The sequence below is a fragment of the Lynx rufus genome, unplaced genomic scaffold (genome assembly GCF_022079265.1).
Source record: "Lynx rufus isolate CCGP_SWC_20201006 ecotype Redwood Valley unplaced genomic scaffold, mLynRuf1.p SCAF_1, whole genome shotgun sequence".
Classification (NCBI taxonomy): domain Eukaryota; kingdom Metazoa; phylum Chordata; class Mammalia; order Carnivora; family Felidae; genus Lynx; species Lynx rufus.
In genome coordinates this window covers 80,773,314-80,834,261 of record NW_025814823.1, presented here as the reverse complement: position 1 = coordinate 80,834,261, position 60,948 = coordinate 80,773,314, and the positions used below count along the sequence as shown (strand labels likewise).

The following is a 60,948-nucleotide window of genomic DNA, read 5'->3' as shown; positions in this document are numbered from 1 at the left end:
AGGGGGACGGGAGAGGGGAGGAGAGAGGGTCAGTTCCTTCTGAGGCGGCAGGAGAATTTGTTCCAGGCCTTTCTCCCAGACCCCCGGGGGTGGCTGGCAACCCTTGACACGCCTTCCTCGGCTCACAGGTGCATTGCTTCAATGTCTGTGTCTGCCTTCACACGGCCTTGTCTTCCTTTCTGCCAGTACCCAAATTTCCCTGTTCATAAGGACACCAGACCCTGGATCAGGGCCCATCCTACTCCAGAATGACCTCATCTTAACTTGATTACATCCACAAAGACCCCATTTCCAAATAAGTTCACATCCACGAGTCCTGGGAGTGAGGACTTGAGCATATCTTTCTGGGGGACACAACTCAACCCACAACAAGGACTTCTGAGAAACCACCAGGACCCTCCCTGCCTCAGAAATATCCCACAGAGGAAGGGGCACCAGCGGCCCACCACATGGCGTGAGAACAGGTGTGAAGTCTCCGTGTCTCTCTCTTCGTGGGCTCAGACCCGTCAGTGGCTCTGGTGGTGCCGTCCTGGCCCATCGTCATCTGTGGGTTTCAGCAGCCATCAGCCTTGATGTCCCACTTGGAATTGCTGGAGCCTGACAGTCCCTACGGTGCCTGTCAGCTGGAGTTCTGCAGAGAGTTCTTATCGACACATGGGTGCCCGGACACAGAGCTCCCCCAGGACGGGGAGAGAGACGTACACGCATCTTCCGTGTTTACCGGCATCTGGCAGCACGAGTCGGTGCTCCTGCATCCTCCAAAGGAGACCGGGCAGTTTTCTAAGTGCCATTATGAATTCGTGGGTTTGGAAATAGTCTCTCACGTTTCTGAATATCTGAGCAGAGGTAAGATGACAGAGTGTTTGGAGCCAACAGTCGTCAAAGGTAGGGCTATCATCCCCTCCTGGGCAGAGGACAAATTTGCTCCCTGACCTACAGATTAAAAATAATGTCTCCTGTGGGACAAAGTTGGGGTCGGTTGGTTTGCAGTCCCTTTAAAGATTGGGGTTTGCTAATCTCGGGGCTCCTCATGTGTGACACAGACCCACCGTGCGTGCAGCACCCCCGAGCCCCCACCCAGGGTCCACCCCTGTGTGGCCTTGGATTTGGGAACAAGGAGCACTGGTGGGAAACAAGCTTATGCTGCCTGCTCGGCCGTGAGTCACACGGTCCCTGGTGTCCACGCTGGCCTGTGTCCTCTGCCAGCTCCCACGACCTCTGGCTGACGCCCTTAGCTTCCCAGTAGGTGAGCCTCCATGAGGCCCACACTGGCTTCCCCAGAAGAGCGATCAATTACTTTCTTCTTCCTGAACACAGTTTTCACTGTGTCCCGGGAGTTTTATTAGGAAGTGCTTCTTTTTCATCGCCTCCAAGGAGATTTGCAATCTCCCTTTTGATTTCCTCTTCCATCAAATATTTATCAAGGAATATGTTTCCTAATTACCAAGAAACTGAGACTTTGTTGGCCATTGAATGTGATTAGGCAACTGAGCCCAGAAACCTCAGCGTTTTGAAATTTGCTAAGACATTGAATGTTCCACGATCATACATACGAAAAGAATGCACGTATCCTGCTCAAGAGGTTATATACTTATATTTATTATGTGCAGGTTTTGTGCTTTCTTTTAAAAAAAGAACGCTTTATTCCAAAATAATTTTAGAACCACAATGGGTTTCAAAAATAGTACAGAGAGCTCCCATGTAGACTTTGTGCAGCCTCCTTCGGTGACGATGGCCCACATAAGCAGAGCGCATCTCAAAGCAAGGGCACTGACACGGGTGTGGTGTTGTTCACTGACCCGCAGATGCTGTTCAGGTTCACCAGAGACATACGTCTGTACAGTTCACCACACGTGTGCACTGTGTCACCAGCACAGTTGGGCCACACACGGCTCCTTCCCGGTGTCACTGCTCTGCAGTCACAGCCTCCCCCCCCCCCCCCCCCCGGAGCTTCTGAATCCTGTCCCACCTCTGTGTCACTTAGATGCATCTGCTTCTCAGAGACATAAATGGTAAATGAAGCTTCCCTAGAATTTGAATCACGTCCACATGTTATATGTGATGTTGAATGAATGCACAGGTTAGTGAAGACTTTTATCTTTTTCACAAATTATGCCGTAAGTTAATTCGTAATGTTCATCTTTCTCCTGATTTCTCCGGATTACTTCTTTTATCCTGAATTTCAGCTTGTCTGGATGGAAACGAGTATTTTCCATTCCTGTTTTCTGTTTAAGAAACCCTTTCACTTAAAAAGTACTCCTTTTGGGGCGCCTGGGTGGCGTAGTCGGTTAAGCGTCCGACTTCAGCCAGGTCACGATCTCGCGGTCCGTGGGTTCGAGCCCCGCGTCGGGCTCTGGGCTGATGGCTCAGAGCCTGGAGCCTGTTTCCGATTCTGTGTCTCCCTCTCTCTCTGCCCCTCCCCCGTTCATGCTCTGTCTCTCTCTGTCCCAAAAATAAATAAACATTGAAAAAAAATTTTTTTTAAAAAGTACTCCTTTTACTTTAAATAAATTTTTATTTGTTTTACATTGATGTTTTCTATTTTCCTTTTCTGGTTTTCAAATTGATTTGTCTTGAAAAAAAAATGTTCAAATCACTCTGCGTTCCATTTTTGGTCCCTTTTTAACATTTAAAAACTGAATCGTAGTCTTCCATTTAATAAATGGTCGTCTTTCCTTCCTTAGCTTATAGCCGGACACAAATCCTACGCTGAAAGGTGAGATATGCCATGACAACTCCCCACCAGCGTGTACCACCACCTGCTGCTGGCTGGGGCTGAGTGAAGCTTCCGGAAGGTGCTGGCCTCTCCTCACCGGCCCACAGGCCCACATCTCCAGATCCTCATCAGTGGGCCTCGCTCCCACCCCTTTCTTACCCCAAACTCCTACACTTTGCAATTAGTTAGGTATTTTAGTTTTCAACCATTATTAGTATCTTATTTGCAGAATGTACCTTCTTCCCCGGGAGTTTTTATGTGGCACTTCTACTGCGTGTACATGTGTGTGTGGTTGTCTATACACCTTGCTCCCCACCATTTCCCCGGGAAAGAAGATATTTACCTGTGATGCAGCGCGTAGTGGTGGGGGGAGAGGTAAACTATTTTCTTTCTCCCATGCTTGTAAAAACACTGTCATCACCCCCACCAGTGAACAGTGTGCTGGCGGGGCAGAGAATTAGCAGGCTGCAACCCCCCTTCCCACCAGGTGGGAGTGTCCCCCATTGTCCCCCAGCTGCAGGTATACAGATGGGGAGTCCCAGGATAACGTGGTGCTTTTATTCTTTGCAGATAACTTGGTTTTTTTTTAAATTTATTTATTGTTTAATTTACATCCAGGTTAGTTAGCATATAGCGCAACAATGATTTCAGGAGTAGATTCCTTAGCACCCCTCCCCTATTTAGCTCATTCCCCTTCCCACAACCCCTCCTATAACCCTGTTTGCTCTCCTTATTTAAGAGTCTCTTGGGGCGCCTGGGTGGCGCAGTCGGTTGGGCGTCCGACTTCAGCCAGGTCACGATCTCGCGGTCCGTGAGTTCGAGCCCCGCGTCAGGCTCTGGGCTGATGGCTCAGAGCCTGGAGCCTGTTTCCGATTCTGTGTCTCCCTCTCTCTCTGCCCCTCCCCCGTTCATGCTCTGTCTCTCTCTGTCCCAAAAATAAATAAACATTGAAAAAAAAAAATTAAAAAAAAAAAAAAAAAAGAGTCTCTTATGTTTTGTCCCCCTCCCTGTTTTTTAACCCTTTTTGCTTCCCTTCCTTTATGTTCATCTGTTTTATATCTTAAATTCCTCATAAGTGAAGTCATATATTTGTCTTTCTTTGACTAATTTCACTTAGCTTAATACCCTCTAGTTCCATCCATGTAGTTGCAAATGGCAAGATTTCATTCTTTTTGATTGCCGAGTAATACTCCGTTGTATATATAGACCACATCTTCTTTATCCATTCATCCATCGATGGACATTTGGGCTCTTTCCATACTTTGGCTATTGTTGATAGTGCTGCCATAAACATGGGGCTGCATGTGTCCCTTCAAATCAGCATTTTTGTATCATTTGGATAAATACCTACTGGCACAATTGCTGGGTCATAGGGTAGATCTATTTTTAATTTTTTTAGGAAACTCCACACAGTTTCCCAGAGTGGCTGCACCAGTTAGCATTCCCACCAACAGTGCAAGAGGGTTCCCGTTTCTCCGCACCCTCGCCGGCATCTGTTGTTGCCTGAGTTGTTAATGTGAGCCACTCTGACAGGTGTGAGGTGGTATCTCATTGTGGTTTTGATGTGCTTTCCCTGATGATGAGTGATGTTAGCATTTTTTCATGTGTCTATTTGCCATGTGGATGTGCAGATAACTTGTTCTTTTGGTCGAGAAACTTGTAGAATTTTTTCCTTATTGTTAGAGATCAGTACTTTCATCAGGGTATGATCATGATGTGTTTGTGTGTCCACGTATATGTGACTGTGTGACTGTGTGTGTACACATGCATGTGCTCATATGTGCATTGTGCACATGTGTGTGAGCATGTGCCCTTGTGTGTGCATTGCATGCACACGTGTCAGTGTGTGGCTTATGTGTGCTCGTGTGTGTGCACGAATGTGTGCAAGTCTGCCTGTATGCATGTGTGCACGTGTGTGTGTGATCTGTATGTGTGTGCACACATGTGCACATCTGTGAGTGTGTATGCATGCACACGTGTGACTTGTCCATGTGTGCACATGTGTGACTGTGTGCACACATGTGCATATGACCCTTATGTGCGTGCATGTGCATGTGCACCTGTGACTGTGTGTGCGTGCACGTGTGTGTAACACACATGTACGCATGTGTGACTGTGTGCCTATGTGCTTGTGCATGCATGTGTGTGACGGTGTATGCACACATATGCGTGTGTGTGCATGTGCTCAGCTTTGTCATCATCCTTGCCTGGGACTTGATGAACCTCTCCAAACTCCTGGCTCCTGTCTCTCTTCAGTTGAGGGAAGTCTTCGACGTCTTGGATTTAATACTTCTCCGTCTCTTCTTTTCTTAACATCCTGGAACCTGTGTTATTTTCCTGTGAATTCTTCTTTATGTTGCTTTATTCTCCTCGTGATATCTCTATGTTTTTACTCTGTGCTTTGAGGTAGGGCTTCCAGGGTGTATTCTAGTCCAGATCAGCAAGTACAGTTTTCTTTTAGCTGCAGAAAGCCTTCTCTTGTGTTGCACCTAAATCCTAAGTGTGTTTATAATTGTAGGGAAGAAAGTGTATTTTGAGAGGAAAACTGCTCCCCTTCACAGTGAGGGGTTTGGTGGAGGTTAAAACGGCTGTCCCACTGTTTTACGCCCTGACAGGGAGGTGCATGGGCACCCGTGAAAACCCGGACCTGGCAGTCTTCCTGCTCACGTCACAGCCATTCAGACCTTCATTCTGCAGTCGTTGCTTTCCAGAACATGCGTGCTCTGCCTGATTCCTGTTCGGTCAGTTTATTGCAGCAGAACTCCTGCCCTATCTTCCAATGGCTTTCTGCTGCCCACTCTGTCCTCTCCTCTGCCCCCACTCTGCTCACAAATTCCCAGTTCCCCCGCCTCCCCTGCTCACCATAGCCCCAGCTCCCACAGCCCTGTTTTCTCCTGCAGTCCCTGTCCCACCAGCTCCTCACCCAGTCACTCCTGCACCAAGTAAAACTCTGCCGCTGGCCTATGGAAACACACCTCTGAGCTGGGAGCAAAGCAGACTTACGTGCAGCTAGGTTATGGTGACTGGCCCCACCTGGCCCCATCTGGCCTTACCTGACCCCACCTGGCCCCATCTGGCCTTACCTGACCCCACCTGGCCCCATCTGGCCCCATCTGGCCTTACCTGACCCCATCTGGCCCCATCTGGCCTTACATGGCCCCACCTGGCCCCATCTGGCCTTACCTGACCCCATCTGGCCCCATCTGGCCTTACATGGCCCCACCTGGCCCCATCTGGCCTTACCTGACCCCACCTGGCCCCACCTGGCCCCATCTGGCCCCATCTGGCCTTATCTGACCCCATCTGGCCCCATCTGGCCTTACCTGGCCCCACCTGGCCCCATCTGGCCTTACCTGACCCCACCTGACCCCATCTGGCCCCATCTGGCCTTACCTGACCCCATCTGGCCCCATCTGGCCTTACATGGCCCCACCTGGCCCCATCTGGCCTTACCTGGCCCCATCTGGCCTTACATGGCCCCACCTGGCCCCATCTGGCCTTACCTGACCCCACCTGGCCCCATCTGGCCTTACCTGGCCCCACCTGGCCCCATCTGGCCTTACCTGACCCCACCTGGCCCCATCTGGCCTTACCTGGCCCCATCTGGCCTTACCTGGCCCCACCTGGCCCCATCTGGCCTTACCTGGCCTCACCTGGCCCCATCTGGCCTTACCTGACCCCACCTGGCCCCACCTGGCCCCATCTGGCCTTACCTGACCCCATCTGGCCCCATCTGGCCTTACATGGCCCCACCTGGCCCCATCTGGCCTTACCTGGCCTCACCTGGCCCCATCTGGCCTTATCTGGCCCCACCTGGCCCCATCTGGCCTTACCTGGCCTCACCTGGCCCCATCTGGCCTTACCTGACCCCACCTGGCCCCACCTGGCCCCATCTGGCCTTACCTGACCCCATCTGGCCCCATCTGGCCTTACCTGGCCCCACCTGGCCCCATCTGGCCTTACCTGACCCCACCTGGCCCCATCTGGCCTTACCTGACCCCACCTGGCCCCATCTGGCCCCACCTGGCTGCTTCCACAACCACAGCAGGGCTGCCTGGGAAAGACTCCCACGCCTTTTTTTATTTCCGGCAAGGGCATGAATAGGAAGTTCTGAGGCAGGCTTTTCACACTGTTCTTTCCAGTGTTGGGCTAAGAAACCCTTTGAGAATCTGCTGGAAGTTAAGAAAATCCTCCTCAGAGGCACTGATTTCTAGAGGCTCCTAGACTCCCCAGAGTGTATCCATAGGCAGGCGTTGGAGTTAGACCCTGCCAGCTCAGGAGCAAGCGTGAGCAGGAGATATACAAACCTAACATGTTCTAGGGTCACATAAAGCTGCTTCTAAAAAGCAATAGGCATTGGAAGAGTAAACTCTTTCAGTGAGTTTGGTTTGTGTAAGTCATAACAAGGCATGAGACAAGGCTTCCAGGAACAAAATTTCTTACAAATGTGTGTTCTCCCGCATGTGTGTTTACCTTGGGGGATACCGCCGAGCGTTATTCTCAGTGCCCTTGCCTGCACGTTATATAAAATAACAGATAGCAATAGAACTCTGTTGATCTGCAGTAAAGCCTGAAATAAACGTTGGCTTTAAAAGTGGGAGGCACTTTTCTTCTTCTTTAAAAATACCCATGGGGCGCCTGGGTGGCGCAGTCGGTTAAGCGTCCAACTTCAGCCAGGTCACGATCTCGCGGTCCGTGAGTTCAAGCCCCGCGTCGGGCTCTGGGCTGATGGCTCAGAGCCTGGAGCCTGTTTCCGATTCTGTGTCTCCCTCTCTCTCTGCCCCTCCCCCGTTCATGCTCTGTCTCTCTCTGTCCCAAAAATAAATAAACGTTGAAAAAAAAAAATACCCACTGTATTTTTTTTTACCTATATTCCCTTCAAAACTTAAAAAAAAAATTCTGTTGGGGAAGTACCTTTTTAAAAACAACAGAGGCAGATATCAACAAATAAATATTTGTTGATGTAATTATACCCTGCCATATCTCATATGGGGGCAGTAGAATCAATCGTCCATGATATTTTTTGTTTTATAAACAGCTTTATCCATTTGGATATAAAGTCTACTTCCAAAGGGAAACATTTTTAACGGCCTCGTTTTCTGTTCTTTTGATTTACTCCGGAAACCAGCACATCAAATGAATTATGGAACCTAATCTTTGGAAGCCACAAATTACTGGAAATGGAGATGTCCCTTGGGAACAAGGCCTTGTGATCTTGTCCAAGGACTACATTTCATTATTATTCTGCCTGGACTGTGAGCCCATTTGTCAGGCGTGAAAAGCCTCTCTCCCCACAGAACAGTTACTAGCGGAGGGGAAACCGAGCAGAGATGAAGGTGACCAAGTAAAATGTGGGTTCCAAGAAAAGTTAAAGAAACGAGGGCTGGAATAACGAACCCAGTAGAAAGCAGTCGGTCATAAGGGTTAACAAGGAAGGCGGAAAGCCTAGGAAGGCAGAGAGCAGGCTGGGCGGGGATGGCCTGTGAAACGTGCATGTGGGAGACAAAGCGTGTGCAATGTAGGGCTGAAGGTGATCTAGAAGCAAAGTGTGCGGATAAAGAAGTACATCAGGGGCTCCCGGGTGGCTCAGGTGGTTAAGCAGCTGACTTCAGCTCAGGTCACGATCTCGCAGTTTGTGAGTTCGAGCCCCTCGTCGGGCTCTGTGCTGACATCTCAGAACCTGCTTGGGATTCTTTTTCTCCCTCTCTCTCTGCCCCTCCGCCCCCTCCCTGAAAAATAAGTAAACATTAAAAAAAGAGTAGTACATCAAATGAAGAAAAATAATATGCATGGGTGTTTCCATAGCAACGTTATTTATTATTATGGGAAACGGGGACATTTTCATATCTTTGGGAAAGAGCTTGGTAAGTTAGAGCAGCAACATCGTGAACTCCGTGAGCTGGCACACGTGAAGAGTGTGAAGCTAGTAGAGGTAAAATAGAGCCAGAATTTGCATACAACCATCCCCGGACACCAGCAGAAGGGCAGAAGGGGCCGTGAGGGCAGGGCCGAATGGAGAGGGACTTTGTTCCCTAAGCTATAGCTTTCCAAGGTGAGACGATAATGCAGGTGTTTCCCGCAGAGGGATGCTGACCACCCTGACCTGCAGGCCTGAGCTGCACAAATTCTACCACCGTGATCCCCCCTGCTCGGTGCGCTGGGACCCAAGCCCCACACATCTCAGCTCTCACCTGCGGCACCTGGCTGCCTGCACACACGGGGGGCCCAGAGGCAGGAGGGGAGGCTCGCCGTCCCCGTCACCCCTCCACCTGGCTGCTCACTCCGTCCTCAGCCTGTCCCCACACCGCTGAAGCAAGCCCTTTGTGGCCGCCAGCAGGCTCCAGCACACCCTGGGCAGACCCCTCCAGAGGGCCGAGCCCCAGGTTCGGAGCAGCGTCCTTGGAGCCCCTGAGCTGCCAGCAGCCTGGTGTCCCCTTCCTGTGGCAGTCTGGGCCCCATTCATCGAGGCCGTCCCCCACTTTCCATCCTGAGAGCCCAGCCTCTCCCTTGCTTTTCCCAGGCCTGGCAGCAGACCTTTGTACAGGACAGACCCAAAACCTCAGCACCCCTTTGCCTTGGTGGCCCCCCAGTACCTCAGATTCAACAATGGCCCATCTGTTCCAACAACCAGTGCGGCTGACACAGGACCCCGTAGAGCCGCACGGCTGGTCGTTGTCGGGTGGAGCCGGGTGAGAGAAGGCACAGGTGCCCAGAGTGGAGGAAAATCCAGTTCACATTAGGGGGTGAGAATGGGGGGCGGGATAATCAGCCGGCTGCAAAAGTCATTAAACAAAAGGCAGAAACAATAGAGCAGAAAGGGGGTTAAACAGAGAAGCTATCCACGCACTTGTTAAAGACAGAAGGAAGGTAGTGTTTGGGGGAGGTTACCAGAGGGGCTGCAGAGCGGGACAGAGGTCAGGCCCAACTCCAAACGCGGCAAGGACGGATGGAGATCCCTACCAAGGAGCAGGTGTGGCCAGTGGGTGCACAGTCCCTGGGAGGACACATCGGGGGCACAGGGGCCGGAGCAGCCAACAGGGCATGGTGGCCAGGGAGGAGGGATTCCATCCGACATCAAGGTAGGGACTCTCCCTAAACTGACCTCACAGGATTCTTGTTAAAACTGGACTAAACAGGCCAAGGGCAGAGCCCAAAGTCAGGGAAGGCAGAAAGAGGCCTCGGTGCTGGTCAAAGGAGAGGGCCCTCATCGAGGACAGCAGGTGCACAGCCAGGAGATGCCACAAAGGATAACAAGTACTGGCCCGTCAGCGACACCGAGGAAGCAGAGAGTGACCGACTCAAACCGTTCTCAAGAATGTGGTATAAAGTCTAAAATGCCCTGCACGCACAGCATCTGCCCGTCCTGTGCCCGACGCGTTAGTCCTGCCACAGGTTAGCGGCACCACCGGGCCAGGTGTTTCCATCTGACGAGAGGACTGACAGAGCAGCGATTGGCTGTTATCCCCAAGGAGGGTCTGGGGGAGGAGAAGGTATCAGACAGCCCCTACTCTTCTTACCTGGGAGGGCACGACACTCAGGCTTTTCTTTGGGGTCCCGGTGGGCAGTCTGGCCTCTGGGGGCCATGCAGAGAGGCAGAGGAGGCCGTCCCCCGGCCCCGAGTTAAGGAAAACTACCTTTGCAGCACCCCTTTCTGGAAGTGGACGTAAGTGGGAATGTTTTGGGTGTGCTTGCGTCTCGGGCTGCCGGTGCCCCTAAACACCCGGGGTTGAGGTGCTGATAGAAGACACAGGTGGAGGATGGAGTCTGACACAGCGTTTGTGTGAACCAAGTCAAATCCCAACACCTCCAAGCAATTGTGTTGATGCCACCGGCTGGGGGCACGCGGCCCTGCCCTCAGGGAACAGTCACAAAAGTGGAACCCCATGTACCCCCACAGGGCGGCTACAGACACTCTGCCTGCCTCCAGGTATGCTAATGAAGAGAGAGGTGAGGGAGCCCACACTGTAAAAGAGGGTGCTGGGATGCCCCCAAGCTAAGGTTCTGCCAGCTCGTCCCCATCACCCAGCTCCAGGCCAAACGAGAGAAGGTACGGAATCTGCTGGGGGTAGAGGGGGGGCTCGTTTGGAAGGGGTCCCACCACAGAGCAGGGGGCGTGTGCTTCACCCCACCCAAGTAAGAGGGGAGCTCGGGGGACCCCCTCAGAGCATCATGTGGCTCCCCGGGCTGGTGGGGCACAGAGACAGGTTCCTGGCAGCCTGCAGCGGCCTCGGGGATGGCTGGCACCCTGAGTGTGGAGGACAGGGAGCGTTCACAGTTCCCCACAGCTGGACAAGGACCCTGAATCCAGACACCCCCGCAAGGGCGCCTCAGGAGCAGGCTCCTGGAGAGGGGGTGTGACACCTAAAGCAGGGTGGGTGGAGGTCCCCTGATGCTCAGGGCCCGTCATGGCTGCAGGAGGCTCTGTGCACACCAGCGAGCCGCAGCTGGGAGGCCCCGTGGGGCTGATTCACAAGCACAGGGGCTGATTCACACAAGCACAGGCCGTGACCCTGACCCTGCCGTCCCCGCCGGTCACCTCCCCACTCTCCATGCTGGAGGAGCTGGGCCAGCACATGACCTCAGGGCCAGGAGAGGGTCCAGGTGGGAGCCAGCAGGATGCCCACCAGCCTCGTCACGTCCTAGGTCACGGTTGGGACTGGGCTAGGCACCAGAGGAGTGTAAAACCGACCGAGAAATGAAGGTTTCAAGCGAGAATGCACTAGGACCTTTTTATGCCCCAAAACGCGCTTCTCTGTTAAAACCTGAAAACGACCAGAAAAGCCTCCCCTTCTGCCCTAGATCTCCTCCACCACTCTTCTGGGACGCCCGCAAAGAGAGTGTGGACAGGGGTGTTCAAAGCGGCCTGTGGACAGAGGGAATAAAGATGCTTTCTGTGTTCAGCCTGCCGAGGCCGGCTTATTAATAAACTGGAGGCACCTTTCTGTGACAAGAACGTTCTGGCACGTGGGGCAGTCAGCGTGAAGCCAGAACACGGGGCCCAGGGGCGGGAAGCAGCCTGGGCCCCGGAGATGGGGAGGGGAGAGAAGCCAGGTGAACAGACTCAGCCCTCAGCAGGCTTGGTGGTAGGGGCTCCGGGCTGTCAGAGCAGGTGGGCCACGCCGAGGTCGAGGCCGGGCTTCCCTTGCGGAACCCCTGGGGGGCACGGGTGCTGGCTGGGAGACTCGGACACCCAGTCCCCTCACCTGCTGCCTTTCTCTGCCGTCGTTGATGGGCTGGTGCCTGAGTCCAGACCGACGGCAGGCTTGTTTCACTTCAGCCCTCCTCGGCCTCCCCACGGCCTGCTGTCCCGCAAAGTCTGGGTCCAGACGGCAGACAGCATTTCTACAGGAAAGTCACTACCTTCCGGTGGTGAAAGCTCCCCGCTCCGCCGGGGTCTGCGAAGGGCCTCCCTCCTCCTGTGTCTCCTCCCCATCAGTTCATTGTCGACACGGGTTTTGTGGGTCGACCACAGGCCAGACCACACGCGCACCTGTGGCTGGGACAGTGAAGAGAGCCAAGTTCCCGTCACCTGCCACCTCGGGGCTGGCGCTTTGGGAGGGCAGGTGGCGAATGGAGATGAGGTCTCAGAGGGAGGCAGGCGTGGAACTCGCGGGTCGCAATGCAGCAGAACTGAGTTTCAGTCCCTCCGGCTTCCTAGTTTATTGTGCGCGTCATTACTACCGCAGCTCTGAACGGACCGATCAGATGTGTAAAGGCGTGACCTGCTCCTCAGCTCGAGGGTTTTTTGGTAGAAGAAACTCAAGCTCTGTGGACCCTTTCCGCAATGAGGACTTAGCCGAGTTAAGGCATTTCACACCCATTTTTACGTAAGGTCTTTATCAGCAACCCAGCTTTCCAAAACCCAGAAGAAGACTTTAAATTCATTCTTATTGGTGCATTAAAATTATTATTCACAGGACCGTGTATCGTACATCTTAATAATATTTAACATTCTGTCTTCCGGCCAACAGTCACCATGACCAAAGCAAACTATTAATATTACCAATACAAAACTATTATGATAGAAGCATTCAGCCAGGTGTCTGAAGTATTTGATGCCTGCCCTGCTTCACCCCCAAAATGAACCACCCTGCCGGTTACACACTTGCGGTTACGGCAGTGACTTTCAAGTATTTTTAGTCATGAAAAGCTATTCTAGCCTTGCATATTTTTAATTTGACATCTACAAGTTTTATTTGTAAGTTAAAATGGTTGCAAAGGATGTAATTTTCAGGGTACTAAAAACACTGACCTAGAAACAAACCCGCATCACCCCTTAACGGTCTCCGGTGGGATCCATACCCCGTAACAATTTCACCCCACTGTTATCCCTTCAAAAATGCACTGACAAGCTCTTCTTTAAAAGCCTGTCATTTTAGGGGCACCTGGGGGGCTCAGTCGGTTAAGCGTCTGGCTTCGGCTCAGGTCACGATTTCACGGTTCGTGGGCTTGAGCCCCGCATCAGCTCTGTGCTGACGGCTCGGAGCCTGGAGCCTGCTTCAGGTTCTGTGTCTCCCCCTCTCTGCCCCTCCCCTGCTCACACTCTGTCTCTCAAAAATGAATAAACGTTTTTTTAAAAAGCCTGTCATTTTACATTTTACTTTTTCCCCTTCAAATTGTATTTTTCATATAGTATCTCCAAGAATTTATCTAAACGTAGTGTTACTTTTATATTAGACGGACTTATTAATCATTTGAGGACACTTCTCTGCAGACAAAACACATATATAAATAGAAACGTGGACCTGTTTTTTCAGTGTGGTCATGAAGCTCTCAGCGTCCAGAACATTCAGTGTGTGTGCTGCAAACACCCGGGACTATGAGCTACTGATGTGCCCACCATCTCGGGCAGGAGGTCTTGTCCTCACCAGCAAGGTGTGCAGAAGAAAGCCAGAACAGCCTGGAAACTACTGCCAGCAGGTGTCACAAGAAATAGCAGTGCCTATTTGAAATTTTTTTTTAACATTTATTTATTCTTGAGAGAGAGAGAGACAGAGCATGAGTGGGGGAGAGGCAGAGAGAGAGGGAGACACAATGTGAAGCAGGCTCCAGGCTCTGAGCCATCAGCACAGAGCCCGACGCGGGGCTCGAACTCGTGAACCCTGAGATCATGAGCTGAGCCGAAGTCGGATACTTAGCCGACTGAGCCACCCAGATGCCCCAGCAGCATTTATTTAGAACCTGGGTCTCCCATCAGGGGCTGCCCCACATCCCTACCTGTGTGAGTCTGGTTTCTTCATACTTGACCTGTCCCTGGGGATGCCAGGCCACGGTCCCCAAACCTCTGCATGGACTGGCTTCCCACAAACAAAGTGCCAGCCTCTGCCCCATGGCAGGTCGTGTCCCCTGCCTGTGTCGTGGGTGCGGCCCAGGCACTCACACGAGTGGAAGAATGTCATTGAGCCCAAGGTGACCCCCTGTGACCACTGCAAGCACAGAGTTCATCCCTTTTAAAGTTTTATCTATGTACATGCTGTGAGACCTTGTTCACAGCCAGAGCCAGCAATGGAGGAGGTACGTGCCAGAAAGAACTTATATTACAGACAAAGTACTTGAAAGACTGAAACTAACAAAGCCCATTCGAGAAGAGATCATCCAAATAGGCTTATATCTATTAAATTGCATTTATAGTTAAAAACCTTCCGACGAAGAAAAAGTTAGAATTCTCAGCACAGGAAGGGAAAACAGTGCAGCTGTCCATGCGAGGCAGCATGGAGGTGCCCTGAAGAATGAAACACAGAATGACGGCCTGACCCAGCAAGTCTGTGACTGAACTTGTACCCCAGAGAACTTAGAGCAGGAACTCAAACAGACACTGGTACACACGTGTTCATAGCAACATTATTCATAACGGCTGAATGAAAGTGTCCATCAACCGATGATGGATAAACAAATATTACATACAACAGAATATTATTCAGCCTTAAAAAGGAAGGAACCTGGGGCACCTGGGTGGCCCAGTCAGTTAAGGGTCCGACTCTTAATTTTGGCTCAGGTCATGACCTCACAGTTCATGGGTTTGAGCCTCATGTTGGGCTCTGTGCTGACGGCACAGAGCCTGCTTGGGATTCTTTGTCTCTCTGTCTCTCTCTGAAGATAAATAAACATTAAAAAGAAAAAAAAAAAAAAACAGGGACACCTGGGTGTCTCCGTCGGTTAAGCATCCAACTCTTGGTTACAGCTCAGCTCACAGTTTGTGAGTTTGAGCCCCACATTGGGCTCTGCGCTGACAGCTCGGAGCCTGCTGGAATTCTCTCTCTCCCTCTCTCTGCCCCTGCCCCCCCCTCAAAATAAATAAACTTTAAGAAGAAAAAAAAGGAAGGAGATTCTAACACATGCTCAACATGAATGCACCAAGACATTATGTTGGTTGAAATAAGCCAGACACAAAAGGACTAATACCGTGTGATTCCAGTCATATGAGCTCATGGGAGTCACCAAATCCATAGAAATAGGAAGCAAAATGGAGGCCACCAGGTCTGGGGGAGGGGTGGGGAGCTGGTGACTAGGCGGACTAGAGCTCCCACTGGGAAGATGAGAATGTTCTGGAGATGGACGGTGGGGGTGTCTGCACAGCGCTAGGAACGTGCTGGATGCCACTGGCTGCACACTCATGAGTAGCTACAGTGCTAAGTTTTATGTTTTATGTTTTCCTACGATAGATAAACACTTCTTCATTACAACTAACATTTTGAAAATAGGAAAAACTTGTGTTTTGGTTCCAAAAAGCAAGCTCTGTGTCCAGTCAGCTCATTAGGTGGGACCTGCTCCTAATAGACGGGGTCTCTGTGGAGCCAGCAGCTCTGTCCCATGGCCACAGTCCGCCCCTCACCTCTGCGCTGGGAACCCTGTGAACTTGGCTGTGGCCTCGAGGTGCATCTGAGAAGCACAACTTACCCCAGGAAAGCGGCCTCAGGCCCCTGGGGAGTCACGGGTGCTGTCGGGCTTATCCGCCGGCTTCCAAGCTCCAGAAAGGTAGGGGCAAGCAGCCCTTGTGTCCCTCAGAGGCCTGGGCAGGTGTGCTTCCTGCGCCAGAGAGCACCCAGAATCCCCCAGGAAGATGGTTTGTGGAAGAAGCGTTTGTCTCCTGAAGTCCAGAAAAGAAGAGCGAGTGCCACGATTCTGTTCACTCTGGAAGCATCTGCGACTCGTCGACGCTCATGCAGTAAACGGCCTCCCGTGTTCACACCCTCAGTGCAAAGGTCTGAAGAAAAGGCAGAGCCAGTTCTACCTACATGCTGTTAACCTCCATGCTCTCCCCTTCCCGTTTTCATTACCCTCTTATTTCATATATATTTTTAAGTTTATTTATTTTGAGAGAGAGAGAGAGAGAGAGAGAGAGAGAGAGAATCCCAAGCAGGTAGAGAGCTCAACGCGGGGCCTGAACTCACGAACCATGAGGTCATGACCTGAGCCGAAAGCGACAGTCGGATGCTTACCTGACTGAGCCCCCCAGGTGCCACTGATTTCATCTTCAAACAGCATTGAAAAGATGTTGCAGTTGGTACCACGCTGGTCGCCCCTGGGCCGGTGAGGCGGGACGGAAACGTTGCAGAGCTTTGAGAAAGCACCTCTCGGGTCCCAGGAAGAGTGACCTCCACCGTGGGGGGTTAGGCTATCTCTGTGGTCCCAATGCTGACGTGCGGTTAGGGCCTGGAGATCGCTCGGTGCAGCGGTCTAAATGTACCGCGGCTTTGAGATGTGCGAGACCAAAGAACTTCATCCACGACACCGTTCATCCATCAAGAAGAGACTCCCAAACTCGAGAAGCATCTGTTTCCATCAGAACAATCTGCGCGCTAAGAATGCACACAGGCTTCATACCTTTACTCCTCTTCCCCCAGCATCTAGCTAACGTGATGCTGTTTGGCACTACCCTTGAGAACCTGAACACCAAGCACCATAATGCCTCAGACAACGAGAAACAAGTTAATGCTATCCAATCACATGATGTGAGGTTGTGAAGCGACAGAAACTCTCCCATTCGGCCAGGGGAATGTAAGTTGCTACAACTGTCCAGAAACCTGTTTGGCGGTATTTCCTGGAGCTCACCCCGTGTACGCCCCATGACCCAGCAATCCCACTTCTGAATCCGCACCTATCAGAAGTGCCCACACGTGTGCACCGCACACGCGGACGAGGATGTTCAAAACCGCATCGGTCGTCATAGACGTGCGCGGGGAGCCACTCCGAGGCCCGCTGGCAAGAGTCAGAGACGTTTACCGAGGGGCCCCGTGTGGCAGTGACGCACTGCCCGTGTACTGTGCTTCCTGCCAAACACGAACAATCTCGTGAACTAATATCGAGCCCGGGAATCGAGACGCGTGGGTATAACTGGATACTGTAAACGTTAAAAACAGCAAGACAAACTCATGACGGAACAAGCCAGGGGGAGCACTTCCTCTGAGGGGTCAGGGACTGGAAAGAGGAGGAGGGAATCTCCTGGGAATATTCTAGATTGTGCCCCAGGGCGTGGTCCCACACACATGTTGCCGTGGTAAGAATTCTTCTAGCTGCACATTTATGATTTGTGAATTAGGCTAGGCTTCAGCTTAGAAGCGGACTTAAAAATATACAGAGAGAGGTGCCTGGGGGCGCAGTTAAGCATCTGACTCTTGATTTCGACTCAGGTCATGACCTCACGGCCGTGAGTTTGAGCCCCAGGACAGGCTGTGTGCTGAGCGTGGAGCCTGCTTAAGATTCTCTCCCTCCGTCTCTCTACCCCTCCCCCTCTTGTTCTCCATCTCTCTCAAAATAAATAAATACATATGTTTTTAAATATGTAAGTTGAAATTTGAGACCTTAGGACTTGTGGAGGCATCAATGAGAACAGTAATAAAGCTGTTGGTTAGCACCCCCTACTGGCCACCAGCAGTAACTGCAGGGCAGAATCAATGACCTCAGGCCAGGGGTTGCGGGCTCCGTCGCTCCTGTTGGCTCACCGGCCTGACGAAGGGCGTTCGGTCCAGTAGAAGAGTGGGAAAGAGGCTGGAGCTGTAATCACTGCGTCCCGTAGCGGGCACAGCGATGGTGACTGCGGCTTTGTTTCCGAGCATCTCTGTACCCCGTCTGTCCGTCGGTTAGCCCTCCGGGTGCTCAGGGACCGGACCCCTCCGTCTCAGTGCACAGCTCCTGAGAGGGGTGCAGTGTGAGGCAGAGCCTCAGGCCGCACCCCACTCTATCCCGGATCCGCTTCTGCATTCGTAATGCTAGGTACAAAACAGGCGCTCCCAGGAAGGGGCGGCCATTCCCAAAACAGGCCAGCGGGGGGTGTCTCTGGAAGGATACACGTGGCTCCTCCTGCACACATCTTCTCAGAAGGCCCTGGAGTGCCAGATGTCCTTCCAACATCTGGATTCTGGCTTCTCCTTCGTCCTGTCATTGTGGGCACAACCCAGGGGCCTGTGGGTCATGGGCATGTGTGTGTGGGTGTGCATGCATGAGTATGTGTGTGCATGTGTGTGTGCGTGTGGATGAGGGTGCCTGTATGACAGTGTACCTCCAGTTGTATGTGTTTGTGTGCATGTGGCGGGGGGGGGAATGCATGTGTGAGAATGTATACCTGTGTGAGTGGGTGCGTGTGTGAAAAGGTGCATGTATGTGTGCATGTGCGGGAGTGGATGTGTATATGAGTGTGTGCTTGTGTGTGCATGTGTGGGAGTGGGTGTATGTTTGAGTGTGTGTGTGCCTGGGTGCACAGGAACCCCCAGGAGCGTGAGGAAGGAGCTGGACCACTGTGAGCCTGTGCCACAGAAACTGAGGTGCCACAGGGAGAGACTCCTGTTTCCCTCTCCTCTGACGCTGGCAGCCAGTTCCGGTGGCCTCGTTCATGGCCAGTTCCGGTGGCCTTGTTCACGGCCGGAGTGGATGGGACCAGGGGCGGGTCTTTCAGGGCATCCCTGCAGGGGGGGACAGAGCCCTGGCAGCTGGTGACCAGGCTCTCCAGAGGGTGGTGACCATCCATGGCTCTCTGTAGGAGAGAGTAGGAGTAGGAGCCCTCCTCCTCACAGGAGTAGGAGCCCTGAGAGGAGAGTCAGACGTTCCTAGAGCTGAGCAACAGGGGCTCAGGCCACCCTTACTTAGGAGGAAGAGGACGGTGGCCTGGTACGTAACCCACCTGGCTAGCAGGGCCAGCAGGTGAATGGCCCATGGCAGAAACCGAGCCCCTAGCCCCCCCGCGTGTCTCCCACCTGCACTGAGCAGGTTCTGGACAGAGGACGCTCCTGGCCTCACTGCCAGCCCACAGCAGGCATGTTGGCCCCTCCCGGCGGCGGGCACTTCTCTTAAGTGGGTGAACTTGGAGTCTGGAAGAAAGGGAAACACCAGAGGGCGCCCGGGCGTAATTGCATTCTCCCCCAGTTCTGCAAACAGGTGCCAGAGCCCGCCTGGGGCAGGACGTCAACTGTGTGTGCACTTAGAACTCCAGAGCAGTGACTCCCCGGCCCCGCCACCTCCCCGCCCCAGCTCTGGGCCCTTCCCCTCAATGCCCTCCAGTTTCTCCTGTGAGCTCAGCCTCTCCGCACACATGTACACACACGTGTGTGCACACACCCAGCACCCCTACTCCAACACAGACACGCGTGTGCACACACCCACGCCCCCACTACTATGCATGTGTACATGCATGTGTACAGCATGAAGACCCATGCACACACAGGCATGCTCCACATACCCCCTGCACCCCCACTCCACACACGTACACACACACACATACACACGTGCACACACACATGCCGGCACACACCTCAGCACCCCCACTCCACACACATACACACATGTACACAGACAGGCACAGGCACAAACATACTCCTGAAACCCTGTCCTTCCCTTTAAAAAAATTTTTTTTAACGTTTATTTATTTTTGAGAGAAAGACAGAGAGACAGAGAGAGACAGAGTGCAAGTGGGGAGGGGCAGAGAGAGAAGGAGACACAGAACCCGAAGCAGCCTCTAGGCTCCAAGCTGTCAGCCTGACGCAGGGCTCGAACCCATGAATTGTGAGATCATGACCCAAGCCGAAGTCCGACGTTTAACCGACTGAGCCCCCCGGGCGCCCCGCTGTCCTTCCCTTTTAAACCCTACGGGATCTTGTGTGGAAAGTGAGTTCAGGTTCCCCCCCACCATGTATATTGAGGTTTAAATTCTATTCCCAGCAAAGACAAAAAGCTAAAGACCTTTTAGAAACTCCTGTCTTAAACAGCAAAGCAGGGAAGACGTATACGAAGAGCTCCAGATCATCTTGCTGTACTTTGCATTTTCTCACCTCATACTTCTATTTATGCAACCAAGTTATGGCAATGAATTGGCATTTTCTTGTGGACGACATATGATCTTCTATTTTACAGAGTCAACTCTTACATGAGCAAAAGCAACTGAGGCAGTGACTGGGCTGTTTCTCTCTTCAAGTAGCAATTTAACAAATCTTTCTTGAGCACCTACTGTGTGTCAGGCATGGGGCCAAGAGCTGGGAGCATCCTGACAGACAAGACCCATGTGGCCTGTGCCCATGCAGAGCTCACTTTACTCACAGTGCATTTGTCTTTATTTCCTACGTAAACTGAGTGCTTTAAAAATTATGGGGCGCCTGGGTGGCTCAGTCGGTTGAGTGTCTGACTCCAGCTCAGGTCATGATCTCACGGTTTGTGGGTTCAAGCCCCACGTCGGGCTCTGCGTTGACAGTGTGGAGCCTGCGTGGGATTCTTTCTTGCCCTCTCTCGGCCCCTTCCTGCTCTCTCTCTCTCTCTCAAAAATAAACGTTTAATAAATGTAAAAAAAATTAATGGTCTTACGTCACATCTAATTAATGGTCTAATTAATGGTCTTACACCATGTTTTACATAATCTTAAACAAGTTACCCTCTTCCAGTTTTCAATTTATCATAAGACGAGAGTTGGTCCGATGCTTACTGGTTTTGACGCCAAGATTGAGAGCATCTTGGAGATATTACCCCCAAAGGTGAATTCATATTTGATTTCTAATGAAGGTCTATAACTAGTTATAGATGATTGGAAAAGTATGCCCATGATAAGTGAAGAGATAAAATGTGATGGCTTCCATTTTATGGACTAAGCAAGAAATATAAATAAACTGTTAAACTTGCCTTCTTTCAGCTTAAAACCTGTTTATTCCTTTCAAGAGGAGGCGATGACGCTAGAGAACATGACCTCGGTCTCAGTCCGGTGCCAGTACGAGAGGAGCTCAAAGCGGGGTGAGTCACTGTCGTGCAGACCGGGACCCGAGAGCACTGGGTGGCACCCCACACAGAGACAGAGGGAGCCAGTAAACAGGGAAAGTAGGGTCCAAGCGAGGTCATCGCCTCAGAACCTTTCCCAGCAAATCGTGGAGAAAGAGCACCGAATGTTCTATGGTGACCTGATTTGACCGGGGGCGTTTGGGGACTTGGTGACAAATCCTAAAATACGAACAAAGGGTGCTGAGCCACAGACGCGGCAGCAGGGCAGCAGCTGTGACAGCCGCCACGCTGAGCACGGAGTGGCCTCGCCACGGCCTGGGCCACCGAGGCGCCAGGAGCCCTCCCGCCGCGTGTGGGACGCTCAGTGAGGGAAGGCGCCAAGGTCAGCAAGACAAGGCAGAACCAAAGCCAGGACACTTCCAGCCACAGGCAGAGCCCAGCAGCAGCAGGTCCCTGGGCGCCTGTCCTTCTCAGGAGCATCGCAGGCTCCGGGGTCACCTTCTACCCCGGCGTGTGCATGTAGGCATGCGGGGCGCTCCCAGCTGCCGGCTGTGTAGCTGCGGACTCTGCTGGCGGTGGCTTCACAGCCGGGACCAGGGGCGCAGCCACAGACCCGCACCGAGAAGGAGCTGAGCCGAAGCCCCACTGACCGCCCACCTTCACGAGCCCTTCCCTGATGGGTGATCGCACTGAGGTCCGGGGTCTCCCAGAATCGGTGTCAGTTCAGAGCCGCGAGTCCCCGATGCGTCTATTTCTTTTCCCCAGGACACGGTCGCCCTGGGAGGAGGCCAGGAGGAGGGTGGCCAGCAGACACTTCCGGCATGGACGAGGGAGGGACCCGGCGTCCCCTTCGTTCCAGGGGTTCTGTGAACGGGCAAGCGTGGGAAGACCTGTTCAAGTCTGGGAAGTGACGGAGGGGCCATGACTCTGGTGTCGGGATTCAGGTTAGGCTTCCGTTCATGGATCTGGAGCTCTTGTGCTCATTCAGACCGAGGAGGCCTCCCTCCCGTTCCACGTTGGGATCGCTGCGATCAGCCGGCCCACACCCTAGGTGTCCGACTGTTCTGGTTTCCGCCTTGACTCTGCTGTCCACCTCGGTGACCGCACCCACTCTGCCTTTGGTGGCGCAGTGCCCCCACGTGGCCCCGAGCCCCAGAATCCAGTGAGGTCGGACCTGCGCAAGAACAACGTCGGGGCTCTCCAGCTGGCTGTGCCCCTTCACAGATCGATCTCCCCCAGTCACGGTGACGCCCGCAGGACGAGCGGGTCTTACACGGTGAAGCCACTTAACAGTCCAGTCTCCCCAAGCCATCAGACACCTTCTAGAGCACACCAAGGCAGTTCTGGCATTGTGACCTCATTAAGTACAGGCCACTGTGTGGTCCGTCGTCACCAACCAACCACACAAGCCCCTGCTGACCTCTCGAACTAGGACATCAAACAATCCCCACCTAGCGGGCCCATATCCATATATTCAACCTGATCTGACGTTATGTTCCTTCCACCACCATCCCATATCCTTAATAGCCATGTCCACATATAGTCCCCGAATTCCTGTCCGTATACATGGGGAAAACTACACGGTTCTTCCACCAATATTCTTCTGTGTATTCCATTCACTCCTCTGGCAGTGGCACATCTCCTTCTGGTCACTTGGTTCCCTCGGGTCCTTCGGAGACTCGAGCCCAGTTTAGGTCTGGAAGCCAAGAGGGGTGGGAGAGAGTCAGCGGTACCCTGCACGGCCTCTCAGGGAACAACGTTTTCAGAACCGAGCGGTTGGTTGGACGTGGAGAGGAAGGAAAGGAGGTTGGAATTGGGTGGCCAGTAAATGGCGGTGTCAGTAGGGGGGGGTGGACAGCGTGCTCTGGGCTGGGGGTGGGGGCATCTCGTGTATGTCCCGGAAGACTTAATTTTGTGTGTATATTTACTGATTTGAACAACTCAGTCCCTTGCTTACAGCCATTAAAACACTTTTTCCCTTCCTTAATGATGGTGAGCTGAAAGTATTATAGCTGTTGGCTGTAGTTCCCAAATGTGATAAACACCAGGCTTGTAGTCATTCATACATATGCATATTTGGTCAGTTTTACTAACATGTAATTTACATATATACACCGTATTTAAGTATATATAATTTTTTAAGCTTATTTATTGATTTTGAGAGAGCAAGAAAGAGGGAGAGAGAGCATGCCAGCAGGGGAGGGACAGAGAGAGGAAGAGAGAGAATCCCAGGCAGACTCCGCACCGTCCGTGCAGACCCTGACGTGGGGCTCGAACCCACGAACCGTGAGATCGTGACCTGAGCCGCAGTGGGGCGCTCACCTGACTGAGCCCGCCGAGCGCCCCCTTGAGGATATAATTTGATGAGTGCCCACTGATGTTCATCTGCTACACTGACTTTCTCACACTCCGTCTCTGACATCCTCAGTCCCAATGTGCCCCGACCAGGGATGCAAAATGTGTGACAGTGTTAGTTCCAAACCCATGAAACAAACATTGATGGAATTAAAAGGAGACGAATCCACTTTTGTGGTTGTAGATTCTCACATCCTCTCTCAGTAATTGGTGGCCCCGTTAGACAACTCATCCATGAGGACACAGAAGATCGGAATAACACGACTAGCCACCTTGACCTTACTGGAGTAGAACCCTGCACCTACCAACTGCCAAATACACATTCATTTAAAGTACACATGGAGGGGCGCCTGGGGGGCTCAGTCAGTGGGCGTCCAACTCTTGATCTCGGCTCAGGTCTTGATCTCACGGTTCACGGGGTCGAGCCCCACATCGGGCTCTGTGCTGACGGTGCAGAGCCTGCTTGGGATTCTCTCCCTCTCTCTCTCTACCCCTTCCCCCCTCAAAACAAATAAATAAACTTAAAAAAAAAAAGTAAAGTACACAGGGAATGTTCTCCAAGATAGACCACATGCTGGGACATAAAGTAACTCTCAATAAATGTCAAAAGATCCAACTCTTACAAAAGTATGTTCTCTGACTACAATGGAATTAAATTGGAAATCATTTACAATGCCGCTAGTTAATGTGTACATACTGAGAGTAAACTTTTGTTTTACTCACACCTCTTTCATGGAATTTACTGTAGTTCTCTTTTGTGTTCATAGTCTTATGAGTAACTTCCTGTAGGTGACCATACATTAATTAAAAGCAGGCCTGTGATTTAATCATCTGCGTCGGCATCTGTCACTGTGCTCTGTGGAAACAAGACCTCAGTAAGTGCTTGATGGGGAGCAGGTGAGCAATGCTTTCCAGGAATATAGGGACAGCTCAACCAGAGAAGAAATCACTTTGGGCAAAAATGTCAAGGATTGTCCACAGGCTAGTGAAGGGAAATAGGTAGGGAACAGTCTTTTTTTTTTTTTTTTTTTGGTGACCTTGAAATGAAAGGTCATAGGAACACACAAGGGCTCACACACACATTCCTGGGCACACAGGTTGCCGGCAAGGCTGAGAACCACTGGCTTACACCTCCTGCTTTGGGCAAATGCATCTGGGGAGTCGGCCTCCCCTGCACCTTCACATTTGGAGGCTGAATCTGTATCCAGCACGGAGGGTGTCAAACAGGCAAGTGTGGGCCCAGCAGGCCGTGCCTTGGCCTGGGCAACACTCCCAACTCTCGGCCAAACCAGATGCTCGATCGCTCCTGGGGATCCCAAGCCTCTAGTCTCTGTGCCCACAGCCCCCTGCACCAGGAACACGGCACCGTCCAGATCACAGAGACCCAGCTGCTGTCCTCACTCTTTTAGACCCCACCTAGAATTTACTCTTGCTCTAAACTAGACAGAAGCAAACCACTCCAGTGATAGAGCCCAAAGGAACCCATCTGTCCATAAGATTCATGTTTGCTGTTTTGGTCAGGGACACAAGGCCAGTGACCTGTAGTGGGACTTTCATGGTGAGCTAGAGTGTCTCCTATCTCCTGGTACCTGGAGTGAGTGTTGCAAATTCTCCGAAACACAGATCATTTGAATTAGTCTTGTTGAAAGGTCAAACTGCCGTTTGAGTGCTTTGTGAAATGTTTTTAGGAAATCAAACAACTGATGACCAAGTATCACCACTGCAAGAACTGCTTGGAGTTACTGACCCAGGGAGGAGGACTGGGTTTCTCTTACATGCGGCTTATAATCACACTGCTTGTTGTGACTGAATTGTGCCCCCTGATCCCTCAACTAAAGTCCTGATCCCCAGGACCTCAGAACAGAAGCTTGTGCAGAAGAGCAGGGCCAGTGCAGATAGAACCGGGTAGGGCGACGTCGTGCTGGAACAGGCTGGGCCTAAGCCAGTGTGACCGGCGCCTGGCGAAAAGGGGACGTTGGGACGAGGACATGGGGAGAACTCCGCGTGAAGAGGAAAACACGGGTGGGGCAGCGGAAGCCAACGAGACCAACGGTGCCCAGCAACACGGGAGGCGGGAGGGAGGCCATGGACGAAGCAACCCGGCCTCGGGCTTCAGGCCTCCAGACGGCAAGACACCCAGCATGTGCTACTTGGCACAGCCACCCCAGGAAACTAACCACTGTTCATCACGGCCTTTGTCTATCGCGTGTTTGCTGTGTCGACCGCTGAGCTTAGCTGTTACATGAGTGACCACACTTAACCCTCCTAGAACTCTGTGGGAAGGTGCTAACGTTATCCCTACTTTAGGCATGTGGGTGAAGGGGGGCCTCCGGGGGGCTCAGGAACTTGCCCAGAGGCACACTACGAGCGAGCCGTGGAGCAAGCCGAGTCCCGGCGCGCCAGGCTGATGCCCCGCCGGCTCTCCTGCACGGCGCTGCCACACGCCGAGGCCTCGATTTGTTCCAAGACTATTTTCACTTTGATTCAGAAGCAAGTTCAAGCTTATAGAAAAGTTGCACAAAGAGCCCAAAGGGCTCCTGCTGACGCTTCACCCGAGAGCCCGTCCACGCATCCCCACCGCACCTGCCCGTCCAGATGTCGTCCTCACCACGCCGGCCCATCCACACGTCCTCACCGCACCAACCAACGTGATCAGAACCCACCCAACTCCCAGCCGAGGTTAGGAACCAGCTCCAGGTTGCTGGGTGTTGTGTATACTCCTTTCCTCTCTGAAGATCTCGAGGTGTGAGTTTGAATGCGATCATCACTTAAGCGTGATGTCAACACCAGCTAATAAGCTGTAGTTCTCCTTGCGAGGAACTCAGGAAACAGCCAAACTAAGAAGGGGTCAGCCCGCGGCAGGTCCATCCAGCTGCAGCTTTCCTCCGCCTCAGGCCTGGAACCGGGGCTGCCCTCGAGTTAGGCTTCCATTTCCAGTCGCACCAGATCAACAGCGCTAGGCTCTGGTGGCGGGTACGCTCCCTGACCCCGCTGGTGGCAGAGATCCCCGGGAGCTCCATCTGCAGGGCAGACAGGTGGACCTGTCTGAGTTCGCAGTTAAAGCGAACTCAAGCCTGCCTGCCTCTCCGTGAGCTCCAACGGGGGAGCCGGGCGGAGTGCATGGTGCGCCGTGGGGGTCGGGACCTGTCCAGCAGCAGTGTCTGCACCGGTCCCCTTTAGAGGAACGGAGTTTGCGGTCGTCCGAAGTCTGATTTGGCAAGAGGCCACCACACCTGGATGCTGAGCGTTTCCATCTGGAGGGCTGCTGACAGGTGTCGACAGAAAGTGCACTTAGGTCTCCTCCAAACACATGGGGCCAACACCCCTGGCGCGACTCAGACAAGGTTTTGTTTGAATGACAGTGTGTTTTTAATCTCTTTTCAATTGGTTTGGTCGGGCACATTTAGAATAGGAAGAGTCCACATAAGATACAGATTTCTGACGTGTCCTAAAAAAATGGAGCCATCAGGCCATCCCGGGCCGGCACATGTGCGAAAATTCCACTGTCGCCAAAGCTGTCCCTAAGTCCCTGCCCTTCCCAACTCACCTCACCTCACCTCACCTCACTGGTCCTTAGAGCCACTGAGTTTGCACCCCTGTCCGCAAGCCTTTATCGTCTCCTTTTAAATCGATAACAACACATGAAGGCTGGAGGGGAAAATACAGTAAACTAACAATTAAGACAATAAAATTCCACCCAGGAGCATATCCCCAGGTGGAAACCACGTTCAGAGCAAGCCTTTTAGGGTAGACAGGTTGCTTTTCGCAAAGCCCTTTACATGATCACGTGAGGAAGTTTATCGGAATAAGGCATTGAAAAGGGGGGCTTCACCAAACGGAAGGTTCTGGTCTGACATCTCTGGAGGGCCCTCTCTCTCTGCCCAGTCTGGGCCTCACGCACGAGAGACGTCAGTACGTGTGGGCAGGTCCTTGTCCATCACACCACGTACACGTCCTGTCTTTAATCATTCTTTTTAAATTTTTTTTTTCAACGTTTATTTATTTTTTTGGGACAGAGAGAGACAGAGCATGAACGGGGGAGGGGCAGAGAGAGAGGGAGACACAGAATCGGAAACAGGCTCCAGGCTCTGAGCCATCAGCCCAGAGCCCGACGCGGGGCTCGAACTCACGGACCGCGAGATCGTGACCTGGCTGAAGTCGGACGCTTAACCGACTGCGCCACCCAGGCGCCCCTAATCATTCTTTTTAAATCGAGGGAAGGGTCACTGTTTCAGCTGCGTTTCAAGTTAAAACCAAGACTAAGTGATGTCTGTCTGGGCTTTTAAAGAAGTCACTGAGGTTTTTTTGTTTTGTGTTTTTTATTTTATTACTGTTTATTTATTTTTGACAGAGACAGAGTGTGAGTGGGGGAGGAGCAGAGAGAGAGGGAGACACAGAATCCGAATCAGGCTCCAGGCTCTGAGCTGTCAGCACAGAGCCCAACGCAGGGCTCGAACTCACAGACTGCGAGATCATGACCTGAGCCGAAGCAGGACACTTAGCCAACTGAGCCACCCAGGCGCCCCAAGAAGTCACTGAGTTTTAAATTTGCAAGAAAACTTTTTGCCAGAAAAATCTTGCATTTTTAACACCGTAAGTAAATGATGGTGACCTCATTTTATCATGATAGCCTGGAATATATTTCCCACACACATGGTCAACAGGGCTCCATCTGGCTCTACACACGTAGCATCCCGTGTGTTGTGTGTGCGTACAGACAGAAATACTATGGAATTAGGGTGATTTTGAAAACAGAGTGCAAGCCAGGCAGAGGTGGGTCCTTATGCTTCTTTATTTACCAGAAGCAGTGCTCCTTCCAGAGCAATGGCCTCAACCAGGGGCAACACGTGGCAGTGTCTGGAGACATCCTTTGTTGTCGAACTAGTCTCACGGTGCTGCCTGCACCCCACAGTGCCCAGGACAGCCCCACGACAGTCAAAGACCCGGCAAAAATCCTCTAGACGCCCTGTTCTGGAAACATAAGGGGTGGAGAGTTAATTATGTTGGAATCTGAAGCAAACCGCTCGTTTGCATAACATACGTGAAGAAAATCGTCCTTGTTCAGAACTATTCAAAACAGCCAAGCTCAAGATCACCTGCTAGTTGCCCACCTTCTACAGAGAGCCTCAGGAATAATGGACAGGGGCTCTAGAGCCATGCTGTTGTACACTTAGAAGAAGTATCCAGCAGAGAGGGTAATCCAAGAAGGAGGGGAAGTAATCCAGGAGAGAGGATACTCCAGGAGAGAGGGCTAACTCAGGAGAGAGGGATACTCCAGGAAAGAGGGGTGCTAAAGGAGAGAGAGCTGCTTCAGGGGAGAAAGCTATTCCAGGAGAGAGGGATACTCCAGGAGAGAAGATACTACAGGAGAGAGGCTACTCCAGCAGAGAGAGCTACTCTAAGAGAGAAGAAACTCCAGGAGAGAGGGCTAGTCCAGGAGAGAGGCTACTACAGGATAGAGAGATAGCCCAGAAGAGAGGATCCTCCAGAAGAAATGGATAGTCCAGGAGAGAGGGATACTCCAGGAGAAAGGGATACTCCAGGACAGACGATACTACAAGAAAGAGGCTCGTCCAGGAGAGACAGCTACTCCAGGAGAGAGGGATACTCCAGGAAAAAGGATACTTCAGGGGAGAGGAATACTCCAGGACAGAGGACACTATAGGACGCACACATCCAGATCACAGAGACCCAGCTGCTGTCTGGGAAAAGAGGCTACTCTGGGAGAGACAGCTACTCCAGAAGAGACAGCTACTCCAGGAAGAGAAGGGTACTTTAGGAGAGAGGGATACTCCAGGACAGAGGAATATTCCAGGAGAGAGGGTACTCTAGGAGAGAGGCTATTCTGGACAGACAACTACTCCAGGAGAGACAGCTACTCCAGGAAGAGAAGGATACTCTAGGAGAGAGGGATACTCCAGGACAGATGGATACTCCAGGAGAGAGGCTATTCCAGGACAGACAACTACTCCAGGAGAGAGGGATACTCCATGAGAAAGCCTACTCCAGAAGAGAGAGCAATTCCAGGAGAGAGAATACTCCAGGAGAGAGGGACACTCTGGGTTGTGTTCTTGAGAGACAGTGGGAGGGACAGAAGAGTGCACAGGTAAATGCAAGCATATTCATCATACGAGTGATTTTGTAATCAAACATGTATGGAATCTTTCATTAACATTTCAATCATATAAAAATACCCCTGACGTTAACAAAGCTCACAGTTTTAAATTATTTTAAAACATCATGAAACTCATTCACGGACATTGGACTGTTGCTTACCGACTGGCTCCTCTCTCTCCCCTGGGCACCTCCCCTAGGCCAAAGCCCCTTCCCTTCCTGCGCCCCCTTCAGGGAGCGCCTGGCTTCCCACCTGCTCTGGGCAAGGGGGTGGATTTGATGGAAACCAGGAAATACTTCCCAGAAAAAGTTGTGCTCCCTGAGTTTTTGGTTTTTCTTTTCAATACGGAAGTAAATCTCCTCTAGGTGCTGATAACATGGTATGGGATCTCGGTTCTTACAGTGGAAAAAACACCGAATCCACTCTAAGACTGGATTTGTAAACTTTTGAATACTTTGGAATCGGTATCGTAACTTCAATAAACTTCGTGACCCTATTGTGACAATTTGCAGGGAAAGCAGTTTCCTGGAACAGGTGCTAGACGGTTCTGAGAGCGTTGCGCCCTCGCGGACTGGTGAATGAGGACCCTCCCGAGGGAGCTCTTCCGCGTCCAGTCCGGAACCCTCTGCAGAGCCACCCTTTCCGAGAGGGGCGGTGTGGACACTAGACCGACCCCCCCCCACCACCAAGGGCCCCACTCGATGTGCGTGTGCATGCACGCGGGCTGCCCCCCCCCCAGGGCCCCACGAGGTGCGTGTGCGTCCACAGGGGCTGGAGGAGCTCAGCGAGGCAGTAGCTTCTTGAGGTTTTGCAAAGTTCTCCCCGTGTCTCTGTCTGTCTGCCACACTGGGGAGCTTAGAACAGCAGAAATGTATCCCCTCGAAGTTCTGGAGGCAAAAGTCTGGAATCAAAGTGCTGACAGGGCCGCTTCCTTCCGAAGGCTCTGGGGAAGGACCCTCCCTGCCTGGTCCAGCTTCTGGTGGCCCCAGGCTCCCAGGTTTGTGGCAACAGCCAGATCACAGCAAGGAGAGTGTGGCAAGGACCAGCAAGGAGCCCTCTCCCAAGTCCCTTCGGACGGTGGGGGAGGCAGGGTGGAGCGGGGATCACATATCACATAGGCCCAGCTGGGGAAGAGTGGAGGTGGGGGTCGAAGGGCAGCTACCCTTGACCCTTGACTCTCTCCAGCCCTCTGCCCTGCTGGCCTTTGGGCGGAGGCCTGTGATGTGGATGAGGCCTTCTGGGGGTTAATCCCATCAAGCTGAGCAGTCGCTCCCCCCTGATGTTGATAAAAAGTGAGGACCACAGGAAACTCTAGATCTTTCTGCAGTCGATGCTCTCCCACCCACCTGACTGCAGCGAGGGCGTCTGACGGTGCAGGACTCTGTAAGGGGAGCCGAGGTTTTAAAATAAAAATAACATGTGACAGGGTGTTTCAGCTGGTTGGGTTCCGAGGTCACTGGTTCAGGCCAGGACCAGGGACAGCTGGACGGCGGGGCATGAGCCCATCAGAGGAGCCCAGCTGACGCATCAGCGCCTGGGATTTCTGCTGCTTCCTGTGGGGCAGGTGTCTCCCCATGTGTCACTGTCACAGCTGAAACGGGCTGAGGAAGAACCACCCCACCCTTTCCAACAGGGCCAGCGCCCGGCATCCCTGCCGTGAGGTGCCATTACTGAGGGATTTGTCATTCGCGGAAGAGACGCACATCAGAGAAACAGCTGTTGATGGTGAACAAATCTGTTTTAGGAGCGCAAGGAGGAAGCCGGGGGCAACAACATGTACAATACAAGCAGCTCCCGGGGCGCCTGGGGGGCTCAGCGAGTGAGCCTCCGACTTCGGCTCAGGTCACGATCTCACAGCTCGTGAGTTGGAGCCCCGTGTCGGGCTATGTGCTGACAGCTCAGAATCTGCTTCAGATTCTATGTCTCCCTCTCTCTCTGCCCCTCCCCACCTCGTGCCCTGTCTCTCTCTCTCTCTCTCTCTCTCTCTCAAAAATAAATGAACATTAAAAAAAAGAGACAGAGAGAAAAATGCAAATTCTACATAAACTTAAAAAAAAAAGTAGCTACCTAAATGATCATTCTCTTCATGGAGCCAGGATTTGAGAAGTGGGGCTTCATTGCAAGAAAATCAAGACTTAGTCACAACGCAGCCCTCCTGAGAAAGCCATGCCTGGTGCAGAGCACGGCGCACAGACATGTAGCGCTCAATAAACAGCACCCGAGACAATGGCAGAGAGCGGGCAGCAGCTGGGGGACGGCACAGAGTCTGAGCGAGGACACTCAGAGCCTCAGATGACTTGCTAGAGGCCACCACCAAAGCTCACCTCCATTCCCAAAGCACATGTCACTCATCCGGGGGAGGAAGCCCAAAGCATTTGGTGCTCACTCTGGGATTTTTCTTAAAACAGACACACAGAATTTAAAACCTGAGCCATAGGGGCGCCTGGCTGGCCCAGTTGGTTGAGCGTCTGACTTCAGCTCAGGTCATAATCTCACGGTTCGTGGCTTTAAGCCCCGCGTCGGGCCTTGCGCTGACTGCTTGGAGCCTGGAGCCTGCTTCGGATTCTGTGTCTCCCTCTCTCTCTGCCCTTCCCCTGCTCGTGCTCTGTCTCTCTCACTCTCAAAAATGAATAAATGTTAAAAAAAAAATTAAAAAACAAACAAACCTGAGCCATCAAAAGATGACCAGAGACATAAAATAAAACCCTCCTGGAAAATTAAGCCTAATGTCAAGGCGATCGATTTAAATTCATTTGGTCTATTCCATGATTCATTCCAGAGGTCTGATTTCTGCTAGTTTCCAGATGGCCAAAACCAGTTAGTTGCTTTATTCACGAGCAGGACTTTACCTTTTGACCACAGTTGTCATTTGTGTTGGGGGGGGGCGGAGTCGAGAGGCAGAGGATTTAGGAGCTACATCTGCAAAAACATCTCAAATGTGACAGCAGTATCCACTGAGAGGACTTTGGAAATCGCTCTGAGGCTCGGCGTGAGTTCTGAAAGTCGTCCACACGGGCGTTGGATCAGTTCATCTTTCTGCTGTGAGACAAACAGGAAGAGGTAGAGATGAGGGGCTGCCCTAACGACCACGCCCACTGATGCTGTCTTTCCTCAAGGGTCCCCCTGGCGGCCTGGACCCCTGTCAAGCGAGAGGCCACGGTGCCCACAGAAATCCCGGTCAACCCTGCAGCCTGGGAGCCAGGCAAGGAAGGACACGGGGCTTCTCACTGGGCCAGTGGACCGCTCCCAGTCACACCATTACAATTCGATTTCACAGAGGGGACGAGTCCGCGGAGCCCTCGGGGGAGAACACACGGAGATGTATCCTGGAAACGGCAGAGGAGGTGTGGGGGCGGCACAGAGTGACCGTCCGGACAGCTGAATGCAGCCGGGGCCTGGGGCAGCAGCTGTGCTGGGCTTATGTGCCAGGGGACAGCAGCAGGGACCCACGGTGCCACCAGGGAGGCGCGGGACACAGACACACAGACCGCGTTCCGGTGTGCAGACTCACACCTCAGAGCACAGGAGGACTCAAACACACGCTGGGACTGTAGCCAGAATTTCACTTAGGAAACCCCAGCGTGCTAGCCAGCGTAAGCGCTCCGAGTGGGAGAGCCACTCTTCCTCGGGCGGTGCAGGGAAGGGGCCGGCAGAGCGGGCCACAAAGCGCTTGTCAAAGAAAATGAAGAGCCGCGAAGAGAAGCGGCGGGGTGAGCGGGGGCTTTGCGTGTGGGGAAGCGCCCCTGAGCCCGGGAAAAGCGAGAACAGTGGGAACCCGTAGCACGAACGCGATTCAGACCCGAGCCGCGGGCACAGCTGAGCGCGTCCTGCCCGGAGGCCTGTGTGTCCCCAGAGCGCTCTTCCTCTGTGCCATTACACACTGTATGACCCGGCCACGCACGCAGCGGTCACATCTGATGTGGAATTTAGACTGTGATCTTGTTTTTACCTATCAAGAACCAAACCCAGATTGTAAACGATACAGGCTGGTACTTCTTCGCTGCTTTTCTATCCGGCGACCGGGGTGAGCTCCTTCCGCCTCTCCGGCCCCAGCAAGAAGCCGGCCCTGTACAGTCCCAGCTGCAGAAATACAACATTGTCTTTATAGCCCCACAACTTTTTTGACACGTTTTGTAACATCTAGGGAGGGGAGTTAGCCACGGAACTATAACTGATGACTTCTTTGGTTTGATTTTGTTCCGTTTTGAGTTTAGCCTCTCTTTCCAGGCAAATAAAACAGTCTGGCTCACATTAGACTTGCCCCCAAAGCGCCTCACTCCTCTTTCCTTCCTGTGCTGATGGCTCGTGAGTATCCTCACCACACAGATAACTCTTAAATCTATCTTCCTGTATGTTCTTTTTTTTTTTTTAATATTTATTTATTTTGAGAGAAAGAGTGTGATTCAAGGAGGGGCAAAGAGGGAGGGAGAGAGAGAATCCAAAGCCAACTCTGAGCTGTCAGCACAGAGTCTGACGCGGGGCTCGAACTCATGCACCGTGAGATCATGACCAGAGCCAAAATCAAGAGCCAGATGCTCAACTGACTGAGCCACCCAGGCACCCCAGTTCTTAAATCTGTCTTCCTAGACCCCAATTCTTTCCTGAGCTCAAGCACTGCAATTTCTACTTGCTTTCCTGTGAGTCCAGGTTCGTTGATCAAAGAACACTCTCGAGTACTTCCCGTGCTTCCCTGCAGTGGAGAAGTGAGCGACACGGAAAGTCCTGAAGCCCACAGAACGTAAACGGCCTGCGTGCAAACTCAACACGTCCAGTCAGGCAGGCAGAAACCACACCGACTGTTTCAGTTCAGGGACCCAGTTCCGCAGGCGACAGAGGCTGGAGAGGCAAATGAGCAGAAGGTAAGATTAGTAGTTGCGGAAAGCATCTGCCACCCCCAGGAGCTGGAGACCCAGGAGAGGGGGGGCAGTGACCCAGCAGCCTGGTAGCATGAAGGGCAACTGACATGTGGCCAGACCAGGATAGGGGAAGGATGGGGAAGCCACAGATGCTGGCTAAGGGGGCCTGAGAGAACCAGAAGCAAGCCCCCCCTCCCTCCTCCTGCCTTCTGACCCCTCCCCTGTCAGGAGAATCCGACAAGATCGTGTACACCTGGGATGTGACTCAGCCGTCCGGCTCCGTCGCCACAAAGCAGGGAAGAAAGGGGTGAACAGAGAGGCTGAGCGACAGTGGGTACGTAACTCCTGCCCGACCAGCTCTTCCCTACGACTTCCTATTTCAGTTCCTGGCACCACAGTCCTCTAAGCAGTGAAGGGATCTGTGTCTTCATTCACACACAATCAGCAGTCCAACCCCAGAGAGCCCCTGCAATTTCCCTCCTCTCCGGGCTCAATCGGGGAACTGAGAAGCACAATTCTGAGTTAGCACACATTCCCGCTCAAAGCAAAGAAAGAAACTTCTAGTTATACTTCAGTCACAGTTATGTCCAATCAATGTATAACATTGCAAAACTAAAAATTGCCGGGAGACCCTTATTACTCACATCAAAGACCTCAACGGGACACGTACGCACTGTCCTAGATGACCCTGTCTACTAAGTTAGCAAATTACTACATGTCGGGTGAAACGCCTGTGATTCCTGACGCATGTCCCAAAGGAGAATCTGGTGTCTCCCGTTTCCCGTGAAGCCAGGTGTCTGCAAGGTTTGCGAGTGCCTTTTGCACGTGGCTTGGTCCCAGGGGGTGATTTCCAAAGACAGCCACAACCGTGTCTCCCGTTGCACGTGTTTTTTTTTTTTTCTCCCTTAAACTGGGTGATGGTGACACCTCTTCTATCAAACCAGTGGTTCCCGCCACTGGACTCCAGGCAGACTTTGCCACAGTCTTGACCAAAAGAGTGTGGCTGAGCTGACGCCATGTGACCTCTGAGGCCGGATGATGCCGGAAGCAAGTCATGCGTTTCTACCTGGCTCTTTGGGGACGCTTGCTCTGGGAACGCGGCCACCATGCTGTGACGAATCCCAAACAAGCCCACCAGTTTCTAAACTTCTGTCAAAGTGCCTTTGCACGCGGCCCTCACCTTTATCTGAGCTATCGATTGTTTTGGACATGGATGTGGCTGTAATTATATCCCCAGTTAAAAGAGGATTCTTTCCTATGGCTCTTATTTAACAGCTTCTGTAAGTTGAAGTCAGTTGAAGACACAGACAGGAAAAGAACTCAGCCTGGTCTGATCTCTTTTGTTTGACAACAGAAGACTGACTCCAGTAATACTTTAAGTTAGGTTTTTTCATCAAATTTTAGTTAAATAAGCGATACGGAGGCATTTTAAAGCAATTCCAGGGGTGCCTGGCTCAGTTGGTTAAGCCTCCAGCTCTTGATTTCGGCTCAGGTCACGATCTCACAGTTCACGGGATCGAGCCCCACGTTGGGAGCCTGCTTGGATTCTCTCTCTCCCTCCCTCTGCCCCTTCCCCACTCTCTCTCTCTCTCTCTCTCAAAATAAATAAACATTTTAAAAAAAAGGCAATTCCAAAACACACTAAAACACCCTAGATACACCAGCGTTCCCCTTGGACACCTCCCCATCCCTGCTCTCTTATAGACCGGACATGATCTCTTCGGGTCTTTTATGCCTGAGTCTCTGCTCTCATAGAAAACACACGTGGTAGTTAAACCACGTAGTGCCAGGGCACCTGTGTGGCTCAGTTGGTTGAGCATCCGACTTCGGCTCAGGTCACGATCTCATGGTTTGTGGGATGAAGCCCCACGTCGGGGAGGGGAACCCGCCAAGAATCTTCCCTCTCCCTCTCTGTCTGCCTCTCCCCACTTGTGCTCTCTGTCTCTCAAAAATAAACCAAAAAAGGTAGTTTTTGCTATAACATGAAGAATATCTTTTATCGCATCCTATAGTTGGTTATTACTAACAGATAGAAAAGCTACGTATTTGAGTCTATTAATTTTATATCCATCATCTTGCTAAATTTGGGGGTAAGGATTAATGCTATTGGAATATAAAGATTAGATAGTGGTAATCTTTTGGAATGTTTTATTACATAAGGTACAATGCACCCATATTGTGTTCTTGATTTGGGTAGATATTTCATACTTGTGTAGGAGGAAGCCATTGTTTGCAAAAACTACATACTGAAATATTTGGGGGGGTTGTCAAGCCCTCAACTTACTCTAAAACGGTTCAGGAAAAATGTTTTGTCATATGTACAGTTACTTGCAATTTTATATAAGCTTACGATTTTTTTTAGTTTATTAGAAAGCACTTGGACATGCCTGCTTCCAACGAAGTGAAGACTGAAATGGAAGGTAGCAATGAAATCTTTCAGCCGAGAGGTTTTCAAATCCATGTAATGGTGCTAGTTGCCAATTCAGAAAAGTGAGGATGCCTGCAGGTGAGGGGACCACTAGCTAACTCAACGCCGTCTCCCCCAGCCTGTTGGTCAGGTAGTGATGGCTCCAGAACAGCACTGTGTGCACTCAGCCCCACCAGGCACGGCTTCTTGTCTGCTGCTTTCATGGCTGCCTTTTGCACTTGACTTTTCCGGCAGCTTGAATCCCACGATCAGCTGCCAAGTAAGATTATTGTGTCCTGGTCTCAGCTGAACTTTTACAAAAACAATTGAGAAATGCTCGTCCAGGGCAGGGCTGGACCAGTGACTTTATGAGCCCCTTCCATCTCTGTGATTCTGGATATAAAAATTAGGTAATGAATGTCTTGGGGATATTAATTCCTGTCAGCTGCTTCCCCTCCCCCATCCACCTGCTCCAAACAAGGAAGGGGCTGGAAAGAGAGCTCCACACTTGACCCAGCTCAGCTTTCCGGGCAGTGGATTTAAGGGAAGCCTTTAAACAGGAGCTCCTGTCGCCTCCTCCGGCAGTTTCTGCGGAATTGCCTACTCGGTTCAAGTCAGATTTGGGGGTTTTCTTTAGGACTACCCTCTTAAGAAACACCGAACGCTAGTCTCATAAATCAGTTCGGTCACATTCAGAATTTGATGTCTTTCGTACACATAGAGAAATGGAATATACAAATGGACAGTGGCCAGAACGTATATAAAAATAGAACTTTGACCCACAACCTGCAGCAGCCTGCCCAAGAAACCAACCCATTAACTACAATAAACACCCCCAGAAGCCAGCATGCTGTGAGTCAGACCTGAAGGGGCCAGATGGCCATCTCTAGTGACAATCCAGGAAGGTAAACAGTAATTTCTGGAACGATTAGCCCCAAATGGCCAGGGCTTGATCAATAACTGACAGCTTCCAGAGCGCCTGGGGGGCTCAGTCAGTTGAGCGACCAACTTCAGCTCAGGTCATGATCTCCCAGTCTATGAGTTCGAGCCCCATGTCAGGCCTTGTGCTGACAGCTCAGAGCCTGGAACCTGCTTCAGATTCTGTCTCCCTCTCTCTCTCTGCCCCTCCCCCACCTGCACACGTGCTCGCTCTCTCTCTCTCTCTCTCTCTCTCAAAAATAAAAATAAAGATTAAAAAATTAAAATAAATACAAAAGTAAATAATAACTGGGGCGCCTGGGTGGCTCAGTCGGTTAAGCGGCCGACTTCGGCTCAGGTCATGATCTCGCGGTCCGTGAGTTCGAGCCCCGCGTCGGGCTCTGTGCTAATAGCTCAGAGCCTGGAGCCTGCTTCAGATTCTGTGTCTCCCTCTCTCTGACCCTCCCCTGTTCATGCTCTGTCTCTCCCTGTCTCAAAAATAAATAAAACGTTAAAAAAATCAAAAAAAAAAAAGTAAATAATAACTGACAGCTTCCCTGACTTGTGTCCCTGTTTCAACTCAGGACCAACCAGGGAAAGCCAGATACGATCCCCTAACCAATCACACGGCACGCCTGCTCCTACATACCACTTCCGAGGTCTCTGGGCCAGCATCTGCCTCCATCAGAGCACACCAGGGCTGTCCCCTGGTCCACTGCAAGCCCTCCCCTCCCTGCTGGCCTTCAGTCTGTCCCCCGTGCAGGTGATGATGGCCGATGCCCTCCTCTGTAGCCGCTTCTGAATAAACAGCCTTTGCTTTTCTCATCTGGATAGAGTTTATTTCCACAGTATTTGAAGATATTTAAGCTTTGACTGGCCCCCCCCCCACACACACACAGAAGCCACAAGGAGTGTGGGGCAGGCACCCCTCTGTGTCCTGAAAGACACAAAACTTCAAAGGACCCACCTGACGATCAGGATCAACACCAGAATTAGGTCATGTGAGTTTCCACCCTGGGTCCTTTCCAAGGCACTCCTTGATGTACGTTATAACTTACTATTGTTAACTTCTCTCCTGAGGCTACACTGAAAATCAAGATTCTTGAAGACAATTTAGCAGGTGATTTTTGAAGTTTCCGTTGAATTTTGTACAGGGTCTTTCACTCTATCAAAAATCCCTTCCTGACACTGTGCCAGTGGAATAACCCTACCCCCCCCCCATCTCTCTGAGTGTCAGGGAAACACGAGTTAAGACTGCCCAGAAATGCGGAGAAGGACTCGTTGACAAGACTCCCCTGCAGTGAGGTGCAGTCTGGCGTCACTGGAGTCCCTCCTCCCACCAAGCCCTGAAGTTCACCTGCACGCTTTCACCAGCGTGCGCACTCTGGCCTCCAACTCGGCCATGGAGCTCCACCATCCATTACCCGCCACCCTCCACCCACCACCCACCAATCACCATTCACCACGAGCCCGGCCTGCAGAGAAAGCTGTCCTGTCATTCAGGTGAGCGCACCTGCTGAGTGGACACTATGCTAGCCTCCGTGAGGGACACTCAAATGTGTGAGCTGTCACTCCTGCCACTTGTCATCAGCTCACGGGTGAAAAAGCATGATCACTGTAGCACGTTAGACGGAGGCATCGCAGCCTGCCCTCTGAGAACAGACAGGGTCCCACAGATGGGCTTACGGGGCTGTAAACCCCTAAACTGCATGCGGTACCAGCTGTCAGTGTGCATTTTCTGGGAAGAAATCCTAGTATGTTTGCTAAAGGACAATTTTTTAAAAGTAAAAGCATGACTCGCATAGAAAGTATCAAATGAACACATGACACATATTCTATATAATTCATCAATTAATGAGGGAACCAGTAAGATGTTGAGGAGAAATTTAAGGAGGAATTTAACAAAAATTTGAAGTACAACACATTTATGGTAATAAAGGAATACTGAGAAGTAGTCACAAATAGATGCAAAACTAGCAAAACCGACCAATATCTACAGGGCAATAATCGATGGCACCCCACCTAACAGAATATGCATTTCTACTGGTAAGAATTATCTGCATTCTCTCAGTTTTCTGTGAAGTTACAGAGTTGTAAAATAGCTCAAAGTCAGTAAAACAGCAAGATCGCCTGAATGGCGAACTAGACCGGCACCCACCAATCCCGCTTTCATTTTTAACCCATTTCAAAGTCTTTCTGAATCTTTCCCTACAGTCTTCCTTGTGATCATAATAATATCACCAAAGATTACTGCCAGTCACAAGGTCAGGTTGGTCTCATTAGGCTTGGCCTGACTGTTTATACAGTTGCAGCAAGAGTGTTAATTTGCCTTGTCAACGGGCCATGATAAAATTGAATCAGAAATTAGCAACCCACCACAGAAGACAACACCAGGTCCAGACGGTTTCACTGACAGATTCTATCACAATTTAAGAAAGAAAGGATAGCATTTCTGCACAATCTCTTCCAGAAAATAGAACCGATTCTAGAAGGTCAGCATCACCATAAGACCAAAGCCAGGCAGAGACATTTTAAGAAAGGAAAGCTACAGACCAACATTTCTCATGAACACAGATACACAAATCCCCAACAAAATATTAGCGAACCAAATCTAACTATGTTTGAAAAGAACAATATGGGGCACCTGGGTGGCTCAGTCGGTTAAGCATCAGACTTCGGTTCAGGTCATGATCTCACAATCTGTGAGTTCAAGCCCCGAATCGGGCTTTGTGCTGACAGCTCAGAGCCTGGAGCCTGCTTCGGATTCTTTGTCTCCCTCTCTCTCTGCTTCTCTCCCCGCTCACACTCTGTCTTTCTTTCTCTCCCTCTCAAAAATAAACACTAAAAAAAAATTAGGGGCGACTAGGTGGCTCAGTTGGTTAAACATTTGACTTCAGCTCAGGTCTTGATCTCACGGTCTGTGGGTTCAAGCCCTACGTCAGGTTCTGTGCTGTCGGCTCAGAGCCTGGAGCTGCTTCAGATTCTGTGTCACCCTCTCTGTCTGCCCCTCCCCCACTCACGCTCTCTGTCTCTCAAAAATGAATAAACGTTAAAAAATTATTTAAAAAAATTTTTTTTAATTTTTAAAAGAACTAAATTCCATGGGCAAGTAGGATTTACCCCAGGTATGCAAGGCTGATTCAACATTCAAAAATCTATCCATACAATCTGTCACATCAACAGGGTAAAGAAGAAAAATCATACAATTCTATCAATTAATGCAGAGAAAAACTCCATTTTTTAAGTCTCATTGCGTTGAAGGCCACTTGTGCATTGAAGGCCTCTTGCATTGAAGGCCACTGACTTAGAAGATGCTGGGTTTAAATTAAAGACTGTGGCCCATCAACATTTGAGATGATGCCTGAAACTCGGCTGAGAACAGCAGACTGCTGTCGCCTGATAGCCCAGAACTCCAACCATTCGTTAAAACTGGGCAGTGTTAGAGGACACTGTGGTTGGCAAGGTCCTGAAAGATGCTCAGGGACTGCCCACAGAGACTTCCAGTTCTGCAATATGTGTATATTAATTAATTACATTCCAGGTACACGAATTTAACCTAGGCAAGGCTGAACATCTCTTCTGCTCTGACCACTCTTCCCTTGAAACTGAGAGACTCTCAGGGTACAATGTCACCGGAGGGAGGAAGTGGAGAATCTCACACCTGCGCCCTCAGGAAACCGAAGCTTGAGAACTGACATACTGATTACCCGAAAACATGGGACTTTCGGAAAACCGCAGTCACCTCCTGACCGATGAGCGCCACCAAGAGTCTCTGCCCATCCTGGAGCCGGGGAACTCACTGCTGGGACTCGGGCTGGACGCCCCCTCTTGGCGCTCCTGCCCATCCGTGACCATCACCACCCCGGACCTTCCACGGGGTCGTTGCCACCTGCTACCGTGTGTGTGTCCCCAACTGCTGCTCCTGAATGAACCCAGTTTCTGGTCACTTGAACCTGCCTCAGTTTCCCTCTGTATTTAAGTTGACAAAACTTTGCAATGGTGGTGACTCTAGAGAGAAAAACGTTTCATTGGAAAACTGTGGCACACCCTTGTGCACACCCAGGACTGGTTCTGTTCGTTTTCGTCAAGGTTTCATTACGTCCCTGTCACCTGGACCGTGTACATATATAAAGATCACTACGCTGTGTACCTTAGATGCACACGATGTTATATGTCGATTATATCTCCATAAAACTGGACTGGATCCTGAATTCTAATTTCCTCCCAATATCCAACCACCACTCTCCAAACCAACGTTTCCAATTTTTCCCCTGCTCCTCTGTCTCAGAACTGCTAGAAATTAAACCTGTCCTTTTCCGGAAGCCCTGCAAATAAAAACAGGACAGCTCAATACAAACTTCAGAGAAACCACTGACACAGCTCATGTCTGGACAGCCTTCCCATCTGCTGCTGTGGGGGCCACTCAGAAAGTTCATGTTCACTGGGACATCTGATGACATCACCAGAGACGATTAAAAACTACAAGCCAGGAAAATCCGTCAGATTGCCAGCAGCTGGCGTCACTCCTTCTGAAGATGCTTTGAGCCCGAAGCCTAAAAATCTCCAACGACTGCCCACTGGACTCCGAAACTGCCTGTAGTTTGTTCTAACCATTAACCTTTGTTTTTATTTGTTTCCATTCAAATACCCAGGACTTGGTTCAATGGGTATGTGACAATCTTCTCTGGACGTGAACCTTGGGAAAGTTTCAGACGGGAGAAAGATGAGGCTCCAGACAAGCCACTCCAAACTATGTCACTGTGGCACACTGACTAACTTAAGCTGAAGGAGTTTGAGAAAATGGCCAAGGCAGGTAGGTCAGTTTGACCTCTACCTGCCTCACCCTTGCCCCCTAAAACAGGTCAGAAGAACGTCATATGAGAAGCATCCTCCTTACACCCAGAGGAAAGGAGTGTCTCTATCTCTGAAGACAAAGGGAAACCCAACAAGAACCCCAACAAGCATGCCTCACTGTTTCCCAGGGGTCACTGCTCTCCCATGCCTACACCTGTCCTGTTCCTCCCGCACTGCCCACTCCTCATCCAACCCAGCATAAAACACTCAGCAAACTTGTGGGACCCAAGGAATTTAACAAAAATCCCCTACCCCTGGACAAGCAGAGCAAGACTAACTCCATTTTGTGCTATACCCACCATCTCATGTATAACCCCCACATGACCTACTTATTGCTTAAGACACTCCCCCACCCTAGTCAAGCCATTGAGCACACCCTTACTGGAAACCGGCTCATATAGGAATGCCGAACCCCTGGGGCGCCTGGGTGGCGCAGTCGGTTAAGCGTCCGACTTCAGTCAGGTCACGATCTCGCGGTCCGTGAGTTTGAGCCCCGCGTCGGGCTCTGGGCTGATGGCTCAGAGCCTGGAGCCTGTTTCCGATTCTGTGTCTCCCTCTCTCTCTGCCCCTCCCCCGTTCATGCTCTGTCTCTCTCTGTCCCAAAAATAAATAAACGTTGAAAAAAAAATTAAAAAAAAAAAAAAAAGGAATGCCGAACCCCTAACCGCCAAAGAATGTAAACCCCGCCTTTTGCCCGCGAAACTTGCACGCCAATTCTTAAACCCCGCCTTTTGCCCGCCAAACTTGCGTGCCAATTCTGACCAGAGTGATAGGCTAGTTCAAACAGTTACTATAGCGTAAATTGTAATTGAATTGGCCACCTGCGTGTGGACTGACATGACTATGCAACTTTCTGTGTGTGTTACAATCTCATTGGCCACCGACCCCTATAAAACTGCTGCGCCTCTTAACCTAGGGGTCCAAGTCCCTGCTCTGCTATGCCGGGTATACTTGGGTCCAAGCTCGAGCTTGCAAATAAACCCTCGTGCTTTTGCATCGGTATCGGCTCCTTGGTGGTCTCTCAGATTTGAAATCGGGGGCATTACAGAACTGTCTTCTTGACTTCATTTCCATATGCCGTCTTCTGTGTCTTTGTGTCTTCACACGAAATCTATCTTGAATAAATCTTTCTCCTATTAACTTGTGACTTTCGGTTTCATTTTCAGACACAGCCAGGAACCACAAAAGAGTCAAGGAATACTTTCTTCCACCTACAAGGGCCAGAGTGACCACCGCTGTAGCCCAGGGCTTCCCAAATTTCTTATGCACAGGTATCTCCCTGGGATCTGGGGCAGATTCAGATTCTAATTCAGGAGATCAGAGCTGGGCACAGAGAATGCGTTCCTAACAGGCGTCCAGGGGCGAGGTGGACACAGATGAAGGATATGCAGGACTGAAGAAGGAAGCGGAGCCCAAAACAGGTGTAAGTAGATGGGCTCCCCAAGGCCCAGCCAATCTCCCACGCCTTCCCAGGCACAGACCCTGAGCATGACACTCCCTTCCCCACACACGTGGCAGGATCTGGTTCACTTCCCGCCGTAGCGTCACAGGTCCATGGACACCACCCTCTCTGTACACAGGAGGGCCTAGCTCACTTCCTGCCGTGACGTCACACGTCCCCGGACACGGCCCTCCCCGCACACGGGGCGGTACGCCACTCACTTCCTGCGTGACGTCACAGGGCCCTGGACACCACCCTCCTGCATAAGGGGCGGGACCCTGTGTACTTCCTGCCGTGATGTCACAGGACTCTGGACATTCCAGGGTATCCTGGAAACCAAGGTCTTCAGGGCATGGTCTTCCTCCTTCAGCCGGAGGGAACATGGCAGGAGACAGAGGAGTGACCTTGTTTGTCCTGCTGCTGTCCTGCTGGCGCCACGCGGAGCCCCAGCCCATCAACACGATTTCAGGTACAGTCACAGGTGGGTGGCTATTGGGCCGGTGGGAAACGCACGTCTCCCTGGGGCTGAGTCAGGCCCCTCCCCACCTCCCCAGTTTCCCACCCATTTCTGGGAGAGAGTGAAGCAAGTTGAACACTTTTCTACACTTTGAAAAGTCTTTTTCAAACTCCAGAACCCCATGGGGAAGGAGCGTATGCGATGTATTTTCACTTTTTATCACAGATGATTTCTAGGGCGCCTGGTGGTTCAGTCGGTTGAGCGGCCGACTCTTGATTTGGGCCCAGGTCTTGACCACAGGGACATGGGATCCAGCCCCGCATTGGGCTCCATGCTGAGTGTAGAGCCTGCTGGGGGTTTTCTCTCTCTCCCCTCTCTGCCTCTCTCCCCTGCTCATGCACATGCTTGCTCTCTCTCTCTCTCCCTCTCCCCCTAAAGTAAGGAAACAAAGGCAATTTCTAACCTCCTGAAAGTCGAGGGGCAGCACAGAGACCCTGCCGCCCCCGCCCCGTCCGCCACCCTGCACTTCCTGCACACACACACTGCTGCTGTCCCCGGGACCTTGTAGTCCTGTCCAAGGGGTCTTACCGCTTCACGTAAACCTTTTCTTGCTAACATGAGGCGGTTGTCCCTTACACGCCAGTGTCGTGAAGACCCGGACAAAATTAACAGAAGCCTGCACAGCAGCTCATCCCGGCTGCACCCGATCCACCGTGGTCCCCAAATGCCCTTGTCAGGGAGGGTGCCAATCACACCCAGGACGGGCCCCGCGTGTGCCTCTGGCCCACGCCCTCCCATGCTGGCCCCTTCCTTGTGGAGGATCCGAGTGGGGACAGGCCGGCCGGGACGGGATGGGACTCTGTGACTCCCCAGTAAAGGATGGCAGGGAGGGGGTGCTCCGTGACCCCCCCACCTGACTTCCTGCCAGGAAGCTCTATTCTCAGGCCACCCGGCCACTCTTACACCTGCCTCACAGGTCACCACAGATGGAAGGAACGGGGCCGAGATGGTCCCCCAGCCCCAGCTCCCAAGGATGGCCGAGTGAACCCTGAAGGCTCACTGACAGGGTTTGGGGGGCTTCTCTGAGAGCAGGACCATGGGTGCTGCCCAAGCTGGTTCTGTGTCCCCTCCCGCCGTTGCCACGCCCACACGTCCCAGGGGGGGATGGGCCAGCTGGCTGCAGTCAGGCCAGAAGTCAGGTGGTCCTGAAAGGACTGAACATCCCCAACTTCCTTTTCTTCAGCAAACTGAGCTCTGAGGTGCTTCCCAAGGACAGTGTCCTTTGCGACGCCGTGGGTGCGGACGGGGCTGTAACAGGTGGGGCCGTGTGTCCCCCATGGGAGGGCGCGTCCCTCCAGGCTGCTCCTTCCTGCTCAGACTGTCACGTGCCAGTGCCCTCGGGAGGTGCTCCCAGCGCCCAGGGACAGAGCACTCCTCCAGCCCTAAGCCAGCCCGCCCCTCCCCGACCTGGTCTCCTGTCCAGACAGGGACACCCTTAGGTGACCGTCATGGTCTTCCGGCTTGAAAGGCCAGTTGAGGGCAGTCTCTAAATCATTTTCTGAAAGGAACAGTGGGTTTCCTTATGGGCTTGCGGCTGGGGCGCAGGGGCGCGGGAGTACCCGTCTCCGGGGGTCCCAAACAGACCAACTCCGGCCGCTGACAAAATCCAAAGGTGGAGACAGTGGTGGTGACACGAGAAAGGAGTTCATTTCGGTGAGGCCGACAGCCAGAAGACAGCGCGGACTGGCGTCTCCAAGACTGTCTCCAAATGCAAAGACCCTTCCAGGTTTATCTGAAGAGATGTGGGACAGAGGCCAGGGCACAGGCAGATGGACAGGAAGGGTCATGTGCATCATTGTCATGGGGTCCATCACGTGTGGGCTCCGGCCGGCTCAGGCAGTTTCCATTCCCATCGGAGGAGGCTTTGCCCTCCGAGTCTTGCTTGAGTTAAGAGAGAAGCTGGAAATGAGAACTTCATCTACTAGAAAGTTGGCAGTCAAAACGGGGATGGTTGAGGTCCGCCCCCTCCCCCCCCCCCGCTCTGGGGGCTTACCGCCTCCGAGGGCAATGGTGCCGTTGGCCAACGTGAGTTGCCCTGACCACGAGGAGAGACAGGAACGGCAGCCATGGGCCTGGTTTGCCTTGTTTTCCCCAAATTAACCAAAGCACAGCCGCAGAGGTCAGCAGTGAGCCCTTCCCGGTGTCCGGGATGCGCACTGTGCAAATATGGAGGAGTAGTCAGGGATCCTGGTAACTCCGGCGCCCGGCGGTTTGAAGCCGAGAGATTGTCAGTCGGAGGTGACAACAGGCGAAACACGCCACAGCCGCCACCGTTGACAATGCACTTTGAAAACCGTGCGGGTATTCTAGAGCATAAATATTTTTCTGCACACGCTTGCTGCCTGACTGGCACAATACTCCCATTATAATCACGGGACAGACACAGAATGAAAAGAGTATTTTTGACAAAGTGCTCGCTCGACGCAGCTGTGCCCATTCTTAATGACTCATTAATGCCTCATCCTCAGGGAACTATACTTTTGTTTGCCTCGTTGCAGGGAGGTCAGCACACTGGGAAGCGATTGTCATCTCCGTGCAGACCTCCTTGCAGAGATTTCCGCATTGTTCTAAGCCCCGCGTGCAGATGAGGCCATTGGTATGCAGATTGTCCGTCATTAAAACCATTTGAAAATCAGCGTCGTCACTGGTTTACTGTTGGAACGAGAGTCTGCAGACGCCTGCGAGCTCTGTGCAGCCGGGCAAGGTGGCGCTGCCCAGCGGGTCCCGGGCGTGCCCTCTCCCCTCCCCGGGGGCGGGAGGGGAGGCTGACCTTGACCCTGAGTCGAGGAAATGGACGAGGACACCCAGCTCTGAGCAAAAGGAGTAGTAGGGAGCCCCCGGCTGGTGCCGCCATGCGGAAACCCTCACTCCAAGCACTGCCGGGCCCCCAGCGAGGCCAGGGAGGCTGGGGGTCGGGCGTCCAGGGATCCCACGGAAGTCTGCGGTCTGGCCTGGCCGGCTCACCCCTGAGACCCCATGCCTTCCCTGTAAACAGACCACCTGGAATCACTCTGCTTCTGAAGGGGAGTCTCTCTGGGACCCCCTCCCGACCAGAGAACCCCCACCGTTCCCCAAATCACGTCCCTAAGCTCCCAGAGGCACAGGCCTCTGGAGCCCTTCAGAAAGGACGTGCGCATCCCTCTTGGTTGGCTGTCCGCGGAGCACGTGCAAGGGCAGTCATCCCAGGTGCCAGGACGCGTGTTCCCTTCTGAGGGACGGTGCCAGCGAGCACTGCCCCACGCGGCAGGAGTCAGAGCACAGGGCACGTCCCTCTACCACACGGCCGCCTTGCCCGCCACTTTCCGGATGAGAACTCAGTCCTGGGAACCCCTTGCAGGCCTCTCCCCCCTGCAGCAGGCTGGTGGGCGCCGCAGAGAGAGAGATCAGTGCAAATTCAATGAATTATTAAACTGTTAACTTTTCTATTTCTTTTCTAGGTCCACGTACGGTACTGCCACCAAATTTAAAAAATTTTGATGACAACGTGGCTGCACTATTTGGTAAGGAAACTCCTTGTATCAAATGTCTGGTCTGTATTTGGAGGGGTGGCTCGTCACACAAGGTGGAGACATGCGATTTGGTTTGAAGCTACAATCACACGCCTGTGGCCCCACACAGGTGTGAGCTTAGCCAGACCTGGAAGGGTGAGGCCTCGTCAGGTGAACTTTCCAGCAAGAACGGGGCACCAGCATGTCCGCGAGCGGTGGAGACAAATGCTCCCAAGTTTCCTGGGGGCTCTGACCGTCCCGGGCCCCGCAGGACGATAGTCCTGACACCAGCACCCCTTCCATCCCATGGGCCGACCCCCCAAAGTCCCAGCCACTGTGGAGAAAGAAAGGATGAGTCACTGGGATTTCTGATCAACTAAGCCCAGAAGGGGAGCTGAGGCTCCCACTCCACCCACCCACACTTCTCCCGAGTGGGGACGGGAGAGTAAGACATCCGTGTCTCTGGAAATAAGTGAGGCCACCGCGTGAGAACAGCAGGGTCTGCCCATTCAGAGCTCCCTGTAGCAGGGCATCCGCCAGGCCACCGCCACGTGCGTGTGGCAGAGACTCAGGTGGGTGGGGCAGGGAGAGCTCAGGGTGGAAAAGAGGTGGCTGGGGGCAGGGACCCTGGGGGAGGTGCTGGCCCAGGACAGCTGGGGGGAGGTGCATGCAGGGGGACAGACAGCTTAGGGGAGCCCTGAGGGAGGCCTCCATCTCAGTCCCCGACTGTACTAAGGGCTTTCCACATACTCGGCTTTATGTGACCCTCATAACATGCCTGATGAGATGAGACAGACCCATTTTACAGAGGAGAAAACTGAGGGTCCAAGTGGAAGCTGCCTGGGTCGTGATCCAGTGAGAGCAAACCCAGGACGTGGGTCCCATCTGTCTGATGCAAAACCCAGTGCACTTACGTTAGAAGCTTCCTAGGAGCTGTCAGGGAGACGTAGAGGGAGAGAGAAAACAATGCTGCGTTCTGCAGAAATCGGGAAAGACCGTGTGCCTCCAAGGGGACGGCTTGGGGAAAGTCTCAGAGGGGACAGAAGGACAGAGGGGCAGAGAGTAGAGGTGAGACGGCACCTGGGCCAGGCTTTCTAGCCTTGTGTCTTTGGGGAACAAAGTTTATTGTCCAGGGCATCTGGATGCCCTCAGGTTTTCAGGAGCTGTTGAGGGGGTCAGTGGTCTCCCACCCCAGACAGGGCTCTTTAGAGACCCCAACCCTGTCCGTCTCCACGGTGCCCTTTGAGTTCCGGTTTCTAGTCCCGCTTCACAGACTGCCTTCGGTCCAGGTAGAACAAGAGGGTACCTGTCCTGCTCCACTGGTTCTGATGTGTCCTTATGTGCTTTTTCCCAAGATGAAATTCTAGTCCAAGAGATATTGGATCCAAGTAATTCATCATTGCTTATGACACAAAGACCACTACCAAAATCAACAACGATTATGAAGAAAAAAAGCAAGTATACATTTTTTACACCTGTGATGGCGTGTACTCCTAGAGGTCTGTGGTTGTGAAGACACAATCCTACCAGTTTACATTCTTTAAGGCCAGCTTACTTCTGGGGCAAAAGCAAATGTTGGTGTGCAAGAAACAGGTGTCCGGAACCTTCTCTGTAACCTTCCCGAGATTGAGGCGGCCAAGCCGAGGCTGGTAGAGACGAGTTCCTCTTATTTTGGGGTGGTCTCGGGGTGCACATGCAAGCAGGGTCTTGTGCTCAGGATGCAAAGGCGGCTTAGCCACTGCGGGAACGGGGGGGACACATGGAAACGGGGACTTGCGACCACCCGCTCACTGACACGTACCTAAGCGTTGAGAGCGCGGGCAGTGACATTGACCCCATTGCACGCGGGACAGAACAAAGGTCTGAAGAACCTGCCCGAGGCCACACCGCTAGTAGTGAACGTGGGAGAGAAGGCGCTTTTCCAAAGGGCGGTTCCGTGGTGTCCGGGGTGCGTGTCGATCAGTGAAACAGCTCGCTGAGAACCAAGACCCAGTATTTGGCTGACAGTTGCTAAGGGGAGGCCCGGAGCAGAAATCCACAAGCAGTGCGTGAACTGCATTCAGCAGCCGGGAAGTTCAGCACTTTCTTGCAATTGTGCGCCCAGATGTGAATTCCGGTTCCTGGGACGAACACCACCCAGCATCTGCTGGGGCCCAAACTGCTGGGTTCAAGGCGGTCAGATGACGCCTGACTCCGGTACATGTCAACTTTCCAAGGCACGTTCTCAGTAGACCTTGACAACTGTTAGCGTTCCGTAAGATACAGTGTGGACCCAAATGTTCACGTGTATGTAACCAAAAAATCTTTTCCTTATTTTTTCATGGTCTTCATCAAAGAAACCTATACTCAAACGGATTATAAGATGGATATTAATAAGAAGCATCATAAAAAGAAATTCTCTTCTGGGAAAGAAAAAAGGCCTTTCTTTGATGGTAAATGCAACCCGGTAATGCCCCTGCCTTAGGAGAAGGTGGTGGGGAGGACAGAGGAGCCAGGCAGATGTACACGGGGACGTCCCCGTCACGGAGGACGAAAGCGTGGCTGGAGAGAGATTGAGGCTGCTTCACTCCAGTGGGGCTGATTTCCCGTCTCCGTCGAGGAACCGCCTGCCCACCACCCCTGCCCGTGGTCCTGACCCTGGAGAAGCAGAGCCTGGCAGGAAGGTCCCGGCAGGCAGGTGGCCACTAGCCGGGAGGAAGGGCCGCCACACTGCCCGCCCCTCCCACACGTCAGCTGGGTACCTGCCCCTCCCTGGAGGTCAGGGGTTGGGCAGAGAGAGCCAGTGTCACCCCGCCACCAGGGAGGTTCCCCGGAGTGAGAGAAAGTGTCCCTCCAACGGCCACGGTTGCTGAAATTAACTCCATGTTCAGGCTCTGAGGCTGAGGAGCTAGCCCCCCACGGGGTGACAGATCTTTTCCTCACCCTAAAGATGACGCAAAAGAAAGGTGCCCATGTAGCTCGCGGGATGCCTGGCCCGTGAAGGGTTGTGGCGGGCCCTAGAGGAGGGACCAGGTCCTGTGTACCAGGCACAGTGGAGGGGAGCTGAGCATATCTGCAGGCCGGGCCCTGGAACCTACATTTCAGTCCATTCCACAGAGACTCTTCCCCAGGGAGCCAGCCTCTGGTGTTTGGAAGGATAGAACGAGAGTAGGATTTTCATGGCAAGGAACATTTCTAGCCCCTCTGGGGTTGTCCCACCTTGACTGACTCAAAGTGCCTAATGGGCATGAATACAGCCAGAAGCCTTTGTTGCAGGGGGGCTGCAGATAGGAGAAGTTAAGGAAGGGTCTATACTGAAGGATGGGTGTGTCTCCACTGAAGGACCACCGTGACCTGGAGCGGCTTCAGGGACACACTCTCCCTGCATCACACCCATCAGGCTCACTGGAGAAGCAGGAGGAATGGACAGGAAAACCTGAGCCAGTGAGAATGAGAGCCAGGGGGAAGGGACTGAGTCTGGGGTGGGGGCATCAGAGAAGCCACCAGCCCTCCAGGGTCCTGGGGCCCAGGCCCACCCTCAGAGGGACCGTGCAATTCCCAGACTCATGGTGCATGCACGGACAGCTGCAGACGACGCTGCAGGCCACCCCTGTGCCCATCCTGGGCTGCACCCTGAAACTCGCCTGAGAGCTCGGCAGAGCACCCCCACCCTCCCCACACCGCCCCTCTGCTGCTGGGACGCACCCCAGCCTTCCCCGGGTTCCAGGCAAACGCCACCGTTTAACATAAAGGCCTCCTCCCTGTGGCAGCAACAGCTTCGTGCGGCAAAAGTTGTCTGTGCCCCCCTTAGCTCGAGAGTGCTGTTCCGATGGAGAAACTGAGGTACGGCTCGGCTCAGGGACTGCCCGTATCAGGTGGCAGGCTGGAGGTAGATTGGGAGCCAGCCCCAGGGAGGACTGACTGAGGGGGCAAGAAGGCGTGGTGCCGGACGCGCCGGTCAGCCTGGGAGGGACATTTCCACTGGGTGCAGAAGAGTCTCTGAGCCAGCCATCCCTGGAGGAGCACCGTCCTCTTTGGGGTGGGGGACACCATAGCTGTCTCCCCCCACCCACCCCCACCACCCCGGACCTAAGGCGCCCTCACTACCCACCCAGGGGACAAGACCCAAACCGCTGAGCGCACGGAGTGCCACGTTCTCAGCAAACTTAATGATGGTCCACCTCAATAAAGATCTCTGTTTGCAAACTGGTGCAGACGGGCGGACTGTCTCTGGCGACTTGTACAGGGAGGCAGGTGCTGCCGTGGCGTGTGCGGGAGCGAGGCTCATGTGTCTGGTAACAGGAAAGTGACGGGATGGGTGAAATGTGCAGGATGCAACGTCTAAAACGGCTCCATTGTGAAACCAGTTTAGATTTACAACCTAGGAAAGTGGTAGAAAGAGTTTCCCGTGTTCCTTCCACCCAGCTTTCCCCAGTGGTAACGTCTTACGTAACTCGAGTACAATTACTAAAACCGGGAAGTCCACGCTGATGCAGTCCTGCCTGGTAACCTACAGACCTGGTCCAAATTTTGTCAGTTATCTTCCCAATGCCATTCTTTGGCTCCAGGATCCATTCAGATTCCTCATGGCAGCTACCGGTGACGTCACATTTGTCGTTCCCGCCTGGGGGGTTACCCGGTCTCTGTCTTTCATGACTTTGGGGAGTACTGGCCAGCTACTTAATACAATCTCTTTCAATTTGGGTTTATCTGAATTCTCCCCACGACTAGATTCAGGTTGTCTTTGGGGCAAGAATGTTAAAGAAGTGATGCTATGTCTTCCTTCGTGCGTCCCATGAGGATGTGCATGATGTAGACTATCTCATTACCCGGAGTGGGGGGTGTTCACTTTGATCACTTATTCAAGGTACTGTATACCCGGCGTCTCCATAATCAACTTGATTTTTTTTCCATGTGTAAACAATTAGTATTTTGGGGGGAGATACTTTCAGACTGTAAAAATACCCTGCTTTTCACCATATTTTCACCACTAATTTAGCATCCATTGTTCCTTTTTAAAAACTGTTTATTTATTTTGAGAGAGAGAGAGAGCACACACTCATGCATACATGTGTGTGGACGGGGGAGGGAGAGAGAGAGAGAATCCCAAGCAGGTTCCATCCTCAGAGCAGAGCCCAACATGGGGCTCAATCCCATGAAACATGAGATCATGACATGAGCCAAAATCAAGAGGCAGCCATTGAACCGACTGAGCCCCCCAGGCGCCCCAGCATCCATCACCTCTTAACTGCAAGAATTATGACTATAGTATTTGCCAAAAGGTGATTTTCTAGTTCTACCATTCCTTCTACATTTGCAAGGAAGAGCTGTACTTTCTTAAAAGGACTTTATCTACTTGTTGATTCCATTACGTTTAGATCCGTGTAACATACGGGTCTTTACTTTATTCAATGGGTTACAAACCACTACTATTGTGCATTTTGTTTCTTTGGTTTTCTTATTTGGAGCTCGACACATTGGCATTGCTCTTGCACACTTTCCCTGCCCCAGCCCTGGGAGCAGCCAGGTCTGCACAGAGCCCTGCTCCCCCATGCTGGAGAGGGGTAGTTAAAAGCCAAAGTCAGGGTTGGATGTGTTTGCTGCTCTGGTGGGGTGTTGTTTCCAGGCCCCCCGGTGGACAGAGCCAAGACAGATGTGTGTGGGCACATATCTGTGTTTCCACACCTATCTGCTCAGATGTTGGGCATCCTGAATTCAGACTCATTCCACTGGTCCCAGACCTGCCCGTGAGGCTCATCCTACCTCCTTCCTTTTGTCTGTGAGAATCCTGGGCCTCCTGTCCCACCAGAGTCCGTGCATTTGCTCAGTCCCAGAAAACACAGAAGTAGCCCAAGAATTGCTGGTGTAGCCCCACCCTGCGAAAAACAGATTTACTAACTAGCAGGCAAGATTTGTATACTGCCTTTCATGTTAAGCCTTAGAATATGTTGTCAGGTACTTCCTTCCAACTTCCTCGTCAGGCTCTTTTCTTCCCGCCCTCCTAGTTACTGACTTGTACTATTCTGCTTTGGGTCCCTTTTCATTGTGGTTGATGTCACTTCCTTCTTTTGAAGTATATAGCCATGATTCTAACACAAAAAGTCTTGCATCTAAGAATTCCACTTCCGCTGTGCCCCTAACATTGGTGCCACCCTGCTTCTGTCCACCCGCTGCCTCACGTCCCACAGGGACCAGCCTCATCATTTCCTGCCTCATCCTTCCCGTGCTTCCTTGGGCACAAATGAGCAGGTACATGTATATGACCCTTTTTTGGTACAAGATTACTCAGTTTACTGTTTTATATTGTATGTCTTCGTAAATGTTTTAAGCCACTTCACTGAGGTCTGATCGCGTGTATTTTCTTATAACTCTTTTCTGTGCGTGAAAGGTAGCACAGTATGGATATCTGGCACTTCCCTCTCTTAACCTAACAATCTATGCTATAAATTATTCCACGTCTGTTTACAGAAGCTTCCTCATTCCTGGTTTTTACACTTGTCTAGATCTGCATCGTGTGGACAGAGTACAGCTTATCCAACCGCTCTCCTGCCCGTGGGCTTTCAGGTTGTTTCCAACACTTCGCCAACAGTGCTGCAGTGGGTATGCTTCGCACATGTCTTTTCGTGTTGTTGGATGTGCATCTTCAGGGTAGACGTCTACACATGGTCTGCTGAGTGAAATCAGGAGTGTGTATGTGGTCACATTTGAACCACCAATAACCCACAGGAGGCTGTGCCCGTTTGTGCTCCCACCGGCGGTGTGTGTGAGGGCCTGTTCCCCTGCAGCCTTGGTGACAGTAAGTCTTCCTACTTTTACAACTTTGACGATCAGATAAATGAGTTGGAACAGCTTCTCAAATGTTTATGGGTCATTTTTTAAAAATATTTATTTATTTTTGAGAGAGAGAGAGAGCGTGAGTAGGGGAGGAACAGAGAAAGAGGGAGACACAGAATCCAAAGCAGGCTCCAGGCTTTGAGTTGTTAGCACAGGGTCTGAAGTGGGGCTTAAACCCCAGACCACGAGATCATGACCTGAGCCAAAGTCCAATGCTTAACCAACTGAGCCCAGGTGCCCCTGTTTATGGGTCATTTTAATGTATTTTTGTGATCTGTTAATACCTTGTTCTCATTTTTCTATACCTTAATTTTTTAAATGTTTATTTATTTTTGAGAGAGAAAGAGCAGAGGAGGGGCAGAGAGAGGGGGAGAGAGAGAATCCCAAGCAGGTTCCACATTGTCAGCACAAAGCCCAACACGGGGCTCAAACTCACAAACTGTGAGATCATGACCTGAGTCGAAGTTGGACCCTTAACCAACTGAGCCACCCAGGTGCCCCTATATCTTAGTTTTTAAGAATTCTTTATATGTTAAGGATGTTAGTCTTTTGTCTGCGATGTATGTCACTAATATATATCTTCCTCCAGTTAGTCAACTGCCTATTGACATTGCCTGAAAATTTATAAACACAGGCTCATGGGGGGTTATGGTTTGAATCAGTCCTTTCCGCACATCAGGCTGAGAAACATAGTTTTAGGGTCTGGCATTGACACTGCTGAGACGCTTGGTAGAAGCAAAGGAACATACCCTCCACCGGGCTGCATGTGATGTTCTTAGCCCACTGCCCTCCCAGAGGTGAGCCTCTGGTTCACCTGCGGAACGTGTGAGGAGACACACACATTAAAAATAGCACGTAACAGAACAACCTCAAAGTATAGAATAAGCACACATTAGGACTTTTCTATTTAGGAAGAAAGCTGCCAAGAACATTGTTCGCACCCTAACAATGACAAAAAGGCAAATAACCAACAAAACCACGACTTCTCTTGAGCCCAGCAGAGAGCCGAAGTCAAAAGGCGATCAGGTGGGCTGAATTCCCACAAGGGATGAGCATCTCCATGGAGGGACGGCACACAGGTCCGTGTCAGCTTTGACGGAGCATGGGAAAGACAGGTGGCCACCATGCAAGTGGGTAAGAAGAAATCAGCCAATGTTTTGCTAATTCTTAAAGGCCAAGTGTGGGCTGTAGGTCAGTTTTGCGTAGCTGGGCCCCAGACTCAGGATCTTAATTCTGTTCTTCAGCTCTTTTCCACAGGGCTCACCTGGGACAGGGAGCGGGACAGGAGACCAGAGCAAGCGCTTGCTCTGGGGGCAGGTGGAGGTGTGTATGTGATGACCGGCTTCTGCTGAGGGCCACGCGGAAATGAACTAGAAACTGTCTTGGACCCCTGACTCACACCGATACTAAAGGAGTAAGGTCTTAAATAGAAGTGGAGAAAGGGAGCGCCTTCACCTTCCAGGCTTCAGTAGGAAGCAGTTCAGTCCTTTCTCATTAAGAATGAGGTTGGCTGTAGGTTTCTCGTAAATGCACGTCATCTGCCTGAGAAAGTTTCTCACTTCTTATTTTGCTGAGGGGTTTTATTATGGCTTTTGTCCACGCTTTTTCTGCATATATTTAAATGATTGGACACTTCTTTTTCTTTATTATGTTACAATCGTGAATTACATTGATTTTTAGATGCTAAACCAACCTTGCCTTCCTGGGATAAGACCTACTTGGTCATGATGTATTATCCTTTTCAGTTTTGTGCTACTTAACTTGCAAATATTTGCTCAGTATTTTTCACTTATGTCCAAATATCGCTAAGGGTTTTGCATCTATGTTCATAAGAAATATTGGTTTGTAATTTTTTCATTTATTTTTTTTGTAACATTATTGTCAAATTCTGGTTAAAGTTAAGCTAACCCCATTTAATGAGTCAGGCAGTAATGCCTCTTATTTCCTGTAAAAGTTTGAGTAAGGTTGGTATCATTTCTTCCTTGTATGTTTGATAGAATTCACCAGTAAAACCATTACTTTGCATCTTTTGGAAAAGTTTCTGATAAATTAAAAAATTTAGGGGCGCCTGGGTGGCTCAGTGGGTTAAGCGTCCAACTTCAGCTCAGGTCACGATCTCGCGGTCCATGAGTTCGAGCCCCGCGTCGGGCTCTGGGCTGATGGCTCAGAGCCTGGAGCCTGCTTCCGATTCTGTGTCTCCCTCTCTCTCTGCCCCTCCCCCGTTCATGCTCTGTCTCTCTCTGTCCCAAAAATAAATAAACGTTAAAAAAAAAATTAAAAAATTTAAATATCTATATGACTATTTGGATATTTTTCTTTAAATATTTTTTCTGCTCCAAAATTTTTCTCTTATTCTTCCAGGACTCAAATTACACACATGCATTATACCTTGTGATGTTGTCCCGTGGGTCTTTGAGACTCTGTTCATTTTTTACATATTTTCCTTTCCCTTTCCATTTGTATAACTTCTCTCTCTCGCTCCTCCACAGTATCTCTGTCTACTGTTGAGCCCATCAGTAAAATTTTCATTTCAGGTGTTGTATATCTTAGCTCTGTAATTCTCCTTCGATTCTTTACCATAGTTATTTCCCTGCTATTCTCAGAGAATATCTTTTCACTCACTTCTAGTGCTTTTCTATACCTCATGGAGCATGTTTATAATAGCTGCTTTAAAGTCTTTGCCTATAATTCTACATCTGAGTCATCTAGAAGCTGGTATTGTCAATTACATTTTCCCTTGAAATTTGGTGATATTTTTCTGATTCTCTATACATTGAATTATGGTGTGTTTTATTCCTGGGCATTGTAAGTATTATGCTGTTTTCGATTGAACCCTCTGGAGAACATTAATGTTCTTATTTTAGCAAGCCATCCCACCTGGTTAGGCTTCCACAGTGTACTTGATCTTGCCATTTGGGAGTGGTGGTTTGAGTCTGTCTCTTCTCTGCTGGTTTGAGGGTCCTGTGTATCCACCAGCTAAAGGGGGAGGCTGAGACGGGTGGGGTTTCACACCCCGAATCAGGAAAGCCGTCTTTCCGGCGTTCTCCCCTCCCGAGCCCCCTCATGCACGCTCTGCTCCCAGGGGTTCCTCTCCCTGAGGCCAGAAACATGGAGTTTCTATCAGAGCTCCGGGGCCCTTGCCACTGCGTCGCAGTGCACTGGGCCAACACCCGGGTCGAAGCCAGGAAGGCAACAAACACAGACGCGTGAAATCCACACCTCCAGAGCCTCCTGCATGTGATCTCTTTCCAGTAGCCTCAGGTGGCTCCCGTGTGACTTCGTGCAGAGGTTTGGGTTGGGTGGGGGGCTCACGCTAGCAAGAGGCCGCCAGAATTCCCACGTAGCGTTTTTGTTTTTTTAAATTCTGTGAAATGCAGACCTTCCAGCCACGAGAAAATGCTAACAGAAATGCAGCCTGAGGCAGGATAAAGTGACCCTTCCTGCCCGGTGACCTCCCACCTGACCCTTACCGCCTCACCTCGAGCTCCTCTGTCCTCAGGCCTGAGCCATCTGCTTGATCTGGGAAAGCCGACCCGGAGGGTTAGGCAGCCCCTGTCCCAGGGCACGACAGTGGAGGTGGGCCAGGTGGAGGCAGCGGCCTGTTCAGGCTCAGGCTGCCTGTCCTGGGCCGTGCCCACCTCCTGAAATCTGTCATCGGCTCTGGGATAACATCAACTGCCTTAACATCCTTTTCCGTGCGTGTGCCCTCCTTTCCTTGGGGCCCTCCTCTTCCCTTTTCCCCTTTCAACCAACGACCTCACTGGGACACTTAGGTACTTCAGTTGTCTCCTCCCCGGGGAATAAGGAACACATGGAATCATTCTGAGTCTGATTGTCAGGTCAGTGGTGTGTCCCACGGTGGCCTAGGATGGCTGCCATTGGCCCCCAACATGTCAGGGGGCTGTTCTGTTGCCGCTTATTAGTGTTTGAGCAGGCAAAGTTTGGCAAGGGGAATCTTTCAAAGGAATGGATCTCTAATGGTGGAGCTCCGGCCCTTTGGGCAGAGGGCTGGGCCGGGGCCCAGGTCGGGTGGGGCTGACTCTCAGGTCCACCAGCCACACTTGGCAGGTGGTTTGAAAATTTGCAGCCACCACACCTCCCAGGAAACGAACCAGCCTCGGGGGCCCTTTGGCTGCACGCCCAGAGTCCACCCCATGGCCCAGGAGCAGGACGAAGGCCACCTGCCCGCCCGGGAGCCACAGCACCCTCGGGCCCAGGCAGGGCTCCTGCTCTGGGTCCCCACTTAGAATACCCACATGTTACAAACATCAGAATCCATCTGATTTCTCTTCCTCCCTGTAGGAAAGTTTCTTAAGATGTTGGCAACCAATGGGACAGAGGGAACGAAGGAGAGGGAAGCATAGGGGCACCAGGGCCCCCAGCAGGGAAGGCTGGGAGTGGGGGTGACGGTGGGCGAGAGGGGAGCCCCACCACTCATCCTGGGAAGCCAGAGAGAGTGGGGACTCTGAAAGTCTCCTTTCAAATCACAGCAACAGCACCTGCATAGATGGGCTATGCAAGGTCGCTGTGCCCCCAACCCCTCTGCCTAGGGGCATCACTGGGACGCAAGGAGCTGGAAAAGGAGGGGGACCTGGGACAGCCCGGGTTCTGCCCCACCTGCCCCAGCTGGCCTGCGGTTGTGGTCTCCTTCACCCTGCTGTCTCAGCGGGGAGCAGGTGGAGGGTCCCATGCGGGAAGGTGGGGACATGCCTTGTAACTCCCACAGTGGGACACATGGCAGGTGGTCTCCATGAGCCTCAGTGGGGCCCTGCCACACTGGGGTGGCCCCTCCAGGAGCATGCGTGACAGTGTCCTATCAGAACACCTCCCTGAGGACTAGGGTCTTAGGCTGAGCCACTAGAAATGACTGTGCAGATCAAAGAAGGTCCGATACCTGCTCCCAGGAACCTTTCAGGGCCCCTGCGGCTCAGCGTAGCTGGGCACCCCCAGGCGTCCCTTCTCTCCGAGCCCACGCAACACACAGGCCCCCCTGGGAGCAGGTGTGCATCCTGGGCCTGTGGCCACAGGCGGGGCATTTCCCGGAGCTCCAGCCCCCGCCCCCGGCGGGCACATGGGCGGGCTCTCAGCGGGGCGGTCAAGCAACCCCACGTGTTGAGGACTCATTGCTCAGGGCTACACTGAGCTCCACCACCGACTGCCCCAGAGACAAAAAAGTATAGACACCACAACGTCGTCCTCCTACGCCACACCTGGGGACAGCGCGGCAAAGAGGGTTTAAAGTAGGCTCCAAGGAATGAATCTCTAATGTGAAATTCTGGCCGCCACGGCAGGGCACCTCTTGGAAACTGACGGGCTCTCCTTCCTGGGCTGGAGCCCTTCTCTCCCGCTAAGCGCCATGGTGGGACTGCCGGTGGAATTTCTCCTCTTCCCAATGGCTGATCTTCTGTAGCACAGTCTTACGTTTGACTTCGTGATGACACCTGTCACGTGCTAAGAGACATTGCACGGCATGGGGGATGGTAAAGGAAAGCGGCACATGCAGCCCCATTGTGAACTGGTTGACGAACAGACGGAGTGTGTGTGTTGACCATCCTGGCCCCTTTCCGAGCTGACGGGAGGGAATGAAAGGTCCATGCAGGGTCACGAACCACGGGGCCACGGGCCCTGAGGAGGCAGTGCAGGGGACAGGCCCAGAGCCCCAGCTGAGCTCCAGACAGCCTGGTTGAAAGGAAAAACAGGAGTTTGGAATTAGACCACAGTTGTGTGTTAAATCTTGATCATTGTGCTTAATTTTTCCCACAGAAGAGGAGAAAGAGACACTTTATCAGATTAAAAGCCTATCAGTTCTGGAAAAAATCATTGACAGCCTTCAAAGAGCTTTAGGTAAACGGAACTTGGGGCCATCTTGGTGACAGATAAGTGTGGAGGACGGCTGCTCCTGCCCCCGCCGTGGAGAGAAGTAAACCGTCTGCTCCAGGGGACAGCTCTCTGGAGGGGCAGGTGACTCAGTCCCTGGGCAGACTGGCAGGGACCCCCACGGGTTTCCTGTGTTGTCAGTGCGGGACTCTTGGCCCATTGAGTCCAAATTCCACGAGTCCTGGGCCACGTGTGGGTGTCCCCTCCCTTCTCAGCTGTCCCTGGGACCTGTGGGCCCACCACCACATACCACAGGACCAGGCCCACAAGGTCCCCAAGCCTCCCACCCGGGGAGTCCCACACCTTTGAGCGCCCCCGCCCTCCACCCTCCCCACTCCTCCCACCCCTGCCCTTTCAGACAACTTCCTAATCGCTGAAGTTGGTCCACGAATTTCCTCT

The 60,948-nt window shown here is 52.0% G+C and overlaps 1 long non-coding RNA gene and 1 other non-coding gene across 2 annotated transcripts; both read left to right on the top strand.

Annotated features, from left to right (window-relative positions):
* The first annotated feature begins 20,296 nt into the window (after positions 1 to 20,296).
* Positions 20,297 to 20,381, top strand: TRNAW-CCA (transfer RNA tryptophan (anticodon CCA)). Its single transcript has one exon. It is a non-coding gene; the product is annotated as a tRNA-Trp (tRNA).
* Positions 20,382 to 44,228: 23,847 nt separating this feature from the next.
* On the top strand, positions 44,229 to 49,623 carry LOC124517112 (uncharacterized). Its single transcript, XR_006963315.1, has 3 exons — positions 44,229 to 44,323; positions 47,809 to 47,871; positions 49,215 to 49,623. It is a non-coding gene; the product is annotated as an uncharacterized LOC124517112 (long non-coding RNA).
* Positions 49,624 to 60,948: the final 11,325 nt, after the last annotated feature.